This window comes from Acomys russatus, chromosome 27 (genome assembly GCF_903995435.1).
Source record: "Acomys russatus chromosome 27, mAcoRus1.1, whole genome shotgun sequence".
Lineage (NCBI taxonomy): Eukaryota > Metazoa > Chordata > Mammalia > Rodentia > Muridae > Acomys > Acomys russatus.
In genome coordinates this window covers 26,080,337-26,152,425 of record NC_067163.1, presented here as the reverse complement: position 1 = coordinate 26,152,425, position 72,089 = coordinate 26,080,337, and the positions used below count along the sequence as shown (strand labels likewise).

Here is a 72,089-nt window from a genome sequence, read left to right as displayed (position 1 = left end):
TGTACTTCTAAATAGTCTTGAGAACTGTGAAACGGGAAAATATATTAGCAATTACCTCCTCCTGTAACTTCTGGGCTGGTTTTTTAAAAAAGCAGAATGATTATGAAAGACAGGCATATTCAGATGATTACACATAAGCGGCTTGTGAGATAGGGAAAAATGAGACTGCATTTGATCAGGCTGGAAGTAAATTCCATGCTTTGGCAGAAACGCTGATCAAAGTCTGGAAATTGCCCCTGGGTGCTTTTGAGAACCCCTTCTCATTGTCACCCCAGTCTGAGGCTCCTGGCTCACTACCCCCTGGCTTCCTTTTACCTTGTGTCCTGGAGAGATTCATGGAAGAGTTGGGGTCACAGCGGAGGCCAACATAATAAGAGAATTTGGAGGTGTGAAGACCTCTAAGACACAACTCTTATGTGTTTTCCAGGAGAAAAGAAGGTGTATGTCTAACTAAAGGGTGTGTGTGTGTGTGTGTGTGTGTGTGTGTGTGTGTGTGTGTACACGTGCGTGTGTGTATGTGTGTGCGCGCTTCTGGCTATGTGCCTATTGTAAGTTTGGATGTTAATTATAAGAAACAATTTGTGGGCATGGAGAGATGGCTCAGAGGTTAAGGGCATTGGCTGTTCTTCCAGAGGTCCTGAGTTCAATTCCCAGCAACCACATGGTGGCTCACAACCATCTACAATGGAGTCTGGTTACCTCTTCCGGTGTGCATGAAAACAGGGTGCTCATATACGCAATAAATAATTTTTTTAAAAAGAAGCAATTTGTGATATGGAACAGGAAACTGAAAATTCTGTTATCATTTCTATAATTGTATATTATGGGAACTACCAGAAATGACCCCTTTCCACACACACCCAATACAGTCAGAGATATATGAAGTTAAAATGAAAAAGCCTTGCCTTGGCATCTTACAACGGAGAAATTCCAACATGTTACATGCGACTGTGTGCTACTCTGTAAAGCCTTAAGAAGCTAAGCTAACACCCACCCTGGAAGCCTGTTCTACTCTTATGTATTTACCAGGAGAAAAGAAAGTGCGTATTGACCAAAGCTTTGTGTGTATGTGAGTGCTCCCTGTGAGTGCTCCCTGTGCACGCTCCTGGCCATCTTCCCAACATACCACTACACTGGAAGCCACACAGTCTCCTTAAAAGATGGCAATGACTGTAACTATGACCATCAAAAGCAGTTATATACCATGTATTATTTTTTTTAAGCTTCAAGAAAATATTTTGAATGCATTCTCCCATAAGGAAACAATGAATGTTTAAAAAGATACATTTCCTTAATCTCATTTTATCACAATGTGCACATGCATCAGACAACTCATGGTACCCAGAAATGGGCACAATTTTGATGCTTTTATCTACCAGCTTAAAAAAGGAAAAATGAACACTGCAATCTGTGGTGTAGTCATACAATGGGATGTCCTCAACAACTAAAAGGAGTGAGCTACAGACACACATAGTAATGTGTGGCAGCATGCACAGGGCCTGCAAGCCAGGTGGGGTCCAGGGCTGAGGAGCGGAAGTGGGCATGATCTCCCATCCCTGAGCAGGAAGCTACCTCCAATTGACAACTGCTTGGAAAAGGAACAATTAGTTTTCTTCAATGGAGTTTTTCCATGGAGTTTAAGGGCAGGGTTTCTATACCCAGCAGTAGTTGGCGAACACACACACACACACACACACACACACACACACCTCAATGGTGTTTTTTATTTTTGTTTTATGTTGCTCAGTTAGGGCATTTGTTGTTGTTGTGGTGGTGGTTTGTTTTGTTTTTCAAGACAGGGTTTCTCTGTGTAGCCTTGGCTGTCATAGACTCACTTTGTAGACCAGGCTGGCCTCAAACTCACAGAGATCCGCCTGCCTCTGCCTCCCTGAGTGCTGGGATTACAGGCATGCGCCACCATGATGCGCTGTTAGGACATCTTTTATCTTAGTGGTCTTTCTTTCTCTCTGTCTATCTGTCTGTCTGCTTGCCTGACTGCTTATCTGTCTGTCTTTATGTTGGTTTGTTTGTTTACTTGCTTTTTTGTTTTCTAGAGAGGGAGGGTTGGTAAAGAGAAGGAGTAGTGTTGGATAGCTGAGATGGAGATGAGGAGGAGATGTGGAAGGGAAAAGCATGATCAGATCATATTGTATGGGGTTTCATAAAAAAATAAAGATAGCAATAAAATAAAATAAAATATGTCATATAAATGTGCACAGAAGTTGTAATCATTTTGCCAAATCAACTAATGGATGGGAAATGCATTTTATACTAAGTATGCTGAAGTCATGTGGTACCCAACTGAAAGTGTCTTGGGCGTGTCAAAGGGATTTGGGAAAACTTGCACAGATTATTACGTCTCTTAATAACTAAACAAAGCAGTCAGACATGGTGATACACACCTTTAGTCCCAGTACCCGGAAGGCAAGGGCAAGTGGATCTTTGTGAGTTCAAGGCTAGTCTGGTCTACAAAGCGAGTGCAGGACAGCCAGGGCTCTTGTTACACAGAGAAACCCTGTCTCAAAAAACAAAAACAAGCAAACAAAAAAACCTAAATAAACCCACAGTTTCTATCAATCAAAAAAGTAGCTACTGCTAAGCCCTCATGAAACAGTAGTCTCTTTACAGTGTGTGAACTGGCAAAGAGAAGACATGCCATACTCCAGGATTTTGATTTATGACATGTTCTATAAAACTTTTGAATGGAGATAAATTTCCTTGGGAGTCTTCTGGATGCATGAACTGGTTAGACAATTAAGTTTTGCACACTTTACCTGTGGAGTTGTTTGGTTGTTGTTGTAACCTGCACAAACTTAAAGATCAGAGTTCAGTCCCTAGAACCTGCTGGGATCTCTTATCCATTCCTCCTAACCCGAGAAGGGAGGCGCAGACAAGAGAATCATCTGGAACCTTGTGAACCAGGCAGGCAGAAACAAGACCTTGCCTAGACAAAGTAGGCAAGCATGGGCTCCCCACAAATTGTCCTCTGATTTTCATATGTGCACCATGGAGCATTCACGCCTGTGTGCACGCACATTAATAATTTTTCTTTTTAATTTAGAGATAATGTAGACTCGTATCCTCCATTGAGATCTCAGAGCTTGTCAAGCCTTGGATGTTGTGAACTACACTCCAAAGATGAGGTTTGAGGCCTTCTCAGGCAGTAGGTTCGCATCCGTTTTGGAAGTGTGCGGTTCTTGGTCTGTGCGTGCGTGCGTGCGTGCGTGCGTGCGTGCGTGCGTGCGTGCGTGCCGGAGAAGACTGCCTTTATTGTCTTTACTTCCTCTGACCTTTCTGGACGATGGAGCTGGGAAGAACCAGCAGCTGCAAGCTTACCCTGCTAAGGCCAGCGAGAGTCGTTTCAGGCAGTCCCCTGCTCCCTACCGGATGCAGAGAAAAGTGTCATTCTCAGCCAAAACAAATACTTTCCCATCTGGGACGTCCACTGAGTGACAAGTAGCTTTTGATGTAGACATCATTACTCCAGAGAGCTATTTATTTAGAAGCAGGGGAAGGAGGAGGAAGGAGCTTGTGTGTAAGGAACTGAGCTATCATAACCGTACTTCTGGCAACACGATCTTCCTGGCACTGGGCTGAAGAGATTACCCTCGAACCTTCAGTGTAGTGTCTGAAACCACATTCTTCCTGCCATAGCTCTCCCGTGGCTTTATGAGGCCCCGTACAATGCTTTTCTTAGGGCGTAGCTCCTTTTTAACAGACCTTCAGACCAGAAACGGGAGTGAAATCTGTCAGGCCAGGCTGAACACCAACTGCAATGCAAGAGCACTGGGGCGGCTTCAAATTCCTGAGCCCCAGGAAGCAAGAGAAATTATCTTGGAAAACCAAATTCCTGTTGTAAAAACAAAACAGTGGGAGGCAGCTCTGAAAGAAAGCACCATGAGCCATTGCCAAGAAATATGTGTATCTTTTAGTGCAAATCCAAATTTGGGGAAAAGTCATAAATTGATTTTTTCCCCCCTTTTTGGAATCGGGACAGTATTCTTTTAAATGACAGTATTGAAAGGTTTTGTCTCTGTCCTTCCCAGCATGCATCTCAGCATAGAGTTGTGTATTCTGAACCCACTTAGGTTTAGTGACACCAAGAGAGTTATATTTAGGAGTGTTGGGATAGTCTTTGTTAGCATAAATATGAGCGCCCAGCAAGTGGGTATCGTAATAACGCTAAGATTTGTAGTGAAAACCCTCATGGTGTGGATCACAAAGCAGGCAGCTTTGTGTGGGGGATTTTGTACATGCCTGGCAAACCAACCACATGGTCTCTCATCCTGCTTGGAGTGGAATATTGAGAAGTCTGAGGGACAGAGGCACACCAGTAAGTTGATTGTGGCATTGGAGCAGTTTGAATGCAGGTTTTCTGCCAGAGGTGTAAGGAGAATAGAAGCAGGGCCTGGCAGGGACTGAGGTAGGTAGGCATCTCCCTCAGGACATGAGGCTGTGCAAAGTCTCAGAACAGGAAGCTGGTACTGTGGTAGAGCACAGGCTCAGGGCAAGGAGCTGGTCCAGGAGATCATTGTCATTGTCATCGGTGCAATTAGGATCATTCAATTGAAAATGGTTCTAATAAAAGTAGCGTGTGAACTGGGCATGGCAGAGTGTTTCCGTGTTCTCATTGCTTAGGAGTTGAAGCAGGAGACCATGAGTTCAAGGCCAGCCTGGACTGTATAGCAAGACTGTCTTTCAAAAAGAGACTTTCAGAGATATGTTGCTATCTCTCTATTCGCCTCGTTGCTACCTGCTTTAGAAAGACAGATATCATTTGCATGACATGCATAACAAAATATAAAATGCTCACTTGAACTGAATGCTTTGTTATTATTTTGAGATAGGGTCTTCTTTTATAGTCTAGACTGACTTTGAACTCCTGGTAATCTGTCTGCCTCAAGTTCCCAAATGCTGGGATTACAGGTGTGTGCCATCACACCTGGCTGAATTTAATTTTGAACGTTGCTAATTGAGCACTATGCGGTGCACCCTTGCAGTAGAATCTACATAAGTAGCAGCTTTAGCAAGAAGGGCAGAGGTCTGTGGGTCCTTGGGCAATGGCCTGTCCCTATTTACAGAAACAATGATGGTGCTAGACTGTCGTAGAAAGGATCCTGGGTCTGAATGCTGAAGACCTCAGCTCTGGCTGAGCCCTGCCACTTATGAGTTGTGATTCTGACAACTCAGTTTCTCTGAGGGTCATGGTCCTGCTGCCCTGTAGGGATGTTGTCTAGCCCTAGAGGGCTGCAAGGAGACAAAGAATATGAAAGCATTCTGCCCACTGTGGACCTAGTGTGGTTTGTGGGGCATCTTTGTTTATCAATCATCATCTGTAAGCCATGCAACCATCAGAGATGTCAGAAACGTATTTGTTACGGTTTGAATCTGAATGGCCTCCTTGGGCTCAGGCTTTGAGCTCTTGGTCCTCAACCATCAGTACAAGTTTGAAGACTGGGACTTAGGAGGTTCAACCTGGGTGGCAGAAGTGAGTTCACAGTGGGCCTTAGAAGGCTACACCTGATGCTGTTTCTGGGCATAGCTAGTTGTGCAGCTTTGGGAGCTCCCATGCCTCTCTCCTTTCTTTCCCTCCTCCTCTTTCCATCCTTCCCTCCCTCCCTCCCTCCCTCCCTCCCTTCCTCCCTTCCCTCCTTCCTTTCAGGACAGACTGAAACTTTTATAAAAAGGGGAGAAAAAAGGAATTATTTTCCCTCTAACTTGTTTCGGTCATAATGATGAAAAAAGCAGCATTTACTTGACACCTACTGCATACAATACAAGAGGACAGGATCAATGCTGTCAAATGTCTTACAGCCTACTTAATGAAAAAGGAAGTGCTCACGTCAGAACAAAAGGATATGTCTCCTAGATCAAGAATGACCCAGAAGCGAAATGAGTTCAAAGAGAGAAAGAAGCATTAAGCTGTCATGAGCCGGGATGACTTGAACTGAGTGCTGAGGGAATGCCAGCATGCTGAAGGGTAAACAGTTAATCACATATATGGCACATTGACACTTAGCTTAGCAGAGAGTGGAAGGCAGGCATCCAGCCAGACTCTAGGTTTGAAGGCACTTTTCGCTATGCAGGTAACCTTTGGAAACAAACTCCAGCTTATCTGTCTAGATTTCTCCCTAAAACAGAGAAATGTTGCGAAAAGGTAGAATCCTATTGCAAACACCAGGACTTAACATCTTCTGGAACAGATACGCCAGGTAAACAAAGCTACTATTATTATGTCATTTGTCATTTTCCAGTATTTACATCAGACAGCACACTAAACCCTCTTCTCATGCAACCATAACAGGTCACCTGTATTAATGAATTCCTGCCTGGGTCCACAGAGCACAGGAGTTTTTGAGTGAAAGCGAGACAGAGGACCTGAATGTCAGGCCATTTTCTAGTCACCAAAGGAAGTGGTGTCTACTTACAGACACACAGACACTACACAGAACCCAGCCGCAGCATTCTTTCCCAGGGCTCCCAGCAAGCTCTCAGCAACACCACTTTCAGAATATTAAGTGTCTTTCTCCACCTTCTTTTTTTTTTCCCCCTTCAGAGAATTGTCTACAAAAGTGAAATTCCAGACCTCACAGGGCCTGTCCCCTGGAATGTGATAATACCCCCAGCAGAGCAATAACCCACCCCCACCCCATCCCACCCCACCCCAGGCTTGAGCCTCAGTATAAAGCTCCTTTGTAGGGGGACCCTTATGAGCTGGGTGTTGCTTAGAAATGGTTATCCTACCAAAAGGACATAAATGGCCTCCATCTCCACCGAACAATGCCCTTGGTTTTTGTCATTCCAATGCTGTCCCCAGTGGGCTATTGCCTTTTCAGAATTGAAACAAAAGGGACTGTGAGGTGATAAGCCAGAGCCCAGCAGCTGGCCCAGGTCTTGGCTGCTATCAAATGTGTGATTCATAGCTGGGAGGGGCCTGCCAAGGCCAGCTGCAGGGGCTCAGTAAACCTAGGCTGAGAAGGCAGTCTGCTCTGTGCCCTTTGCTGGGTGGGCTCCTGCGTCCTGGCCCTCTGCAAAGCTCATCACCACCGAGAGCTGTTCCACTGGTTCACACCCAACCAGCCCCATTCTATCCACATCCAGTCAGGTGCTTGAAACAGCCCGTGCATGACTCATGGGCAGAGTCAGCCAGAACCAATAGCACCAGAATTTTTTTTTTTTTAAGAGTTAAGTTCAAGTTCCATACACAATTGCAATGAGTAGAGCCCTTGTTGCTCTCTAAAGTCATGGAAAGAAGTTGCCATAGTGGAACCTCCAAAAATGCCAGGGCATAGGGTCATCATACAGCCTTGTTCTTCCTTAGACACCAGCCTGGAAGCTTATGCTTAAGCATTTTCCCCTGAGAACCAGCAGGTTGGGTTTAGCTGCAAAAGATCAAAGCCAGATTTTTGAAGTCGAAGTTCAAATGCAAACACTAGCTGTGTTGCTCCAGGCTCAAACATGAGCTTCAGGATGAATTTTATCATTGAACTTGGGAGTCAGCTGCCAACACCAATTGTGGTTTAGGGTACACTGGGAGATTTCCGTATGGGAAGAAACCAATCTTTAGTTTCCCGAGGGAATAGAATGCATTGTCCTAAGAGCTAACCCGAGAGGCAAGACCGGAGGAGATACTTAAAAGATTTGCCAAGCTGGGACTGTCCAAGCCTGCAAAGGATGGGAGGGCTGGTGAAACTTATTCTGAGAGAATGGAGAGAGGCAATGCTTGCTCTTTTAGGGCTATTCCTACTGAGGAACTGTGACAGGAGAGCCAAGTGCTCTTACCTGCCTTCCCTGTTAATTCAGTATGAGAAAGAAGTACACAAGTTATGTCTCCGCGACCCTGGGGAATCCCCATGTAAACGCCCAGATTCTTGGCATAAAGCAGAACCATATTTACATATAGCCTAAGCAATCCTCTTTTATGCTTTATAAAACATCAGACTGACTATGGTGCCTAATACAGTGTTGTTACTCAGCACTGGGGAGTAATGACAAGAAAAATGTCAGTGCGTGTTCAGTACTCCCTGAAAGCTTTCTTCATGAATATTCATCTCGGATTGGGTGACTTTGCATATGCAGAAGCCGTGGTTGTGGAGGGCTTGCTAGGCTGTGCAGATGAAAAGCATGGAGGATAAAGCAGAGACTAGGCAGTTTGGCTATTATAGAGAGTGGCTAGGAGCAGGAGGAAGGAGGGAAGAAAAAGAGTAGGTTGGAAGCATGGTAGAAAGACACATCTCTGAGTTTACTGTTTGGAAAATCTTTAACTTCTCAGTGGCATCTATTATTTTATGTCTTAAAAGCAGCTTAAACGACAGCAACAAGCTGAGGAGGAGAGGAGATAAAATCCCGTTACTCCTTTAGGAAAACACAGGTAGTATCAGTCCATGGCATAAGAGAGTGGCACTGCTCTAGGCTAAGGAACAGCACAGGGCTTGCTGAGCATGCTCAGTCCTAAAGTCCATCTTCAATGCTATAGAGCGACAAACTTTTAGTCCTTTAATCTTTAAGGAATCCACATTCTGCCAGTTCAGAAACTGAACTCCCTGCAAATCCAAAAAGGGGAAGCAGACATAGCTTCCTCATTCTTGGCCATGGCTAAGAAGAGTATAGACAGACACACAGACACGTATGCTTTTGTTTGTTTTGTTCTTCAAGACAGAATTTCTCTGTTAGCCTTGGCTGTCCTGGACTCGCTTTGTAGACCAGGCTGGCCTCGAACTCACATAGATCTGTCTGCCTCTGCATCCCCTTGTGCTGACATTACGATTTCGGAAGTGCATGTTTTCATTGTGGGAAGGGAGGTGTGGTCACCTGTTCGTGTATGTGAGGTGGCTAGAGGGTGACATTTGGTGTCTTCATCAAAGGCTCATCGCCTCATAAAATCTGGAGCTTGCCGTTTAAGCAAGACTGTCTAGCAAGCAAGTCCTTAGGATTGGCTGGCTTACTTGGTCCCCACCAAGCACCTGGTATTATAAAAGTGTGGTGGCCTGCCTGGCTTTTACCTGGTTGGTTGAGATCCGAATTCGGGTCTTCACATTTCCGTAGCAAGTACTTCATCTATGGAGCCATCTGCGCAGCCCTATTGGCAGCGTGGTTAAAACACAGACTTCAGAGAAGCCACTGAAGTACCAAGCCTCTTCCCTCTTCCAAATTTTCATAATATTTTGTATGCATGTGTACATTGCATGAGCTTCTCCTACCCTTGGCTCCTGAGAACCAGTAAGTGTTATATAAAGTGGGAACTGTAGCTCCGCAGAGCCTGGGATTTTTTTTTTTTTTTTTAAAGCCAAGCCATGTGTTATGATAAATAAACAACCTCTGAAGTGCCTGTCTTGCTTTTGGCAAGGCTGTTCAGGATTCAGCTGTAAGGCGTTGTAACTCCCACAGAAAGAATTTGGGTGAGGAGAAAAGGTTCCAGCACTTCTCAGCACGAAACTAGGAAAGGCCCATTAGCGACAAAAAAAAAAAAGAAAGAAAGAAATTACATATGTGCAAAGGATATGGGGGCGACCTGACTCAGAGCTGGAGAAGGAAAATGGGTTTAAATACCAGTAGCTAGTCTTAAAGCCAAGAGGAGGGAGGGAGGCGTGCTCAGAGTAGAAGTGTCTCTAAAAATCTTGCGTGCACAGTCCTGAAATTTTCTTTGTGAGGGTGAGTGAACCAAGAATCCAAGGGCTTGAGCACAGCTTCTTGCACCAAGCCTCATTCTCAAGCCCACAGGATGTGTGTGACCTAGCCAGCTGTGGCAGCAAGCCCTCCTACCCTGGGTATTTCTGACCCACACAGCCCTACAACACAAAAGTGTTGGTTCTGGTGTGTCTAGAGGTTCCTACTAGACAAAGCAGCATACCCAAGTCAATTCTGAATTGACAAGATGAATTTCATTGATCCTCGGAATGTACCGTGACTGAAGCTATTTGCCAAACTCTTATTTGCAGCCATATGTCACAATTACTCCAGAGACCCGCGTTGCTGGGAAGGCCTTGAACCCACACACTTAAGATTTTTGCCAAGGGTGGATTTAAGAGGTTGCCCTATTTTTAGAAAAAAAAAAAAAAAAAAAAGCCTTTTCTTTCTTTCCTTTTCAAAACAGCTACTAGGAAATCATTCAGTATATTCAAACAAAAGCTCCTTGACAAATCCCTTTAGAACCAAGGGCTAGGCAAAGGTTTGTTCTCCCTGGTGAATGGTTCCTCAAAATTACACGAGATAGAATTCTGCCAGAGGGTGATTTCCTCTTCTAGGTGAGGCTGGTGAGCAGTGCAAAAGTAAGTTTAATTGGTCCTGTTCCTCCCAACCAGAATTCATTGCTATAGTTTTCTTTTTTCTTTCACACTCTGTGCACACGCAGACACACACACACACACACACACACACACACGCGTGCACGCGCGCTTCATTTTGGTTATGAACTTCATTCTCACAGATTCAATTTGGCATCCCCCTCACCCAATGCAAGGTCAGTGGTATATTAAAAAGGTACAATTAACTCAGAGCTTAGAAATAAATATCCCTCCAGGGACAGGTATGTTTCCAGTTAACACTGTAGTCCCCTGGCAGAGAGCTCCTCTCTTCTCTCTCCATTGTTTGTTTATTTCAAGAGTGAAAAGACAAGAAAGCAAAAGACAGAATCAGGGGCTGAGGTTTTCATCCGAAAACAATTCCCAGGATCAAACAGCAAATATGGCTCCAACAATTTAGACAGACCCTACAGAGAATCGTGATTTCCATGTCCCAAGTTTCAACACCTTCTGTGGACATAGTGAGAGCTGGTTTCAGCCAGTTCTTTCCTCAGTGCTCAAGTGACAAGTGACATCATAAACATACCCTCCGGGTGCTACTTTCATCACTGGTGGGAGGAAAAAAATGGATGTCTTTACATGGTGTCAGAGACCAGAGGATGGAGTTGGCAAAGGGAGTGAAGTTAACTGAGGAAAGGGGCACACTTCTTGTCTGCTAGCCACACCCCCAGATCTCACAGACATCTATTACAATCTTTGTGTGTGTTTAAAAAGTGTCCAGAGGCGTTACCAAGAAAGGAGAAACCAATGAGTTCAATAGTTGAAACATCATCTTCAAGTAGAAATACAGGGCCTTGGAGCTATTTCTCCTTGAATGAGTCATCTGTGTGTGCATCTGGTGTTAGGAGAAAAAAAAATCTACCACCTCTAATTCTTTTTTTTTTTTAAGGCATGACAATAAACATTAGCTTCGGCAGAGAGAAGGTTCTGATATTTGTTAAATGAGCTTGATGGGTTTTGTTTTGTTTTTGAAGACAGAGTTTCACTATGTAGCCCTGGCTCACCTGAAGCTTGCTATGTAGACTAGGCTGGCCTTGAACTCACAGAGATACGCCTGCCTCTGTTTCTCAAGTGCTAGGATCACTATGGCCAGCTGTTGAATGATTTTTTTTTTTTAAAGCAAAAGAGTCACAAGTGGGTTTAAAATAGAGATCTCCTGTTGGCAGCTAGACCCCAGAGTTCCATTCTTGCATTGGTCTTGTCTGGCAAGTGAGTGCACTGTTCGTCACTTGGCAACCCACTTCTTCTCCCTGCCTGAGAAGATTGCTGCTGCTGACAGCATTGCCCAAGGTTCCTTTCGGTCAGATGAGCCCAGGGACCGCAGGAAGGAAATAGATACAACAGGAAACTCTCCTCTCCTATCTCTGACTGCAGAGGCCTCATGGCAAACACCTTCTAGGAGTGTCCTGGTGCTTGTTTTTGTTTATTTGTTCTAAGAATACCATGTTAGGGTCTTTCCTTTGAAATAGATAGGAGGTTTTTATTTTCAGCCAAGTCTCTCAATGGTATAGTGGTGACAGCTTTGGCAAACCAGAGATGGGTTTGTTTAGAGCAGCAGGGTTAAATTTCAACACTCCCCCACCCCCACCCCCCATCTCACCTAAGAATCCTGTTGTGTGGGGAGAGAAACAGAGCATTTACGCATACCAACACACTCAGGTCTCACTAGGTATTTCTCTACCCTGTAAGCACAAGAACAAGGGCAGCTCCAGCTAGTCCCCTCCTCTGTAGTGGAAAATTGATTCTACTCATGAAAGATTCTAGTGCACTCAAGTGCTTGGAAGCAAAAGGGCTTTGCTTGTGATTCAATAATAAAAAAAAAAAAAAAAAAAAGTAAGACTTTTTTTTTTTTATTGTGGAGGTTGTTTTTTGTTTTTTTGTTTTTTGGTTTGTTTGTTTGTTTTTAAATAACAGTTTGACAAAAGGAGACCCCATGATCGAGTAGTGAGTCAGGAGTCCACGCTTCATTCTATCGGTGGAACTGTCGTCAGGGCCTTGCTTGAAGTTCGACTGTACATAATTGCAGGGATGGTGGTAGCGGAGGGATGGGGACTCTGTGAGGAGCGGGGGCTGGCAGGTGTGCGATGCCACCTTCAGTCTTTTATATTTATATTATATATGTATGTATAAAAAATATTACATCCAAGGACGACAGTCATTTGTACCATTTCCCAGGGTAACCTGGATGCAGGCAAGCCTAGGGCATAGGGCGGGAAGTGGAAGGCGGCAGTAGAATTGTCTGGATGGAGGCTCAGAGAAGTTGCAGGAGCTTCAGGGACTGCAAGAGAGCCCCCGGCTCTGCTGAGGCCAGGTACTGGCAGCAGAGCCAGTCCTCCAGCTCCACACCCCGTCTTCGGTCTACTGCTTTCTCAGCAAATTTCATCATCATCAGAGCTCGCTTCATGTCGATCCAGTTGTGCAGAGTGCTACACAAAACGTCCTCTGAGGTGCACGGTTGCTCCACCAGCTCCCGCCGTGGTCCCCACAGCAAGCACTGCAGCACCCGCTTAGCCTCGCTTATACGGATGCGCTTGATGGGGTCAGCCTCCAGCAACAGATGGGCTAGCTGCTGCAGGCCAGGGGAGTAGAGGGACAGTGTGGGCAGCGGGGGTAGGTCCTCCCGCCGATAGTCGCGCTCCCGCAGCTGGGCTCGCACCTCGAATGGGTTGGGCTGGTGGAGCAGCTCATAGATGAGGATGCCCGTCTGGAACTCATCAAACTTGCGGTACTGGGAGGCAGACACGATCTCGGGGGCCAGCCGGGCGTGGCTCTTCTTCTGTTGCAGGTTGGTGGTGCCGCCTGGCTTCTGCTTGGCTTTCAGAAAGTTGCTGATGATGAGCCGGGGCAGGTGTTTCTCACCAGGCCCTCCCTGGCAGGCGTTGGTGCTTATGGGCGTGGCAGAAGGGCAGCGGGATGTGGTGGTGGGAGCAGTGGGAGTAGCAGAGGGCCCTGGGGAGCCCTGGGGGTTGCAATGCGCCAGCAGCAGGTTCTCCAGACACAGGTCCCGGTGGATGATCCCATGCTCCTTCAGGTGCTCCAGCCCGTTGCAGAGCTGCAGAAGCAGGAAGCACACCCGCCGCTCGTAAACCTCAGGCTCTGCCCGATGGCTAGCGATTGAGTTCCGCACAAAGTCAGAGGCAGTCTGGTGAGGCACCTCCCGGGTGATGACTACCACACAGTCCTGCTCCTGGGCAGGGGGTTGTGAAGGTGGGGCAGGCACAGGGTCCTTGTTTGATGTGTCCGGGGAGGCGAGCATGCTGGAGGGCACAGAGGCCACAAAGTGGCCGCAGTCTTGCTGGATGTTGAAGTGCACCGGCACAGATGGGCTGCAGTACGACGCTGATTTGGGTTCCGGGGTTTTGCAGATCTGCGGCGAGAAGGAAAGGCGAGGTTAGGAGTGGGACCTGTGGTTCTGTGAAACAAATGCCCGGATATTTGGCATCCTTATACCAAGAGATGTTTACCTCACATCATACATTAAAAATCACTTAAATGGACTTACAACGACTAAAGAGTTAGTACTAAAGCATACAAATTTTAGAAAAATATGGAAGAACTATATGACAGCATCTCTGAATGCTGAAACAGTATTTTCTTTCTTTCTTTCTTTCTTTCTTTCTTTCTTTTTTTAAAGAATCCACACCAGACCATGCTGTGTTGGTGCATGCCTTAAATCCCAGCAACTCCAGAGGCAGAGGGAGGATCTCTGAGCATTCAAGACCAGCCTGGTCTACAGAGTGTGTTCCAGGACAGCCAAGGCTATACACAGAAAAACCCTGTCTGAGGGGTGAGAGAATCCACATTGGAAGTGTTGTCCACAGAAGAAAATAATTCAAACCTGTGGTGCTTCAGGGAAACTGTGGAACAAGAGAAACTTGGCTCTTGGTCCACAGATTGATTAGGATGGAGTTTCATAAAGCTGACCAGTTTCCATAGAACTCAGTCTGACTCCCCAGCCTTTCCAGTGAGAGGTAGGTGACATTTCACCATGGGGAATGCTCACTCTCAGGGAACATCAGGGACCATGCTATTCCCACAGCTTTAGGACTTGGTCATATACTCTTAGGCTGCCTTCCTTCCTAGCTTCAGGTAAATAATGCCTGCTCTATGAAATGACCTAAGACCTGGTGGCACTCAGAGGAAGGATAGCAGGCTACCAAGAAGAGACTTGATACCCTATGAGCATATACAGGGGGAGGAAGTCCCCCTCAGTCACAGTCATAGGGGAGGGGAGTAAGGGGAAAATGGGAGGGAGGGAGGAATGGGAGGATACAAGGGATGGAATAACCATTGAGATGTAATATGAATAAATTAATAAAAAAAGCTGGAAAATCTAAAAAAAAAAAAAGAAAGAAAAAGAAAAAGAAATGACCTAAGGGCTGCCTCACACAGAAGGGTGCCTGAAGCTGTACTCCGCTCTAAGCCAGAGCCACTGCAGCTGGAAGAAAACCTCGAGCTCTCCTGGGAAAAGGGAGCCCGCAGGGCTTGGGGGGGGGGGTGTCATCCTCAGAACTGAGAGCAGGAATAAATGAGACAGACAACCTCAAACTCCCCCGTGGGAGGGTGCCTGGGGGAATCCACACAGCCATCCTCTCATCTCTTCTGCTTCTACCGAGAGGGTGAGCTGCCAGAGGAAAGCTAATCAACTTCTGGAGCCCAACTCAACTGGAGAGCCTCAAAGCAGCTCGGAGAAATCCTCTTAGGCCCCAGTCTCCTTGTCTTACCCGGGAAGGGACTGAAGATCTTCTCCCTGTGTATCTCTGTCTTTCCTGTTCTCTGATTTTCATGCAGTGCTGCCTGGGTTTAGACACGAAAGGCATCTCCTATCTATGGTTAGAAAACACCAGCAGCGGGGGACTGACCTCCCCCCCCCCGGCCTCTCCCCCCTGTCACTTATGAAGCACCATGTTTGTGACTTTTAGGTAAAGTTTTCTGAAGTTCGGTCACATATACTGTTCCCAGCTACTATCTATCTATCTATCTATCTATCTATCTATCTATCTATCTATCTATCTATCTATATCAACTTAGAGCACAGAAGCTATGTCGAAGAGTTCTTTCAGCCCCTGAGTTCTTTGCAACATACCTCGCCACACTACTTTTAAATGACATTCCTTTAGGCTATCCTTTTTTTTCTTTCCTTCAGTTTTATTTTTATGATGATGATGATGTGTGAGAGTGTGGGCCATGAAGTGTGGTGGAGGTCAGGGTATCAAAAGACACCTTCCCCTAATCAGTCCTCTCCTTCACATACTGGGTTCTAACTCATATTGTGAGGTTTGCACAACAAATTCTTCCACTGGCTGAGTGGTTTCTTTGGTCTTGGAACATTTTTAGATGAAAGGAAATTTGTGGGGATGGGTCCTCACAAAAGCCTTGCCTATACATACGCCCTGATTGACCAGTGTGTGCCAAGCTCTCAGTGGGCAGGCGGACGACCTTCACTGGCACCTCCTAACTTACAGCAGACACACACAGGACTCTCGCATGTGTGGGGCACTGTGCCGCCTACGGGGTTTTCACAAACTATCTTCTTAAATCCCACAAAGCTCAAAGCACTAGATGCTGGTACAGAGGGGATACTGAGCCTTTTGAGTGGAAACTATTTACCGGATTCTTTAAGTCAAATGTGTAGAGAAGACGGGCTTAAATATGAACTGGGCAACCTTTGACAAGTTACAAAGATTCTTATCTGAAGTAGTTATGCTTTATAAAGGAGCTTCAGACACAGAACTAGCAAATATGGAACCAGTCTCCAATAAATACAGGGCACGGTTTCAGTGGTTTCAGTGGTTCAGTGGTCACGGTATTTTTCAACAGCTGATGGCCATGTGACTTTGTCTTGTGTACATTCTGCATAGAGAGGCCGTATTTAATCTATATTGTTGACATTGGGCTCATGCTATAAATCATATCTTTGCTGTAAAGCTTATCACGGGCTCCCTGGCTACAAACGCCAACAGTCCTTTTAGCATTATACTTGGGGGTGGGGGTGTTAAACACAAGACTCACGAACAACACCCACAGTGAAGAGCACAGCAACAGAGACAGAGAGACACTGAATATACAATATACAATATATATACACATATATATATTGTATATATATATATCATCATTTTGATTGGTGCAGAGAGTATACGTGGAGCATAGCCCCACACCCTATCATCTGTAAACACACACACACACACACACACACACACACACACACACACACCAGGCCGTTCTCACCTCCCCCTGCCCTGCACACATCCACAAAGGATGGGAAAATGCTTTGAGTATTGATTAGTAGGTTACAAACACACTTCAGTGGGCAGGACTCTGTTACAAATAGGAAGCAACGATGCTGACGATGGGTGGCATTTATCTCTCATTCTGTTGTCTCTATGCTTTAACTGGGGCAGTGGTGGCTGGCTCCCCCAGGGATTAGCTTTAAATGATGCAGGTATGGCTTTGGGCACCAAGCCTGGCCCATGGTGAGCCTGCAATGACAGAGTTGCTATGGTGACTGCTCTTGCCATTATGTCTGTAAACATTTCCGGGGGGGGGGGGGCAGAGTATCCAGAGCCGGTTTGCAAGTTCTTTACAACCCCCCAACTGAGCAGCTGCCAGGACCTGGCGAGGGCTTCCAAGGCTGCCTTTCCTTCAGGGTATAAAAAGGCCCCAGCCCAGCAAACACAGGGGCCCAGAGCGCTGACATTTTGCACAGAGATGTAAATGAAGGAGCTGGGTAAATAGTAACTGAGCTGGAAGCATTACAAAATCAGTGTGCAGGGCCTCCAGAAAGGCCCCACAGCACAGCCACCACCACCACTGGAGAGAGCTGCCCCAGGCACAGCTAACTGGCCCCCTCTTAGGCCTGGGTGAAGTATCCCAAGACCCGTCTACAGTTGAGATAAAGACGTGGATCTTCGTGATATGTCCCTCCTCTGTCACTCCTGTCATTTCCAAGGATCCTGCCTTTGGTGTTAGCTCTGAACTTTCCAAAGACCTTGGGCTCTGCTCAAACGTCAGACTTTGTCTTGTCTTAAGCCTTGGAACCAGAGCCTCATTGATGGGTGAAAATCGGGACTAAGTCATATCTGTTAAACAACAACAACAAAGAAAGGAAAAAAGAAAGAGAGAAAGGGAGGGAGGGAGGAGGAGGAAGAAAAAAAAAAGGCCCAAAGACTCAGTCTGCATAGGTTCCTAATTTTGAACTGCAGCTCTACATGCCTAAGAAACGGCTTCAAAACCCACACAAACTCATGATTTTTTTTTTTTTCTCTTTCTGCCACATATTCATGGAGTCAGGCTATCAGGGTTAGTTTATGCCTTGATGTAGCAGGTCAGTGAGCCTGTGATCGGAGGTTCCAGAGTTGGGAGCAAGCAGTTGCCTATCTGCTATTGTTCCCTGGGGTTCAGAAGCAAGGCTGCATTTGATTTGAGTGTCAGCTCCCTGCTTAACATGCAGAGATGAACTGAGCTCAGGGACACACACGCAGTTGGCAGCTGGGAAGGAGCCCAGCTCCCCCTCCCGTGGGCTCTCAGATGACTGTATTCCGTCTAGACTGCACTGCTAATGAAGTGGAACAGCTGCACGTGGCAAACGGCGCTCGCGGCTCCCCTCCCCCCACCACCACACCAGGCACATTTACAAAGTAATAATGCCTTTCTTAATTATAGTGCCGCATCCTGAGTAGTTGATGCTGTCCCCCAAACTTCGGTTTTTTTTTCCCCCTCATGGTTCAGTGAAATCGCACTTCTCCAGCACCATCAAATGGAAACCCTCTGGGACCCTTTTCACAGGAGATCAAGGCTTATCGTTAGGTTTCCCTCCTGGCTTAGACTCCTAATGCAATAAGGAGTAATGCTTGCGTCAACCATCCTCTGGGAACGCTGAACTCTGTGTTGTGTATTGGGAAACACTGGCTCTAGATCCCGAGCTACTTGACCCAATCACTCGTAGACCGGGAAAGATTCTCTGCCCAAGGTTTGAGCTCAGTGCTGGGCCTTCCCCTCTCTCCTTGTCATGAAATCTCATCACTTGCTTTGAGTTAAGTTTCTTCAAGACTGCCTGGGACGTCCAGGCTTAGCCCCGGGAAGCATGGTGGAGGACGAGTCATACACCGATTTCCCACACTCACAGAACTTTCTAAACTCTCCTTTATGCTAGCCTCTCCACTCAGGAAGTCCACATAGCAAGCTGGGCATTCAGCTCTCCTCAGGCGCCCTCTCCCCTTTAAGTGGTCCCCAATTTCAAACAGTTACACAGGTGACTGCCTTCTCTATGTTATACTGCTGCAAAGGCGGCAATACAAACTTGGTAGCAATTGTCTTTCAAAGGTGCTCTTTCCTGGGCTGGCAAGACACAAGCACCTTGAGATGCTCGTGGGGCCAGTGTAGAGCGTTTCTAGTCACAATGGGCACTCCATGACAGCTGAGCCACCGGGCTGGCTGGCGGTCAGGTAGACTGTTCAATGCATTTTCAACTTGCCATATTTGCAACTTTTAATGGGTATTTTGGGATATAGCTACAGTATAAATAATTATACTGTAGCTAATATAAAAGGAAACTATGGACCGTTTTCTTCTTTTAACTTCGGTTGGAGGTGGGGGCACAAAATTGTACTTACCCAGAACGTAGCTTCTGGCTTCAGACACGAAGTGACAATGAAATCCAAGAGCTCTTAACATAGAAACTCCTAGGGACAGCTGCCTTCTTCCTCCCCTCCTCTCCCTCCTCTCTCTTCCTTTCAGTGGCATTGGTGATTAAATCAGGCAGGCCTCAGGTATGCTAAGCAAGTGATTTACTACTGAGCTTGCTGGCTTACCCAGACTGGCCTTGAGCTCATAGGGTAGCGTAGGCAGGCTGTGAACGTTGGCCCTCTCTTACTTCTGCCTCAGGAGCAGCTGGGATCACCAAGCCTGGAAGTATTTTCTTGCTACCAGTGCCTACTCTCTTGGCCATAACCTGATCCAAGCCTTTTGTGAGGCTGATTCATCAACTGCATGGAGCAGCCTAGTAGTTGTCCCTGTACTGTCTTTACAGAGGGGTGGCTTCTAGGTGTACACAGCTCCCTTGAATATACTCATTAGGGCTCTCATCTGTCTTTTCTGGTGGTGCCGCGAGCTTCTTCAAAGGTAAAACCTCAAGTACGATTCACCACAATGGCACAGAATCTAACTGTAACAGTAAATACTGAGCAAGTGATGTCATCACCTACACTGTTCAGGACAATGCCTAAGTCTAATGTTCCAGCCTCCATCACTCAAAGAACAGGCATCTATCTTAATGGTCCACTTTGTCCCCAAATTGGATTATAAGCTCTATAAAGGAACCTCATATTCACATCTCTTATCTTCAGATCTCTGTGAAATACCTAGCACAGCGGAAAAACCTGCTGAATATTTGAATGAACTCTGGGCCACTAAAAGCCATTTTTTTCCTGTTGCAACTGGACCGAAACCAGAAGAGCACAGATCACATCTAGAAATCTTATGGCGCTACTTCCTAGGGCCTGGCAGAGAGTGAGATCACCAAGTACCAGGTATAAAAGGAAGCCTGGAGGTGTAGAGTGACTCTCCAGCACCAGCTAGTCAGACCACAGACGGGAAGCGGGGTGATACCTACTTTCACAGCGTAGGTGCTGCCAGGGTCCTCAGAGCAGGTGGCGCAGTAGTAAATGGCGTCTCCTGAGTCACAACAAGGCTTGTTGCATGTCAGCTTGAAGAGTGACCAGTTATTTTCGTTGAAGCGCAGTTCCTTTTTCTGGCCGCCCATGAAGAGGTCTTCACACTTGGTCACTAGGCGGGCCAGGGACTGTGTGTAGAGGCCCCCAAGCTTGGCATAGGTGCCCTCCTTGCTGCTGATGCTACTCAGCAGGCTGTGCAGCTGCAGCTGGGTGCTGCCGGAGGAGGCCTGGCTGGACACACTGAGCTGGGAAGACGAGGTGGAGGTGGCCGCTTTGCACTGTAGACTGGGGCTGCCACAGCCACCTTTGCTGCCTGCCAGCCCCAGAGCTGGGGCCCAGGGGCCACTGCTTTTGAAAGCTTTCTCCAAAGGCTCAGACGAGGAGAAGACTTGGTGAGAATGGTTCCCGGAGTTCAAGGAGTAGCCAAAAGGAGGCTCGTCGTGGGCACAAACATTGGTTTCTGAGTGGCTTAGGTTCAGCTTGGGACTTGTTGTCCGTGGTTTCGGAGAACCTTGGGTCCAGAAGAAGCCGTCAGGGGAAGAGGCTGCCCGGCTCACTATCTTTTTCTGGGGCAGAGGAGGAGGCTGCGCAGGACCACTCGGGGACACATCCTCCGTGGAGCCTGATGGGAAAGGGACAGGAGCAAAGAGCTTTTTCCCACTGACGGTGGGTGAGTGGGCAGGTTCATATGATGGACCTAGAAAAAAAAAAAGAGGAGAAATCATCAGGCTAGAGATCAATGCCACTGGTCCAGGTGCTGCGGGATTTTTTTTTTTTAAATTGTGCATTTCTTTCCTGTTTCCTTAGATGGTGTGTGCACCGTGAACAGCATGAGCGGTGCACACGGACAGTTGTGTACTTGTGCTTAGCACTAAGCACCTTTCATCAGCAGACTTCTCAGCCAGCAATCTCTCCTGAGATGTTCTAATAACCCAAGGAAATTTGCATGCATTGGAGCAAATAGTGTCCATTCTTTGGACTGCTGCCTTTTCTTTCACAGCTGGGAGAGATTCCACCTTCTTCATTCTTCTAAATATCAGTGTTATAATATTTTACCACAGGTAAATATCATAATTTAACTAGCCATCTCTTGATAAACACGTAGGACAGCCTAAAGCTTCCCAACAGTAAACTTGAATGCACATAGCTCGAGTCCACTTTTTTAAAAAGCCAGGTTTAAGAAAATCTTACTTACCAGAGTAAAATACTGTGATTCTTCCTCATTCTTTATATGTGTTTCTGTGATGTGTGCACATGTGTGTTTATATATGAATACACAAGGACACGTGTGTGCACATGGACGTGAAAGCCAAAGGTCAACTTTGGATGTCATTTCTCGGGTGCCATCTACCCTACATTTTGAGAGTGGGTCTCTGAACTGGCAGGAGAATCACCCATTAGGCTAGTAAACTGGCCAGGAAGTTCTAGGGACAAACCTATCTCTCTTTCTATGGCACTGGGATTATAGATGATGTCATTACACCTGGTGTGTGTGTGTGTGTGTGTGTGTGTGTGTGTGTGTGTGTGTGTGTAACATGAGTTCTAGAACTCAGGCTTTCACACTTGCACAGCATGACAAATACTTTAATGACTGTGCTATCTCTCCAGTTCAGACCTCAGCGTTTTAGTGTGCAGTTCTTCGGGCATTTATAAACACCTTTCTGATGTTAGAGAAAGGCAAGTCTATAGAAGTTTTAGAAATCAGAGGATCAAAAATTCAAAATCATCTTCGGCTATGTATTGAGTTCAAAGCTATCCCGTGCTACATGAGGCTCCTACCGAAAGATAAAAGAAAAGGAAACCAAATAGTAGACGTAGGGTATGGCATTCTGTTCTCCTGGCCCTCTCCTAGCCTGCAGTGGCCTTTGCTCTTGCTTCCTGGTTTATCACACAGCTGTTCAGGATCACAGCAGCTGTCCTTCCCACCTGGCCCCACTTAGCTAAAGGCGAGCAGGCTCAGTGAGGTGGGGGTGTTGGGGGTTCTTACTAACAAGGCTAAGTGAATGATTTATGTTCCTCCCAGGAGGCTTTGGGTAAATAAAAAGCAGTAGTGGCACAGTGGGGACCAGCAGGCTTTCCATGTCTAGGATAGTTAGTGTTTAGCAGGCTCAGCAGGTCTGGAGTCCTCGGTCTCCTGTCTCATGCTCCCCAGGGAAGTGGCTCAGCTCCCATGGAGTGGGTCAGTAATCTGGACAAAGTTTATGGTTCATCCTCTTCCTCTCCATTCTAGCAGGAGAAATGGGGGAAGGAAGGGGATTGCTTCCTCATATACTGGCTAGAAAAATCCAGGGGCATGACATCTGCCCTGTGAGACTGACTCCCCAAGCCCAGAAGGCTTATCAGTGATTGGTGGCTCACTTGAAGTGTGGACTTCATGTTTCCAAGTGGGCATTATGTATACACATATTTTCATTTTTAAAAAAATAAAAACAGGCCTAGAGAGATAGCTTAGGTGGTAAAGAGGGCTGAAGTTAAACTCTGGAACCCATGTAAAAAAGAAAGGCATGGTGGTACAAGCTTGAAATACCATCACTGGTGTTGAGAAGGGGAGACAGGCAGGTTTTCTAGGGCTTTCCCCATTTAGGCTACTAGGTCAGTTTCAGGTCAATGAGACTGTGCTTTAAACCTACAACAGCAGCAGCAGTAGCAACAACAACATGTGGTTGATACTTGAGGTGTTTTTTGTTTTTGTTTTTTAACCTTTTCACACATGTGCACATGTGTACACATGTCTATACCCGTGCAACCAGGTATAAAACCACACACGGTGAGAAGGCCCCATGGTGGAGCTGCAGACACCTCAGGGTTCTATAACCTCTCCATTGTAAATATACTTGGGCTGCTCTGAAATGGACGCTAAAGCACTGTCACCCCAGGGAGGAGAGAGGCCACCGATCCTGACATTTTCTTGATTCTTTCTCACACAACCCATTCTTCCACACTGCCCTGAACAGACAGCATCTATAGATGCTGAGTTGCCTAAGTTACTCTTCTCAGCAGCTGCTATGGTCTACACCCAGCAAAGCCGGAAGAGGACAAACGCACCCTGACACCCAAGACGCTGTCACAGTTCACAGGCAAACCATCAGTCCAGGAAAATCTGCCTAAAACGAAATCCTGAATGGCTTTGGCCAACGGCCAGAAAGACTCAAATTCAATGACGCATGAAACTAATCCTACCACATCATGGCATTGGACCACCATCTCCAAATTCTGGCTTACACTGAAGGGTAGGAAAGGCCGGGGAATTTTTCTGAGAACTAGGCAAGCACTCTGGGCTTGGGCTCCATTCTCAGCTGAGCAACTTCACATGTGAACTAAGAGGTTCTGAACACCATTTCCCAAGTTTTCCTTCCAGTCGCCAGCTCCACACACAACACACTCAGCAATGAGCACCCCAGCATCCCTTTCAGCGAGTGTACTTCTGACAAGAGAAAGCTCCTCTGGCAAGGAGCGTTTCCGTGGCATTCTGGGTGGATCTCACAAAGGCGGAGGGAGGGAGGGAGGGAGGGAGGATGTATACTAGTTTGGTGTCTTTATATTTAGAAAGCAAAGAAGAAGTCAGGATTTCAGTGGCTGGGAAAAACAGGTTAGTCCCTACTTTAGAATGCAGGGCAAAAGTTCAAATGCGGCAGCGTGAGTTCTACCTTATGATAGACTCTTCTCTTCTTGCTGGGTTTTAATAGGTACTTACTTCCACCATCTCTACAGCTGGGTTTGCAGAGAGCTGGGTTTACAGAGGAAGTGGTCAGCCGTGTTTTGAGCCATATGAGTGAGTGTTGTTTAGTTCTCTGTAGCTAGGCTGGAGCAGCCATGGATGCAGAAGGCACAGTCCTAATGAGACCTCCAAGCTCTGCACATCCGTGTTACCTACCGCCCCCAACTATAAGTAAAACAAAGCCAATTGGGTTTGTGTGTGTGTGTGTGTGTGTGTGTGTGTGTGTGTGTGTGTATGAAAAACTTGGAATAGTCTAGGGATTGAGACTTGCTAAGCAAACAGCTTGAAATATTTGTCCACTCACCAGTTCATATTTCTTAAGTACCTACCAAGGGTAAGACATCAGAAGCAAATCAGATGGAGAAAACTCCGCCTAGACCCTGCAGCCATTTGAGCCCCTCATTAGAGTTGAGGAAAGTGCAGCCAAGCTACCTGTGCAGGCACCTGTGCAGGCACCGTGTCATGTCACATAGGAAGAGGCAATCTGGGAGGTTTTTGCCAATCAATGGGTAAGGGAGGGGCTCAGGCCGTCTCCAGCCTCACCATTTCCCAGAGGGAAGTTGTGCAACTTCTCCTGGTTCCAGAATCCAACGAGGATTGATATCACATGGAAAAATAAAGGGCCTGAGCAGAGACTTTTCTTTCTTTCTTTCTTTCTTTCTTTCTTTCTTTCTTTCTTTCTTTCTTTCTTTCTTTCAAGGAATGCCTTGCCTTTCCAGGAGGATAATAAATATGGCTCCAATTGGAAGCATGCTATTAGCATTCTGCAGCTCTATGGAAAATGTGGCCTATGTGAGAAATCTCTCCAGACCATTCCAACATCCCAGCAAGCAACAAGCAAGGCCACAAAATGTGGTTTGCATGGAGAGAGAGGCACAGGTCTCAGTTTGGAAGACAGTCGCTATGCATTCTCTGCCAGCCCAAGCCCAGCCACGCCTCTGAGATTGGGGACAGTGAACCATTTGCGGTGACACAACCAGTAACGGTTTTCTTCTCAGGGCCTTACATTAAAACTTCACTCAAATCCTTTCTCCTATGTTGTTGGGAGACAGGTAAGCGGTCATTTTTAGAGGACAAATTTAGGACAACTATTTGAAATACATCTACATTTAACCACAGCAATTCTATTTTTTTTTTTAAGAATTTGTCTCGCAGATAGATATGCAAAACAAATCTCCCCAGTATGTGTCTCAGGATCCCACTTTAGATTTTTAACACAGCAACCTAATTATATATTCACCTGGTGGCTAGCAATGAAAAAAAAATAGACAGTGACTTTAAAAACTGAGGTACACTAAAGGTTCTGACTTGAAAGACTTCAAGTACAAAAAAAATGCATATAACTGAATTTTATGACACATTGATTCATAATAATGTAGAAAAAAAAGTGTTCAAAGTGGCAGTGGGCCCTGGGATGGAGTGTCAGGTGAGCGACTTTTCAATGCATAGTTCTCTGCATTGTTTGATATTTAATCATCGATGCATATGAGCTTACTGAAGCAATAGCTTAAAACTCTGTATAAAGAAAACAGTTTAAGATGAAGCCTCTTTGCTGGCACAGGAATTCAGGATGCTGAGACTAATTATCTATTTATTTTGCTTTTGTTTTTGTTTTTGTTTTTTGTTGAGACAGGACTTTGCTGTGTAATAGACACTGGCTGACCTGGACTCATTTTGTAGACCAGGCTAGCCTCGAACTCACAAAGATCCCCATCTCTGCCTCCGGAGTGCTGGGACTAAAGATGTGTGCCACTGCACCTAGATTTACTGAGATCATTTAAATGAAGTATATTTTCCTTTGGGATATACCTCCGTCCTTCAGCATCATTTGGGAAAGACTCTCTGACTCAATTCTTGATGGATTACCAACACGTGTTAGGACAAGTGACTTAGATAATGTATTGTACTGAACCTATGGATTTAAGATCAAGCAATCTAATAAACCTGTCTAATAGGGCACATGTTAAATTTAGGTAGACAGTTGCGGCTGCCTTTTTGCGGATCTTTTTGAAAAGTATGACCTCTTCTTTGCAGAGCTGGAGGTGATTGTGAAAAGGGGAACAAGTGCCTGCTGAAGGTCAGGCTGTCACTCTTTCTGACTGCAGTGTAATCTTTGGGGACTTCCTGTCTTTCTCCTTGACAGGCATTCCTACCCTTCCCCATCCCTTTCCTGCCTCCCTCTTCCTCCACAGCACTTATTGCATGTGTACCCCATGAAGAAAGTGACTGAGTACTTATTTCAGGGTGTTCAGCTTCTGCAATTGTACCCAGCACATAGTTTGTACCAAACATCTATCAAGTGAATGACAGAGCACGTATATAAACACACCCCCACACACACGTGTATATTTTTAAAAATTGGCATTATTGTGGAGAAAAACAAGCTACTAATGCCACAGTATTTAGTGACATTGCTCTAACTCTGGCTTCCTAGCTATAAAATAAGAGCCAGCAGTGCAGTTCCACCTCTCGTATCGGGTGAGCTTCTATGTGCACTGTATGGTTAGAGCTCTTTGCTCTGTTGTGTTGCGGGTGCTGGTTGGCTTCTGATAAACAGCAAATTCTAACCTTCGTCTGTTGAGTCACTCAGTCAAGTCAAAGAGGGAAACTGTCTTAATATAACGATAAGTCTGTGTTTATTTGTCTTTTGTTTTGTTGTAGTTGTTTTTGAGTCAGCGTCTCTTATAGGCTAGGCTGGCCTGGATTACCAAGCACATGGCTACAGATGACTTTGCACTCCTAATGCTTTTGCATTTTAGCCTATGACTTCACCGTCACAACTACCCAACCATTCTCTACAACAGACCCAACTTGACAACGGCATTTGTCCTTCCAGAACCAAACACAACCCAAACAACTGCTGAGATAGATGGCTTTGTCCTTTACTCAAGACTCTCTGCCTAAGAAACTGCTCCCACAGACAAAACATCCTAACAGATGGACTAGAAGGGATATGAGAGCTGATAAAGGTATAAAGTGGAAAGTTTTACAAAGATATTAAAAATACCACTTTTGTTACTTTAAAAATTTAGATAAACTCCTACTTTTAAAGTTTCACAGGTTTGAACTATATTCTCTTTGTTGTTGGAGTGGTGTTTTTGAGACAAGCCCTGGCTGTCTGGAACCTGATCTGTAGACCAGGCTTGGCCTTGAATTTAGAGATCTGCCTGCCTCTGCCTCCAACTGCTAGGATTAAAAGTATGAGCCACCACCAGGCCTTATATCCTTATGCAATTTAAATGTTTCTTCTGCTATTAAACCTGGACAGCAGATCTCTAACTTCGGCCACCAACCTTGATAAATTCCTGGCAACTTTACATAAACTATGGCTGTGATGGACTCTGGGGTGATTTTTTCCTCAACTCAGGCCACATCAGGGATGCAAATCACCAGGGAGCTATGCACGGCTTCCCCAGGGAGTTCTTGCTGCAGATAAATGCACAATTCAATGGTTTCTTCTGGCTTTCCGTAAGACACCGGCGAGGCTGACACTGAGCCTCCTTTCACACAACTTCAGCTTGAATGGATGCCTCGTCTTCTGACTCACAGCCTCAGTGTCTGTTCTAAATGTCAAAAAGTCAAGACGCACAAGTGGCTCAGTTACAAGATGAAAGCAGATAACTTTGGGGCCTGGAGGATGAGGGTTTTGTAAGAGCCTGAAAGTGCCAGAAGGGAGAGGATGGGGATGGGGTGTTGCATGCCTTAAATCCCAGCAATTGGGAGGCAAAGGGTCTAGGTGTTCGAGGCCAGCCTGGTCTACAAAGCAAGTCCAGGACAGGCAAGGCTACACAGAGAAACCCGGTCTTCAAAAACAAACAAACAAACAACCCAAAAGCAAGTAGACCTGATCCATGGCAGGAAGCCGAAGGAAGGATTTCTCTTGTCAGTTTCAAAGCTTAGCCCTGATTCAGACCCAAATGAGACCGCAGCAAGGAGAGAGAGAGGGGTGGGGTGGGGTGAGGGGAGGTCTACATACCTTGTTGATTGGTGGAACCTAAATTTTGAGGTTCTTGGCCACTGAACACCTGATTTGTGCAGGACGTTGTCTTTCCCCCTAATCTATACCCAGAACAGCTCATCAAGTGACTCTTGATTTCCCAGTGTGTACTGCTTCCTTGTGCCCTTGGCTCCTCTGGGTTGTTTTAGCACCTGAAAAATCCTTTGCTTCTCTGCTCCTACATCCTTCTTCTTTTTTTTTTTTTAACTTAAATAATTTATTCAGATTACATCTCAATCGCTGTCCCCTCACTTGTATCTGTTCCCCGCTCCTTTCCTTCCCCCTTTCACCCTATTCCTCTCCCCTAGGCCTGTGACGGAAGGGACCTCCGCCCCCACCATATGATCACAGCCTATCAGGTCTCATCCAGGTAGCTTGCTTCCCCTTCCTCTGAGTGCCACCAAGCCTCCCCACCAAGGGTGAGTGGTCAAATAGAGGACACCGGAGTTCATCATTGCTCTCCACACAACTATAGAGATACATCTCCATTCTTAATCACACTGTAGACAAGAACCAAACACCCATCTTCTCAAAAAACGAGTTCTGGAGTCCTCCCTCAACGTTCATTCTAGAACCCTTTATAAACTCTCATATTCCAGGACAATCTGACTTTCCTGTCTTACCCCATCTGCCCATGTGTCATCCATGTTTTAATCTTATCTTTCCCAGCTCTGAGAAGAGATTTATGGTGAAGCACTTCAGTCTGGTTCTCTTGAGGGGCGTGGTGTTCATGGCCCTCTTAGAACTGGCCAGGGTTCCCAAGCGAGTGCACTGGAGCTGGATGGCGTGGGGGCGTGGCTAAGCGAGTGCACTGGAGCTGGATGGCGTGGGGGCGTGGCTCAGATACCCAAGCTTTCGGGAATAATCTGCCTCATGGAGTTTAGGATGGGAAAAGGAAGGAGATAGGAGTCCAGAAGAGCTGCAGAAAAAGACAATCGTGTTTTTGCTACATTTCCCCTAAATAAGATGAATAGTTTCCTGTTTTTGAGTGCGCACTAACGGAGGTTTCTCATTAGCAAATTTATAATCCACATTCACCGACAGAAATGTGCCATGGATCCTCTACCTCAAAAATGCCCCTTGAGAAAAAGTACTTCCAGAAAAGGAGGAAGTCACACCAGCAGAGGTGCTAAGGCAGCCTAGAAGAGCAAGAGAGGACACACAGAGCATGCCCAAGGGGTGAAAGGTCATAAGCACTACCACCAAATCCACAAGTGCGGAAAACCTTGAGCTCCTTTTTAGGAAAGTGCCCAACAGGACATATCCACATATTATCGCTTCAATGGTTAATATAGAATAGGGATAGACAATGGCCATACAACGCCTTCGAGCTTTAGTTAATAAACATTTATGTAAATATATTGTATACTTGTATGCACGCGTGTGTATGCATGTAAATGAGACACCAAGACATCTGAGGTTCCAGGGACACCGGTGGACAGGAAGAACTATATGTAGCCAAGTTGTTACTTAGAGAATCAGGGGCCTTCCAATACGGTGTGTGTGTGTGTGTGTGTGTGTGTGTGTGTGTGTGTGTGTGTGTGATTGTGAGTGTGTATGATGTGTGTATATGGCCCAGCGCTGGGGATCTAAACTCAGGGTTTCACACTTGCATAGCAAACATTTCATCAACAGCACCATCTAGTAGACTCGCAACATATGTTTGGTTATAGCTTCCTTCTGCCCTGTCACCAAGGCTGGACAGGTCTAACATATAATGAGGTAGCTTGTCATGTATTTTTGAGGGAATAAACTTGACCAGCCCCTGGGTAAGAGTCAACTTCCTGAACAAAGCAGTGCCTTTCCAAATCCTGGTAGCTGACTGAGGTCTGGTTTGCAGCCTCCTTAGAATGTAAGACTGTTTGTCAAGGGCTGGTTGGTTACCTCCATCGCTGCAGGTCCTGGAGTCTGAGGTGAGGCTGTCCGTGGAGCCCGTGGTGAAGCTGACGTGGGCCCCTCTGAAGGACGGGCTGAGGCTTTCTGCAGAACTCTGGCTCACTTTTTCCAAGTCAGAGCTGCTCTTGTTCATCTTCAACAGGTGCCTGGAGAGGAAACAAACAATGGTCATGATTCAGTTGCTTTCCCCAGAGAGACCCTGCTGATTGATCATCCCCTTCCCCATGCTCCCAAAAGCCTGCTAACACCAGGAAGTTTAAAAAAAAAAAAAAAACCTAATTTTGGGCAGCAAGAACAGGGGTTCTTATGCACACAAATGGTAAGCATTTCCTGAGAGGAGCCAGGAGATGAGTCAATGAGTACAGAAAAACACCGAAGTCCTGCCTTGGGAGGAGCTGCCTTCATATCATTATATTAATATATTAGATACTATATTTGGTGAAATTGGCTGAGAAGGAAAAGAACGGAAACAGCCTCCACCAGTCCACTGTCTGATGGCGCATGGAGACGGAGCTGCCAAAATTGGATGGTTTCTGCAAGCCCTGGACTGAATTGCAAACTAGGGCTAAAACCATGAGCATTCTTGTCCCCGCAACCCCCTATCCCCCCCCCCATCCCCACCCCCGTACCCTACTGCCCGTGGCTCCAGCATCCTAGATTGCTCCTTGGACCCAAGGAAAAGTTTCATTTAAAATTTAACCTGATTTCCAGTGAAATGCTTAAACAGAACCAAATTAACCCTTAAGCCAAGCCTGCCCTTTGGCTTCCTATAAATGATTTGTTCTATCACTTAGATAGCAGCACCAGCCTATCAGAGAACACCAACAAGAAGAACAAAGGCCTTGCCTCAGAATAAGCGCACCAGTAGCAGGCAGAGTGTTCCTGTCACTGACCTCTCTTTCCTTCTTTCCAAGACACAGATGAGTACTCACTTGTCATCTGACATTTTTGCCTTGCAATGAGACACACCCACAGAGCCAGTGCAGCTCCTTCCCTGTTGGTGATAATCCCCATTTGCCTGACACTCCTTGATGGCGTCTTTGTCTCACTACAGAAAGCCCACAGTGCAGTACCTGCTGTAGGAACCATTCAGTGTGGTATTCAGGCAGCAGAACTGCCTCGCTTAAAGTCCATGACCTTACAGTCAGGAACTCAGAGGTGAATCTTTGTGGCTGGATTCTCTTGTTTTTAGTACAAAAGAGAAAGCTTGTTTGCCAACATAGAAAATGCTCTTCAGAAATCGTGCTATTTCCACTCTTGAGAGCCACATTAATGCTGTTTTAAAGCCTCCAAACATTAAGTGACCATGACAATATTGCTCTGAGTAAATTGTAACATTTTAGAGCCATTGTCAGGATCTGGGAAACAAAACAAGACCAAGAAATAAAAGATGAAAACAACAACCCCCTTCACACTATGGGAGTGATGATCTTTAAGCAAGATTAACAATACTTTTGTCTTAATCAGATCTTTCAGCAATGGCATTACACTTCTAGATTGTAATCAGCCTCCAAAGCTTGTATGTTGAAGGCTTTGGCCCTCTCAGCAGCAGAGTACAAAGGTGGGGACTTTGGGAGGTGACTGCATGATGGGGTCTCTGACATCATGGATGGGTGAATACATTTGTAAATTCAGATCTTAATGGGATTTGGGGAGGCAATGAGACTTTTAGAAGCTAAAGCCTGGTTGGAGGAAGCAGGTCATAGGGGACATGCCTTCGAAAGGTTTGTTTTGTCCCTAGTTCTTTCCCCCAGGCCACCATAAAGCGAGAAGCATTGCTCTGCATCCTGGTACCAACCATACTGCTGTGTCTTGGCCCAGACCTAGAAACAATGGATCTAAGTCATCACAGACTGAACCTTGTCCTCCTTAGGGTTGGTTTTCTCAAGTATTTAGTCACTATGATGGCTTTCTCAGAAGTCACCAGATGAAGCTCCCATAAGGACAACTCAGTGAAGGAGGAAAGGTGGAGTGAGAGCAGTTTTACTCCAAAGTAGTCTCTAGATTTGCCCAGTCCCCAGACCTAGACACTCAGGGGTGAGGGAGATAGCTCTGTGGTAAGAGCACTAGGTCCATAAGCATGAGGACTTGAGTTCAGATTCTATCACCTACATAGAAAGCCAGAGGGAGCTGTGGGAGGCAGAGACAGGTAGATCCTGGGAGCTTCCTGGCTATCCAGCCTAGCAGAAGGGGTGAGCTTCTGTTTCAGTGAGAGACTCTGTTTTGAGGGGATAAGGCAGAGAGCAATGGAGAAAGATACCTGATCTCCTCAGGCCTTCCCATGATTAAGTCTGCTCATGCACCTGTAGACAGACAGACAGGAAGGCAGGAGGGCAGGCAGACAGACAGATAGACACACAAATACATTTATTCACTCATATGTTGAGAAAGAGAGACAGACAGACAGACACACACACACACACACACATTTATTCACTCATATATTGAGAAAGAGCAAAATACAGAGAGACAGAGAGACAGACAGACACACACACACACACACAGAGAGAGAGAGAGAGAGAGAGAGAGAGAGAGAGAGAGAGAGAGAGAGAGAGAGAGAGAGAGAGAAAGAGAATCACTAATCACTAAGGGAGAAACTTCTTTTCTTTAGCGCCCTGATTCCTGAGCTGGCATGGTGCCCACTCCACACACTGAGGAAACACTTGATGAGATGTGTATAAATAAACAAATCTAAGAGACTCACAAATATGCTCAAGTGTGAACACACACATGGCAGGTGCACCAAAAAAAAAGGAGCTCTTGTGTATTGGATGCACAGAGGGATCTCCATTCAAAAGCAGAAGCAAGAATGATGTTTCAATACAAATCAGGACCAAGAGGGCATCAATACAAAGCATAGGCATGTTGTGGGCTCTGGCAGACACTTTTTAACTTATAACTTATCACCCATTGCTAAATTTTGTTATGTGATTCAGGAATTTCATTTATATCCATTTACAGGCTAGCTCACAATCTCTCTTTCATCTCTTTTTGTAAATATTAAATTAGAAGTACAAGATGAACTGAGTCTTTTTTTTCTTTTTTAATTATCTGATGTCATTTTTTAAAATAGTAGTGACATTATTAAACAGTGAGTTCTGGTAATCATAGGACCAAGATATGAAGAAAGTGTTTCTAATCTTGGGCAAGTAGATATAACTTAAATAAGAAAAGAAAATTAAATGTAGAGGAAAGGTTGAATAAATTTCAATGAAATTTTGAAAATTTCAAACTTCTGCATCATGGAAGGCACCATAGAGATAGAAAGTGAGAAGGTGAACCCTGGGGTGACCAAACTACATATTTGCAACCCTCACGTACCATAAAAAAAAAAAAAAAAAAATCAGTGTCCAGAATAGCCAAAGAAGGCCAAAGCCACCGATGACTCTATTTTGTACAAGGCAGTAGAGGACTGCAGAATAGCTCAGAGGGTAGGGTGAGTGCAGCCAAGGCTGGAGACCTGAGTTCGATTCCTGGAACTCACAAGGTAAAAGGAGAAAACTGACTCCCAAAAAGTGCCCTAGTGTACAATGGCAAGCACATGCCCATGCACATGTACAATAATAAGTTTTAAAACATCTTAAGGTGATATAGATGAACAAACAATTCATAAAAGAAGACTGGAGAAGTTATTCAACACACAAAAAGATGGTCAACCTCACTAAGTAAAAAGGCTGCAAATGAAATAAGCTCTCACTTTATCCAGCAGGACAAGCAATAACAGCCATTGTTTAAAGAGGCAGGAGAATGGGAGTTATATTGTTTGTGGGACCATAGATTAGTACAGAGACACACACACACAAACACACACACACACCACTAGCACCACCCCCACCGATGCCGCTGCCACCACCACTGATTTAACGCATCCTGAAAATTAATCCAGTATAACCCAGTGTCCACCTTGAGGCCACTTATCCTTAAGAGATGTTATTGAAATCACTAGCAGAGAATGGGTGGCTAAATCATTCTAGTGGCCATAAAAGTTTACTAGCCAAATAGCTCATTTCATCAAAGTAGAAATAACTAGAAAATATATACAGCGAGTCTTTGTGAAAGTTTATTTTAGAAAACTTTTGTTTCAGGTGCATGTTTATGTGTGTTGGAAAACAAATATTAGACAGTTTTGATGTGGTCCTGGGCTTTTACAAAGCTACTCCAGAATTCAGTCAGCCACCAGTTTTCCTTGAACAGTAAGTCGGTGGGTGCTTGAGGCTTTGTGACCATATGGGCTGTGACTGCTCACCTCGGCTGGAGTGTCAGGAAAACGGCCACTGCCACTGAAAAAGAGTGGGGAAGCTTTCCAATAAAACTTTCTTAGCCGGAGATGACAGTTACTGAGTCCTGTTCTAGGGGAGACTTCTCCAGCAGAAATATAAGTAAACTGTAGATGTAATTTAAAATTTTCTAGTAGTTACATTTAAAAGTATCAAAGAGGAGCATTACTGATTTTAATACTGTATTTTAGTGCAACAAAACCAAAAGTTTGTAATTTTAACAGGTAATGATTTTTTTTTTTTCTTTTTCTTTTTCTTTTGACAGGGACTTTATTAGCTCTGGTTGACCTGGCACTCGCTATATGGCCCATGTTGGTATTTAACTCTTGGCAATCCTCCTGCCTCAGTCTACCACGTGCTGAAGCTGCAGGCATGCAACCACCACACCCAGTTAGTACAAAAATTTTTTATTGAGCCACTTTACGTTCTTTTTTCATTCTAAGACTTCAAAATCTTCCATGTATTTTATGTTCACAGCACAATAGAAGTGTTACTTGTCCTTTAAACTAAGAGCCACTGTACTGTAGAGTGTATATTTAGAGAAACTCTCATTCATGTACAAGAATGTTCAGTACAAACAAGATCTCTCCATTAATAAACTAACACATAAATTGTGGTATGGTCTTCCAGTGGAGCAAAATATGTCTGTCAGAAACAAGTGAACGGGATTATGTGCGAACAAAAAAAGTTCTCAAGATGCTAAAGATTAAAAGCAGTTTGTATAAAGGCACAAGGACAGTGTGATACCACTTACAGACATTTTTAAAGCACACAGTAGACTTATTCTTTAAAGTCATCTAATAAAGTGTGAATGATGCTCATTGCCTTTAGACAACAGCTGCACTGGGTGGCAATGGAAAGCTGAAGTGAGAATAGGGAGACTGTTCCATGGGACCAGTTGAGTTTTACTCAAATAAACCTAGGGCTGAGGGAGGAGGTCACTGGTCAATCGTGCGCTGCTGTGTACCTGGGTTCCACCCCAACATCACACAAGTAAGCAAAGCCAACTGAAAACTGAAAACTGTTAATATTTGGAAATTCTTAGGGAAGACACCTGCATCCCAGCTTAATTCTTATTTGAATTTCACTGTATGCTTGAAATATTTGGTACACAGAAAAATGAATATTTCTCCTGAAGTTGGGGGGATCCTATTAGAGCCTGAATGGAAGTCAAGGACCCAGGAAGACCCAGAAGGGCATCATCCATCCAGCTCCCTGAGGAAACCAGAGGCTCAGTGATAATTGGTTCCCCCTCAAGAGAGTCTGTGGATGGAAAGTTGTGCTTCTCAGTTCTGGCTTGAGGTTGGTCATTAATCCTTCTGAATCTGGCCCACATAAAGGAGAAGTCTCACCTAGTGGACACAGAGCACATCATTTTTTTTCTGTAATTTCCGGATAAATTCTTCCCAGTGTGTGTGTGTGTGTGTGTGTGTGTGTGTGTATGTCTGAGGTACCCAGCAGAAGTAGAACTTGAGGTTTCTAAAGACCAGACTGCTGTTTCCCTGCCTGTAAATCTCAGAAACTTCACAGCCTATTCAATTCCTATCAGCAATTCAAATTCAAGAGGCCCTTGGAGTGCCTGAGTACACATGGGAAGATACCTCCTGATATACGCGGGGTGGGGGGGGGGGTTGCCGTTTGAAGAAAAACAAAACAGTAAAATGTTAGGAAGGGTCAGGGATACCATCAGTCGTGAATCCCCAGCCTGTGTATATGAGGCCTTGGCTTTCTTCTTCACTGCTGCACAATCGCATACCCAGCTGCCACACTCAGAAGTGACAATTCTCACTAAACAACATCAACGACTGCCAGCCTGGAGACCTGGGCCATCTGCCCTCTTTGAGGAGTGCCACTTTAATCAGCGTGTGAGCCAAACCACATCAGCTTTCTAAATGAAAGGCCAGGTTGCCATCAAAGCCCAGACTCACAAGCAAGATGGTTTTGATTCGTCAGTCTGTGCATGCAGTAGACTTCTTAAGACTCTCTGGAAAAAGCTTAAAGTCCCAAAGGTGGTCTGTGAACCTCAGAGAATGCCTTCTGTCAGATGTAAGGCCAAGTGACAACAGGAGCGAGCTAACAGTATATAACAAGGCTATACGTACTATGATAATTTGATTTGTTTTGATTTTCACAAAGCCAGTGCAAACCCTCTATAAAATGAAATTTGACGTCCCATGACTGAAAGAAGTGACTTCAACATATAAAACCCACATGTGCTAGACTTTTCTCTTTGGTGGGGAAATAGACCCCATGATGTCGGCTCCGTCCTCTGACACACAACCTATTCTTGCTCAGACTTCCTTTCCCCCCTCCCACTGTTGATTGTGTGCAGGGTCACGGCAGATGTGTGTGAAACACACAACTCGGTGGTACAGAGGCCTTTCACATCTCACTCTGCAGCTGCTACCCGGTACTTTGAGAATGGCTTTTCCCTCCATTGTCCTGAGAGAGTAAAGTTTTGCAAGAGCGGTCTCTATACTACACTGGGAGAAAGCTGAAAAGACAAAAAAAAAAGCAACCGGAAGAGGCATCTGCCAGACTTCCTCATTCATAGGGACAAGCCTCATCTAAAAATACCCTCTGAGCCCCCAGAATGAGAGCTTTCAGAGTGGCTGCAACCCTTCTCAGAGGCCATGTGCCAGCGTACAGCATGAGGCCACATCTCCAGCTTCACATGCCTACTAGAATCCGCTGGTGACAGCACAGTTCACAGTGTGATGGACGCCATTCTCTTGGCCGCATTTAGTTAGCTCTTCTACAGTTACCGAAGACCTTCCTGCCTCTTAGGCAAAGGTTTGAAAACACAACATCTGGGTTGGAGTTTGAAGCAAACTCTTTCAATTTTGACAAACACTCCACCAAGTGTAGACACAGATCACATCGATCTTTAAGTTTAGCAATAACTGGAAAAGACCTAACAAAAAAATGTAAAGACTAACATTTGTGTCCCAGAAGCAGAAACTACTTAAACATTTCAAAATCACCAGGTCAAGCACTGGTTTCCGATTCGAAGATTCGGCAAATGCCTCAAAGAACAAGGAAAAGCTCTTACCATCCTAGCCTCCAGCCTGAGGTGCTGTCCTCATCGGGGTGACCTCATGAGCCCCGTGACAGGCCAGCCAGTGACTTCAGGGTTGCATGGAGCAACCTTTGAGGCGAAGGGCCAGCCCCGGAGGCAGTCCGGAGTGCTTTCTTAGGCTGTCGCTGTCGTGAGTCCCCAGCTCCAGGCTCTGCCTCCCTCAGTTCCTCTTTGACTTTTCTATAAAATGCACTTCCTGCGGGAGCACAGGAAAGCAGGGACGGCTCTGCTGCTGGCCTGCGCCTTCCTTTAATCACCAATTGTCTTATTTGGCGGGCTCTAAAAATACATTACGTGTCTCTACTTAATTCCTAGTGCCGAGAGCCTCTCTCTCTCTCTTTGTGTGTCTCTTTCTCTCTGCCTCTGTCTCTGTCTCTCTCTGAAAGTTAGGTTTGCTTGGTGAATAGGAACACCTCTCTTTGTGCCTCTCTCAGAGGTCCAAGTTAACTGAAAACATTCGGCTTGCTGTCTGTCTGCAGTGGCCGATTGACAGGCTCCCTGACCTCACACACGCATCGCCTACTCTTTGCTGAGTGTTGCCTTGACAGCTGCAAGATGCAACAGGGAGTGCAACTAACCTGATTCCTGTTCTTCAACAAACCCACCAACGGTAGCTATCTCTCAAGCTCTTCAGGGAAACTGCAAGCCACATCTGCAGACAGTCTTGCAATTCTGACTCAAGCACATTCCCGGGACAGCTGAACGCAGAGCCCCACACCGAGTGCCCAGAGGCACGCTTTCTCTTGCTTGCCATATTTTTGTCACTTGCATGTGACAGAAAAACAACTCACAGGCTTTCTTTGACAACATTATTTGAAAATATTCTCCTTTAGTGTCTACATACATATTAGACAACCCACCAGGAGGGATAGAAGCCTGATGGGACGGAACAAGTCTGTAACCCAGTGCTGGGCAGGGGCAGGGGCAGCCGGAAACAGGTGGATTCCGGAGCTTGAAATCCATCTAGTGACCCCCACCGGTTGCATATGAGACAGCCTACATGTTAGATATTTATACTGAGATTCACAACAGTAGCAAAATTACAGTTAGGGAGTAGCAACAAAGTAATGTTATGGTGGTGGTGGGGGGGGAGGGATCAGCACAACATGAAGAGCTGTGGTAAAGGCTGAGAACCACTGCTCATCAGTTGGATGAGAAATGTCTCCCACCCCCACCCCACCGGCTCATGTACTCAACACTCCATCCTCAGTTGGTGAAGCTTTTTTGGGAAGGCCCGGAAGGTGTGGCCTAGTTTGGGAAATATGTCACTGGAGGCAGGCTTTGAGAGTTTAAATACTCATGCCATCTCCAGTTTGCCTGCTCTGCTACAGGCTTATGGCTCAAGATAAGAGCCCTCAGCTTCCTGCTCCTGCCCTCCAGCCTGCAGCCTGCTGCTTCCTGCTTCTAAACCTGCCATTAGGGGCTTTAACCCTCTGGAACCATAAGCTAAATTAACCTTTTTCCCCTATAAGTCTCCTTGATCATGGTGTTTTAACATAGCAACAGAGGAGTAACTAATAAAGGTAAGCTCTAGGTTCAGTGAGAAACTCTATAATAATAATAACAATAATAATAATAATAATAATAGTAGTAGTAGTAGTAATAGTAATGATAATAATAAACAACTATATAATATAATAATAAACAATAATAATAACAATTATAATAAGTAAAAGAGGAAGGCTTTTAAGAAGTATTGACCACTGGTGGGCACACATGCACACTCTACCCCCCTCCACACCCACATACAACCTCATATACCCACATACCCCCCACACAGACAAATCTATGCCCCCAACACCCACATACAAAGAGGAATACCATCATTTGGGCAACATAACTACCCCTTCCCCTTACAGATTCCTTCTTCAAACAAAATTCATTTTCTCCTGACCACCAAAGTGCCCAGTAATTCTTTCCTTACTCCCTGTCCAGGCAGAGGAACTCCTCCGCTTTCCCCTTCAAGGCCTCCACCCTTAGGTGAGCTCGGGGCTTTACTTATTTATCTGCAACCCCTCCCCCACTTCCCCACCCCCACATTCTAGCCTTCTCTGGCAGCCCGTCTCTCTGGAATGCACACACTGAACCGAGTGAATCACCTCACTGGGCATATCTGTCTAAAGCTAGTTAGGTTATTCTGCCTGTTTCATCACATGAAACTAGAGTGTTACCACGCCCACACCGCAGGGCATGCTGGGAGAGAATGGCTGGTAAATACTTCTTGACTCAGTTTGTCTGCCTCGGTTTCAACATCTCCCTGACATCTGGGAGAAGAAACGCTTTCCTTAAGAAGGAATTACCCTTGCTTAGCAAAACATGCATGAGGCAGGAAGGCTGAGCAACTTTTGATTGAAGGAGGGAAAGTTTCTCCTACCTACAAAATGCAACAGTCTTAAAATAACCTGCATTCAGATGCATTGTATAGTCCTTTTCCTCAAAAAAGATGAGGAATTAGGCCGGCAACAAACCTAAAAAGAATTTGTTATTATTGTCATTGGTGCTTTTATCTATCTGTACATCCATCCATCTATTCATCCATCTTTCTTATCTATCTATCTATCTATCTATCTATCTATCTATCTATCTATCTATCAATTTTAAAGACAGGGTCTCCCATATTCCAAGCTGGCTTTAAACTCTACATAACTGATAATGATGACCTTGAACTTCTTCTGATTATCTACCCTCTTTGTGTGGTTTTGGTGAAGATGTTCTAAGAGTTATTTTTGCAAGTACGATCTGAAAGGACTCAGGGGACGCGACTGCATTAGGGTACTTTTCACACTCACTTATTTGCATGTATAAGTATAGAAAATCGGTTTTGTCTGTGGTCAAATGACATCCCCACAGTGCAGGCTTGTTCACTTGTATATGGAACAAGTGCCCTCATCATTCTCAGGAGATTTTACAACCTTAAAGACCCGTTGGCTCAATTTTGGTATTGGGCGCAAACCATTTAAAAGTAAGAACAACTTTTTAAAAAATGAAAATAAAACCATAATTAATTCAAGAGAAACCATGATAGTGTAAAATGCACATTTAATCTTTGTTCTGATTTCCCTGATACCCAGCTCCTGAAACTCTTAGGCTCCAAAATGCTAAGTATCTTTTTATGTACTAATGAGTTGGCTGATGGCTGACAGCATGTAGAGGAGTTATAACATGGAAGCTCATCACAAGACAGATGCCCAGAGCAGGATGAGGGAGTTGGGACTTTAAGCCATACTCCAGGGAGTGCAGAGGGGCAGAAGGTTCAATTAATCAGTAATAGGGAGTGGTTTAATCAACCATGTCTGCATATCATAAAAGCCTCTATCCACCCAAGGGACACAGCTTAAGACACTTCTGGAGAACTGGACACATCTGTTTCCTGGGAGTGGTACCCCAGAAAGGACACAGGAGTTCCACACAACAACCATGTACCTTGATGTATTTATCACTCCACTTGGCATTAATCAGTTGCTTTGGGGGGATCTTTTATAATAAACCTGTAAATATATCTAGTCCCTGAGTTGCTATCATAAATCAATCAAGCCCAAGGAAGGAATTATGGGAGCCCAATTTACAGTTCTGTCAGAAACACAGGTGAAACAACCTGAGTTTGTCATAGGATCTGAAAGAGGGCAGAGACAACCGGGGACTAAGACCTTTAAGTTTGGAAGTTGACAACTTATCCAGACAAAAAGTGACAGGACAAGGACGGATGAGAGGGTTATCATAATTAATAATAATTATTAATTAGGAATTTCCTCTGCATAACTAACTGTTTAATGTATATGGAAAGGCCTCAACATGTTTGATCATAGAAGTCTTCTGTGTGTATTGGGCAAAGCATCTGGACTATCACCCACAGACTCAGTGTGCACCCACAAATTTTTATGCTGACATTCCCCAGCACAGCCATGTCCAGAGATGCACCTTTAAGAATAGATTGGACCGATACCTCTGACCTCGTTGGTGTGTTAACCCACTCGTGGGTCCGTCACCTGAGACAGTACTGTGAGGCAGGGCTAAGTTTAGCAGTTGGAGCCGAAAGCGTATGTTTGTCCACAGACCCTTCCTTGCTATCACTTTGCTTCCTGGCTAACAGGAGGAGAGCCAGCTCCTTAGCCATGACGTTCTGAATTATGTCAGACCCAAAGTAAAGGAGCTAACTGACCATCTTCAGCACGTTCTGAACCGCACTCCCTCTGCTGAGGTTGTTTTCTGAGGTGTTTTGCCATTGACAGTAAGCTGGCTAGCATACCGCTAGTCTCAGAGAAACACACGTACAAGGCATATCGGTTACTAGGTCGACAATCAAAATGCTGAAATTGGACAACAGAAGTTTGCAGGCATCTGCCCTGTTGCTACACTTTGCTGCTAAAGGACCCAACATTTGTTAAAGATGGATCCCTTGGGTTTCCAAGAAGCAGTCTTATATCACGAGGATGCGTTTTCTCACAGACATGTTAGGCTGCCAGGTTTACAGGTGAGATGGCAGATGGCTTGCAGCTCCCTGGAATGTGATTTCAGTGAAGACTGAAGACTGAGACAATGCAGCCGAGGAATAAATGGTGAATGCTGAAGAACTCAACAGCTAGACTCCATTGGCCAACCCACCACCCTTCATCTGCAATACAGTCCTCTAAGAACACTGTCCCAGCCTACAGCCTGCAAAGTCAGAAGGAAGCTTTATACTTCTGTTCACGCAAGACGAGCGGCTGGAGAGAAATGATGAAAGCAGTTTAAAAACTAAGCAAATGCAGGCCACAGAAGGGTACACCCATGCCCTGCCCTGTACATAGGCAGGGCCCTCGGGATCCCGTGAGAGAACAGCTATCCAAGCAGCCAATTAACGTCCTGAATGGGTTTCCCAGTCAACTCAAAGGGCACTGGTGTGGTAGCCTAACCTGAACACGGGTATTTCCCAATACTGTGTCTTGGGGAAAAAATATACTTAGTTTCTCCGTTTTAGCGTCCCATATTTAATGTAAAAGAACTATGTGTATCTCTAAAGATATGGGGAAGGATCAGGGGTTAGTATATACAAAACACTAAAAAGTGCATATATAAAGATCTAGTTGCATGGACAGACAGACAGATGACAATGACTTCAGCAACCTCCAGTACATGAAGCTGTTTCCTTGCCACTACCAAATCAGAAGGCTAGAGAGTTCGTTCTATCTTTAGGGTTTCATTATGGCAATCTAAGGCGGCAGTTAGCTCTGCTCTAACTTAACTAGAAAGAATTGATTTGTTCACCCTCCAGGCCTCATTTTGAACCTATGTGTTCAACATTTGGGTCCTTTATAATTTAGCTTCAGATCCAGATGGCAACACAGCCCCCAGCCAATCAGGCTGCTCGAGTCATCGCGCCCCCCAACCAATCAGGTTCCTCGACTCATTGCCTGGCTTTCGGTATAGGAAAACCTAGCCCTTATGGTATTGTTCTCTGTCTCCTTCGAATACCACAGGCTCCATAGGACTAGTTCTTTCCTTTCATACCACATGTTTATGAGGCAGCAAATACCTCCAAGGGTGACGCCACCAAGCCAAGAGTGAATTCTTGTCACTGTGTAAGTCACTGTACTTCTAGTGCTTTTTTTTTTTTTTTTTTTTTTTTTTTAATTTCGAGACAGGGTTTCTCTGTGTAGCCTTAGTTGTCCTGGACTCGCTTTTGTAGACCAGGCTGGCCTCGAACTCACAGCGATCCGCCTACCTCTGCCTCCCGAGCGCTAGACTTAATCTAGCTACTCTTACAACAATCCGTCTGTGAGGGGTACTTAGGCCTGATGGTAATATTTTTGTTTCTAAGCTCTTGGTTTCGGTGAGTGTGGTTTCAGAATTCTCACACTCTTGTTCTTAGTCGACACACAGTTCAAGTATGCATTCCTGACCCTGTGCCGGTAACCTGCTCTCTTTCTAAAGAAATCAGTGCATGTTTATAGTGTGCCGCACTTCTATTTCACATTCCCCCCTGCAACTTAGGAGGAAGCTGATAGGATGAACTGCTTCCCAATCTTCATGCTGGTCCAGTCTGTTACCCAAGAAGGATCAGAACTACTCACGGTAGTCTCTCCTCACACTCCCTGGTCCATTCCTCAACGCTCTCGTACCCCATCTCCCTACCCTCCACCTTGGCTACAACTTCCTCAGTATGCATTACCACAAATACCTGCCATCCTTGCCTCTGCCTAGTACAAAAAAAAAAAGGACAAACATGCATATAGAGCCACAAAATTAATTCATGCTAGGTCCCTAGGACTAATAGGAACTCCGGAAGCACAACAAATAGACAAAATAATCTTCTTAAAGTAGAATCATATTGGAATTCTCATGTTTCGTAATTAAAAAACTTACCACAACGCTATGGTAATTGAGACTGTGGTGCTTGTTTGAACTCATACACTAAGACCATGCTCAGCAAGGTGGCAAGCCCATCTGATGAAAAGGAACAGTCTTCCCAGCAAGTGGAGCTAGAACATGGGATGTGTGTGGGCCATAACTAATGAAAACTAAGCCAGCGTGGACCGAAGACCTAAATGGAAAGCCTAAAAGCGTCACGTCATTAGAAGGAAACGAACAGAGCTTCCTTCGTGACTCTGCATTTGGCAGTGACATCTGGGAACTGAACCCAGGGATGTGCAAAGGATACAATCAATTGGACTGCATTGACATGAAAGCCTTTCATACATCACGCTCAACATAGTGAAAAGGCAGCCCATTGGCTGGGATAAATACATTCACAAACACCACTTCTAATAAGGATTCCAGACGCGGCGCACACAGATTTCCACCACCCAGTAACTATGACAATAATAACAAGGACAGAAGTTTAAAATGGGGAACGGCCTTAAGTAGACATTCCTTCAAGGAAGTTTAGAATAGTTGGAAAGCACATGGAAGGATAATGTTTGCATCATTTATCATTAGCGAAATGCCAATCAAAATCACAGTGAGGAGAGCGCTACTATATAAAAACAAAACAAAGGATCCCTGGAAGTAACAAGTTTTGGGGAGGGTGTGGGGGAAATCTGAGCCCTCGTTTACCACTCGGGTAATAGTGGCACAGCAGTTATGAGACATCACTGTGTGGCAGCTCCTCAAAAACAATTTTTAAAAAATTAGATATAAAAAAAAATGACAGCGTTTTAAGTCCTGGCTATCCCCGAAAAATCAAAGGCAGCACACAAGAGATCACACACAAAGCAGCATTATTCACATTAGCTATAAAAATGGAAGCAATCCAAGTGTCCATTAACAGATGAATGGTCAAAGTACGGGGCAGCAGGATATTAAGCCTTTAAGAGAGAGTTCTGTCAAAGCAGAACACGGATGAAACTTGGAGATGCTGTGCCAAGTGCGACAGCCCATCACAAAAAGACATCTAGTGCATGACCCCACTTAGATGAAGCGCTATCTAGTGCAGAGCCTGAGACAGAAAATAAAATGGTGGCCGTCAGGGCCAGGGGAAAGGGAAAGTGGTGAATTACTGTTTGATGTGTAGTTTCAGTTTTTGCAAGATGAAAAGAATTCTGGAGATGGACTGTGCAACTACCTGCGTGCATAGTCAACTCTCAACCCACAAGTTCTGTTTCTGCAGACCCAGCCAGCCATGAAGAGACAGTATTGGAAGTAACCATGGTTTCTGTGGGGAGTATTCACACTTTGTTTCCTATCTTTGTTTTCCATGCAATCTGGTACAGCAACTATTTACAAGTCGTTTACAAGGTATGAGTTGTTTAAAAAACTCTAGAGATGATTTGGGGTGACTGGGAGGATTTGGATTGGTCCTATGCAAATGTTAAGTTACTTTATAAAAGGCCTGAGCATCCAGGAATGTCGGTACCCCTGAGAAGAGCTTGAATCCATCTCTTATGAATATTGGGTAAAGACTGTATTTACTACTCAGCTTTGCATGTAAAGATGGTTAAGACTGCAAACTCTACACTGGATGTAATTCACCACAGCTTAAAAAAAATCATGTAAAAAGATAAGACAGCTTTCCTTTGGCAGGGAGGGAAGCTGGGCCTGGTGGGGCAGACCTGTAATCCCAGAAAGTTGGGGGGCTAAGACCACAAGGTCAAGGCCAGCCTGTAACTTAGTAAAATCTTGTCTTCAGCTTTAACAGAGGCCTGGGCATGTAGTTCAGTGGTAGAGTGTGTGCCTAGCACGCATCAGGCCCTGGGGCACTTGCCAAAAAACCTTCTCACAGCCAGAGATATATGGTGTGCTACATTGTTGCTTTGCACCTGTGTTAGTTTATATTAACTGCGCTCTGTAGGGCATCCTTAGTCCTTCAACAATTTCACTCCAATTTTAGGTCTGTCCATGTTTTTGTACATATTTTTAGTTCACTGCTTTTGACTTTTGTTACGCAGTTCCACTTTGTACTCAAAGACACTTGGCTTACCTGTTTCTCTAGAGATAAATATCTGAGATTGTTCAAACTTCCTGCTACTATAAGCAATACTGCAATGGTTTTCCTTGTGTATGTCCCTTTATTAACCCCTGTGTATATGTCTAAAAAAATGAAGATTATGTGGATATGGTGTATTCTGATAGTTAATTTTATGATAATATCATATATTATTTGCACAAACAAAACAAAACAAAACAAAACCCTCTTCAGCCTCAATTTTCATCAGTACGGTGTGGATAGTTTTATTGTTTTCCCTCTCTTTGCCAACACTTGGTAATACCTGGGGTATAAATCTGGTGGATGCCAGCCCAGCTTGCTGCTTCTCAATCTTATTTTCCTTCATTGCAGTTGCCATGATTTCCTATCCTTGTGTGTGCGCGTGTGCGTGCACGCGCGCCTGCGCGCCCATGTGCATGTGTGCTCTTATACATATATGTAGGTGCAGGAGTGCTGTGCTGTGCCTGCTGAGGCTTGAGACCTTGGGTCTCAGTCCTGGCTTTCTATTTTGATTGGGACTTTGCTGTTTCTGCTTCCCACCATGTCCCGTTAGGGATGCTGGGATTCCACGTGCAAGTTGTAGCATCTGGCTCTGTCAGTTCTGGGGCTCTGAGCTCAAGTCCTCCTACTAGTGCTGCACATGCTTTAACCACCGAGTCGACTTTCCACCCTCTTTGTTTGAAACCCAATAAGATTACATAACTTATTGCCCCATATAGTTTGGGTTTTGTGGTCTCTTGCCCACTTAGCTACTCGTCTCCCTGTTTTGTCCCAGGTGCACTACGGCCATCTGAGAATCCCTTTGCATCAGTCATCTCAGGCTTTTGTCACCTTTCCATCTCTTCCTCAGTGGTTCCCTGCTTCTGGAGTCCTCCATTCAGTAGAACCCTCCAAGTTTTGTTACAGCTCACATTTTAGGGAGGAATATATATATAATTTTTGTTTTAATTTACCTTTTGGTAAATTACCTTTTGGTTTTCTCCTTCATGCTGTCATTGTTCCACCTGCAGCCCATCTTCATGCACGATGATATAAAGCAGGGTTAGTATGATTTTATTTTCACGGTTTGCTAAAATCATCTAACAGACAATCCAGACTCTCCCCACTGATGAATGGTCCAGGGGCCATTCATACCCAGTCCTCACTGTGTAGGGGTGAAAAAAATATCAATCTAAGAGAAGTCTCGGGCCCTGGCCTCTAAGGGCCTGTTGTACTATATGTGAAAGGCACTCAGACTCTTTCTTTACACTTTTGAAGGAAATGTGGACAGGCTTTGAGAGTATTAGGAGCAGTAGATCGAGGGTATACCTTCAGAATTTACTTTATAGAAAATTTCCCTATTGTAAAACTTGGAAGTGACATGAATAGATAGAAGACATAAAAAAAAAAAAGTGAGACTAGGGGAATAGCTTAGCCAGTGAAGTGCTTTCTGTGCAAACATGAAGGCTCAGGCTCAATCCTTAACACCCACATAAAAAGTTAGGACTAGAAACAATTAATTATCCCAGAACTGGGGAGGTGGAGGCAGGTACATGTGTGGGGCTTATTGGCCAGCTGGCCTGGACCATAACTAGCAAGTCTCAGGTTCCAGCAAGAGATCTTATCTGAAACAAAATAGAGTTTATGATTCCAAAGAAAAAGACCACCCAAGGTTGACCTTTGGCCTCCAATACATATGCACACATGTGCAACATCTCCCTAAATATCCACACAAAAGAAAGAAGGAGTGAAGGAAGGAAGAAAGGAGGAAGGGAGAAGGGAAAGTATTCATGCTTTCTTCCTTACTGTGGGCAGACACTAGGAATGCAGCTCAAGGAAAGAAAGGTTTATTTTTGGCTCATGTTTGAGACATGGTCCATCGTAATGGGCAAAGCATGGCAGCAGGCAGCTCTGTGGCAGCAGGTGCAAGGGGCATTTGGTTATACCCATGGGCAACCAGGAGCAGAGAAAGGGCACAGGAAATAGAATGGGCCTATAAATCTCAAGGCCCCTAGTGACCTTGATTTAGACATCTTCTTTGATTTAGACATCTTCTTCTTCTTCTTCTTCTTAAATGTTACTCCTACAGAAATGACCAGGGACAAAGTATTCAAATACATCTGGACATTCTCTGCCCAAGCCATAACACCAAGTAAATGCTACACACTGGCACACAGCTGCCCTGTTCTTCTATCAACTCTTATAGATGTGCCCTGTCCTCAGCTGAGTTTCTTTATATAAAAGATGATCTATGTTATTACCAGTATATATTAGAGGAAAAAACCCACAGCTTTGTTCTGTTTATCTGGCTCAAATGTATACTAGTTCATTTCCACACTCAGACCAACCCTCCACAGTATCCTGACAGTTCCTGTATCTGCTCCAGTTTTGGACATAGAAAGCCAAACAAGGAAAGGGATGAACACACACTGCTTGACAGATTCAAAGACTGGAAAAATGAATTTAAGGTCTATAAAGAGAAGTGCTACCTTAAGAAATAGGTAGTAATTTAGTGAGAAATGTTCTTTACTACAGCAGAGTTCACGGAGTATCCTAATCAGTCACTGAGACTAAGCAGGACATCTTGACATTACAGTCTGAAATCAAAGACTACATGTTCTGCTAACACACGGCTTAGAAACTTTAGGCTAGACAGAATACAGACCTCATCCCCCAACTAAAGGAAATATTGAATTCCTAAGTTAACACAGAGAATGGTTATTGACCACCAGCCTTTTTGCATCTTAGATGGTAAATTTTAGGTTCTAATGCTGATTTCACAAATAACTAGCACGTATGTCAGAACTTCCATCCCTGTATACCCTGCAGACACTACTACTCAATTGCGGCAAATTTTCTCACAGCCTAGGTCCTCACATAGAGCCCTGGGAAAATATTCTAACCAATCTTGAGTTGGTATAGAACACCCTGGCTCAAGGACATTGAGCAACAAAAGCTTACTTGTACTTTGACCTACACATTTTAGTAAGAATTATTTTAAATGACTGACTGCTTTTAAAATTCCAGAGTCTTAAAGAACCGATCCAGAGGCAGACTGGAAAGCAGTGATGCTGAAATGGACATTTGCTGAAAGGCAGATGATCAGGACTGCAATTATGTGATAAGATCATTGCATCAACAGATCTTCATAAAGACATTCAGACTGTTAAGTTTGAGAACATTTGGACCGTTAAGTTTATGGGCTTGATAATTGTTTCTGTTGTAATAGTTAAATTGTGTACAATTTTTAGCTTAAGCAGAAAGAGGGAAGATGACTTGAGGAATTTTAATCCAGCAACATGGCTGCTCTGGCAAAGGAACACATCCAAACACCTTTTAGGTCTATGTGATCCGGCTGGAATGCAGACATGCCCTAGATTATAGTATGATCTGGCTGGAATACAGATACATCCTCAGTACATATTTTTAATGACAAATAATGAAGGTAGGTTTAGTTTGTAGAAGGAAGCAGCCATATTTGAAAGTGCTATCTAACTGAGGGGCAGACAAAGTGACAAATCAGAGAAAGAATAGGCAGAATGAGTCAGAGATAGGATACGCCCAACTCTCATGAGAACAGGACAGGAAAGGGAATCTGCTTCAGAGGAGTCAGAGACTTGAATTCAGGCCAGCCTGGACTACAAAGCAAGTTCAGGATAGCCAAGGCTATACAGAGAAATGCTGTCTTGAAAAAACCAGGGGGAAAAAGTTTCAAAAACAGCTGGGTGGTGGTAGTGACAGTGGCTCATGCTTTTAATCCCAGTAACCAGGAGCAGAGACAAGTGGATCTCTGTGAATTTGAGGTCAACCTGGTCTGCAGACCTACTTCTAGGACAATCAGGGCTACACAGAGAAACCCTGTCTTGAAAATGAAAACACAAAACAAAGCAAAAACACTTAGGTGACTGAGTAGGAAAGGCAAAAGCCAGACTGCACATAAGCCAATGAGTCATTGGACAGTGACAGAAAAAATAACCAGCTGAAGATTAATGTCTGAGTAAAAAGAGAAGTCTACTGGACTAAGGAGATGGCTCACCAGGTAACATTTGCTGGCCAAGAATGAAGACCTGGCTTGGGATCCCCAGCATCCACCTACAAAACTGGACACTGGGGCACAGGCCTGTGACACCAGTGCTGGGGAAACAAGTGGGATGGTGTATGTGGGTAGGGAGGCTTCTTGATGGCCAATGTAAGCAGAAATGGCGAGCTTCGGGTTCAGTGACAGCCTGTCTCAAAAGCTGAGGTGGAGAAGCGACTAAGATAGATGTCAGCCTCTGGCCTCTATGTGCACCCTCATGGAGCTACATGTGTACAGACAGACACAGGTAGACAGACAGACAGAGAGACAAAGAGAGAAGAAATAAAACATAAGCAAAAGTCTTTTTTTTAAAAAATAGCCTTCAGTGTGGAGGCTTCTCTTGTCACCCAGTTAAGAACAAATGTGTGTAAGAGTCTGCCTGCCAGGAAAGCATGGAAAATAAGTAATCTAGGGCACTGGGCTTAAGGTAGTTGAAGCAAGGACTTTTATAAAGTTGCATGGGGAAAACTGTGAAGATGCTTAACAGCAAACATTTCTTGGGATCTGCCCAAAGCCCTTAGAAACAAATGCTGAATGGTTTCAACACAGAGACTGAAGAACTTTAAAATCAGAAATGTATTTGCTGCCTGCACAGAGGACATCAAGGACTCTCTGTAGCTCATCCGCCAACCATGAGAGAAGGAATTATAGCTAATCAAATCAACAATCCCACATTATAAAACATGCCTTGGGACACTAACAGAAAACGGCCTACCAGGGGGTTACTTTGATGCCACCGAAGCAGTGAGGCCACCCCAGCAACCAAGACCCATTGGTTACTGGACGCAGACAGAAAGGGCTCTCTATAATACAGCCTCAATCTGTGTTTCCCAACCTCCCTCAGAAAGCTCAGAGAAGCTACATCAGAATTCTTGTAATTCATCACTGGGAAAAGAAAATTCTAGATGACTACCACATAAAAGGAGCTTTCTTATGGTAAGAGGGGACCGGCTCCACACACCTGCTCAGCTTAAAAAAAAGCTAAGTATCAGAGGCCATTTGCAAGACTGAAATGTACAATCACTGGAGAGTAATTAATCCAAGAAAGAATGCATTGTGCCTCACTGTGTTTGCCCACCTTTTAGCATGAACAATTATTAACCTCAGCTTATTTAACTCAAGGTGGCAACATTCCAGGGAATTACAATGGGTGTGCAGTGAAAAGTCAGACAAAAAGTTGTTGAATCCATACTGTGCTACTGCCTTCTTTAAAACTAAAAATTCTGTCTGGGCAATGGTGGCACATGCCTTTAATCCCAGCATTCGGGAGGCAGAGGCAAGTGGATTTCAGAGTTTGAGGCCAGCCTGGTCCATAGAGTGAGTTCCAGGACAGCCAAGGCTACACAGAACTCCTGACTCAAAACAAAAAACAAAAACCAAAAAAAGTAAGTAAGTAAGTAAGTAAGTACATACAATTCTGGGCTGGTGAGATGGCTTAGTGGGTAAAGGCATTTACGTAGGTCTGGTAACCTGAGTTCTACGCCCAGAACCCACAAGCTGTGGAACTGATTCCACAGAGCTATTCTCTGACCTTTACACACATGGCATGGCACACATGCCCACACACATCATACACAGCAATCATTTTTTAATGTTTATTTACTTAATTGTATGAGCACATGTGCGGGCCCAAGCGTATCAGGTACACCATGTGCATGGAAGTCAGAAGAGGCCGTTGTATCCTCCGTCACTGGAGTGGGTGCAAGCAACTGAACCTGGGTCTTTTCCAAGAGCAATAAACACTCTTAACTATGAGCCCACCCGTCCTTCCCCCTAATCACATTTTTTAGTAGATTCCACACTGACTATGTACTATGTATCCAGCTCTGTGCTAAAGAATGTGAGTGAAATTCAAAGCAAGGACTTGTGCAACATAATCCACGCACTCTCTGGACTTCACAGTCTCTTGAAGAGATGAAAACACAGGTCAAGTTCTAATACAACTCAAGACACACTCTGCTCCCCTCCCCAAGTGAGGCATAGACAGAGCTCAGGGCTACCAAGAAGATCTAGGCTCAGGATACTTCATATCCCGAGCTATTTGCTTCTTTAGCCAACTTCTCTTGAGCACCTATTATGTGTCAAGTAAGAAGGTAAACACTTTTCTGGAAAAATGAAATCAGCAGGGCACAAAGGAGGCCAGAGCTCCATGCCTGCTGCCCACTGAGCTGAGTTCACGGTCCTGTTACTGAACAGAGCCCAGGCTATGGTGAAGCCCCAGATCTCCGAGAAACAGTCTCATCAAAGGAAGTCAAAGCAGGAGTGAGCCTTTGGTGGTCATCCCGCACACCTGCTCATTTGATTCATACTGATGCAATCAATCTTCAGAGCCTATGAGAAAAAAATCCCTATTGCTGGACTTTTAGCATCTAGCACACAGCCCAAGAAAAAGTAGGTTATTAGTAGATGTCCAGTGAGTCAAAGAATCTCTTACTCCTTGGCATCATCAAGGAGATGTGCCCAAAATTGCATAGCAGTTCTTTAAAAGTTATATTACACACACACACACACACACACACACACACACACCAAGTCAGCAATTGTTAAAAAGTTATAGGACAAGAAGACAGGATTTTTTTTTTCCCGAGACAGGGTTTCTCTGTGTAGCCTTAGCTGTCTTGGACTTACTTTGTAGACTGTGCTGTCCTCGAACTCACAGAGATCCGCCTGCCTCTCCCTCCTCAGTGCTGGGATTAAAGGCATGTGCTACCACGCCCGGCAATAGGAATTAATTTTAATACTTCCTGTTTATGGCATTATGAGATGCCCACTTTCCAGATTCTGTCTACACGCTCATGGGAAGAGGCCAACTGCTGCCTTTCCTATGGCATAGAAGAGTACAAACTTCATTGTTGACACATGGGCCTGGCTCCATTTGTTAAGCTGTGTGGAGGGTGTGCAGTTTCTCCCATGGAATATGCCCTGTATACGTCCTCCCTACACCAACTCCACCTCTTATTTAAACATGGTCAGAAAAGCTACACATGGCTATAGAGAAGACTCTCTATGCATGGTGATTCCCAATACAAACTGACTTTTCGAATTGCCACCCAGATACGCCCATGGAGTCTCGAGACGCCCTATGCACTGGTGTCACCCCCTATGGGCCCCTACAATCTGAAGCGGAGCTGAAATAGTGTTAGACGCTTTAATCAGATTGGATATGGAGGTTGAAGACAAATGGCCACCTCACTCATTCTCAGCCCATCCTGCATGAATCACGCTGCGTGACCATGTTTTGGAGAGACCACACAATAAAGACGTGTCAGTTCCTCTTGCTAGCAAAGTGGCTGCCTTTGTGGATAGCAAAGAACTCTGCTGATGACACTGTCCCTCCAACACAGGAGGGGTCTGAACAAGGAACAGCCTCACTTCCCAGCATCCCAATCCACCATATAGTGGATTACATCAAAAATGGGCAACATCCAAATGAAAATCTCTCCCACTTTCATGGGGAAACTTTTCTTTGGATTAGCCTTACCTGGACCCAGACCACAAAGAAACATAAACCCACCTGTCTTCGTATTCCTCCATCAAAGCTACCTCTGAGCCTAGGCCTACCATTCTACTATAGAAATCTCTTTGTGAACTACTTGGATGCTACCTTAACAGGACAAGTCGCTTTCTACTGGCCTTGTCACTCAAAAGTCATAAGTCACATCAAACTAGATTTGTATCTGCCCAGAAACAAAAGGCAGAAAGCAGTTGGCTTCTTGTGTGTCTTAATTGTTTTCCCAGGTGCTGCTGCTTGAAGGTGAAGTGTTCGTGCCCGCGACAGCAGCCCACGTTTCTTGCCTGCAGTTCTTTGTTCTCTAGCCAACAGTACTTGTCAGCCCTTATCTTATAATCCTGCCCTGAACTGGGACAAAGTGACCGAGAAACCTGGTAAGGTCCATCATCCTAAGCTGTGTGAGTTTGTGGATGTAGGCAGTTGCCTTGGCAGCAGTCAGTTAAAAAAAAAAAAAAAAAAAAAAATCCAGACTTAACCTTGCCTTCCCATGAGGAGGAGACACAAGAAGGCACATTAAGTAGGCTTGGAGAGCCCGTCTTGTAAGACATTACAGCAAGAGATTAAATAACAGAGAAATCTACTCACTGAACACTCAATATAGGACCTTACAAAGGCAAACCACTCCCCTTCAGATTAGGGGCCAGGAAGCAGGTGAAGCCATCTCTGTTTCTCTATACTATGTAAGCAGAGTATAACACCAGTCCTGCACGAAGCAACCTTTGTCTAGGTGCTAAGGCATACATAACACGCATAACGAAACTGATCTTTAAAAACAAAGCCTGGCTCTATGCATGGAAATCAGATTAACCTTCTGTGTTGCCTGCAGATGCTCCACAATTTCCATCTTGGGAAACTGATATCATCTTCCATAATTACTTACGTGTCCCATGACTGGTTGTGACTCAGCTGGGGCTGTGTGGCCCCTAACATTCTCATTTGCCTGCAACTTGACTTGGGAGATCAGAATACTTTGGGGTTCTTGGCAGTCTTTTCCTTAACAGAATGCAACATGTACTGAGTTCTAGACTACAAGGCCAGTTTACAGTCCTAAGCCCGCCCTTTGTCTAGTCACAGGGTACAAGTAAAGATTCAAAAGACAATGCCAGCAGCATACAAATGAACTAGCTTGTCTTACTGTAAATTGAATGCCATGGTTTTTGGGTTCTTTTGTCTGCTTGCTTGTTTGTTTGTTCCTGAAGAAACGGAACCAGATCCCACCTTATCTGAGTTACATATATAACCCAAAGGTTTGTCATAGCATATTGGACCAAGGGTTTCTGAATTCACCCTAGATGCTAATTAAAACCCTTCCTGAGTCGTGTTGCTATGGTTACCAAGATTTCTCCAAGTCCCATGACTCTTAAGTAAGAAGTTTCGGTTACTTTTCTAAGACTTGGGTGGTGTTCCCTCGACTGGATCAGACTGATTCCTACAAGATAGGGGTGCCACTGTCACATAGCATCTCTGCCTGAATAGTAACTAACATCCTCCATGAACTCCGTTCATTTCATTTCGAATAATTAGGTTGGTGCCCGATCTGGCTTACCTACTAAAGGAGCTCCCTGCTAAGCCTGAACACCTCCAGGAACTAATATGGTAGGAGAGAACTGACTCCTGAAAACTGTCCTCTGACCACAACTCATGTGTGTGTGTGCACGGGCACACACACACACACACACACACAAGCAGAAGCATCCCATCCGGGAGACTCAAGGATGTGCCTTACCCAGAACAGGATGTTGGTTCTGTGACGTTGAACCTGGGGCTTCACCAGCACCTAGGACGGAGGCATACAGGCACCACTGTACTGTTTTGTTCTCACACCCTGCGCTGTTCCTATGTGCCTGAATGTGTGCTGTGAGGTTAGATAGGAGCTGAGCTACAAGTTCTGGATAAACTGTCAGGGACAGCTTTAACCTTAGGTCGATTTCTTCAGCTCTCAATACCTTTTGTCACCTGTGGACTGCGGCTGGTCTCTCCTGCTATTCTAAGAATCAAATGAGTTATCAGGTCTAACCTCTGAAAAACCCATGCTTCTCCCATAGTAAGTACCTTATAGTGTGAATTTAGTTACTGAATCCATTCATTCTTTCAGGTAGTTCAAACCACAGCCAGGGGACCAGACAGAGTCTGCAATCAGCTAAGGCTCTGGTAGGTGTCCATGCTGCCTGGAGGGTAGCCAATGGAATAGCAGAACAGAGAGAGCAGTGGTCCTGAGAACAAGGCCGTGTTAGATCACATCACTGCCGAAAACGCCTTGATGTTCAAAGGCAAGGGTGGCAGCGGCTTCTCTCTGTGGTCAATTCCCTTGCTTCCCACAGCAACCTAGAGGTGGCTGCTCAAACAGAACACTGGCAGCAACAGGACTAGAGAGACCATTTGGAAAGCCTGGCTTTTTGTAACAGCAGGTTATCCCGCTCTTGATCAAAATCAGTTTTGCTTTCACCAAAACGGGGGAAAAATCCCCCAGAATTTAAATTCCATTCACACAGTTCAATAGCTTAGAAAAGACATCTATTTCCCTGGAGCCTTTGAAAGGAGCATTAAACCGGCAGTAGAATAGCAAGGCAATGGAGAAAGCTGTGAACTTCAGCAGGCTGACACCAAACTGTACTCTTTTCTTCTCCCTTTAAAAATGCACATCAGAGATGCTTAGCTGTGCACAATACATCCTTAAAAAAAAAAAGGGTTTTGACCCCTAAGGCCTAATACAGCAGTAATAGTTTATTGTACGCTTGCTTGCTTTACCTACCTAAGCTGTAGAACCTAAGCCCTCTTTTCTATGTTGTGACAGATGAGGCTTTAGAGTTTTTTTTCCCCAGAAAACACTGCAGGAGATAAATACTCTGAGCCCTGGGGTGAGGGGCAGAAATTAAAAAAACAAAAAACAAAACAAAACAAAACAACAACAACAACAACAACAACAACAACAAAACGTGGTAAAAGGAGCAACAACTTGCTAGGGCTGTTTTGTTTGCTCCTGTAATGCTGGGGATCCAATCCCACACCTCACCCAGACAAAGCATGGACTCTAACACTGAACTTGTGTACACCCCAGATTTTTTTAAAGGGCGCTAGACATCACCCGTGAGGCCTTGCATCGGCTAGGCAAGTGCTCTGCCCCTGAGCTCTATCCCCAAGTCCCCCGGGGGCTTCTTTGCTTTTCATTCCAAAGAACCAGTCGACACACCACTCCCAGGTTTGTTTGCAGAGCACACAGACAAGGGACAAGAGTCCCTACTTTCCCAAGGCTGATCTGGAGCTCTGGGAAATTTACATAACGCACAATGGCCTTTGGGCAGACACTGGTGCCTGGCAGGCAGCACTCCAGAATGGGCCTCAGGCTTTTCCTGAGAGGCAGCAAAAGCAAAGGTTTCTGGGAAAGGCCCCACAGACTGGCATTTTTTTTTCGTTATGACTCTTTCCACACAAGCCGGTATGGTACTCACCTTGACTTTGGAGGTGGAGGAGGAGGGGAGAATGCCTCCATCCTGCCTCTATCCTTGGGGAACTCAAAGGCAAAGGAAGCCGATTTGCTCATGCCAGTGCTGGTTTTGTTGTTCTGCGTGGAGGAGCCATCACTGGGGTGGAGACGGTGCCAGGTAGAGGAGTTTGAGTGGTCTGTGGTACCATTTTCCACCTCTCTACCCCAACTTTGACTCAACATGTCCTGTCCCACCTCTTCCTCTTCCTCTATCCGGCACTGGCGGCTCCAAGCACCAGTCTGGTATCTTGGCCGCCTTTGGTCCAAAGCTGAAGAGGCAGTGGCTGGTGGGGGACACTTGGCAGGGTCACTGGGGGCAACACCGTTGGTCTGGCAGGAAGAGGGTAGGTTAGCAGGGACTCTAGACGAAAGCTGGGGTCCAACGCTGCCACCACCAGTGCTTCCATCGCTCTGGTCGGCCAAAGAGGAGGCTGCCGGCGACACTGGGGAACCCCCGGGACTGCTTTTCGACAGCTTTGGGGGAATGGCGGGCTTCTCTTTGGGCGTGTTTTCAGTCACATTATGTGGACGGCTCTCCCTTGAGCTTAGCCCCTGCACAACCAAAGGCTCCTCTTCACCAGCCTCTAAGTCCTGGTTCGAAGGCCCACGTGGCCACTGGACCCCCACTGCAGAGTCAGGGCTGCTCAGGTAAATAGTCCTGTGATCCTCTTCTGGGTGGGCAGCAATGACAGTAATGGTGGTTGACACCTGAGGAGCCATGTTTGGGCCTTCCCTGTCCTGGTTCCAGCCAGAGGATGTCTTCTGTACCCGGGTATCACCTGTGCATACCTGGCCCTGGCTGTGGCCAGCTGCTGCTACCTGGTCTGCCTTGGTCTCAGGCCTCGACGGGACCAGAAGCGCCTTCTTCCTCTTGGTACTTTCAGCATAGATGGGTTCGGGCTGCGGAGCCTCCCTAGGAAGGGTTGGGGGCTGGAATTCCACAGCTTGGCCCACACATTTGGCGGAGGTGATTACGTGGCACCCAGAGTCCTGCGACTTCCCCAAGGCTGGGTCCTTCACAAGAGAGCAGTAGTCATTTTCGAGGTGGGGAGCAAAAGGGCTGCTGGCACCGCTGCTGCCACTGCCACAGGACAGGCCATCTGAAGAGCTGGTGGCCTCAGAGTTAAGGGATGGCTTCTTGGGGCCCAGGCGGGGTGGGTTTGCTGTGGATCCCTGGCCACAGCAGTCTCTGGGGAAGTTCACGACCCGCTTTTCCTCTTCTGTTGGTCTTTTACAAGTTCCCTGCTCCCAGCACATGGGGGAGCAGTCCCCTCCGCGTCTGCCAGAGCCCTCCGCGCTATGCACAGCATTCTTGGATTCTGGACAACAGTCCAGAATGGAACAGTACTCTCCACCTTCGCTGTCTCCTGAGGGTGAGCACCTTTGGTCACTGTCATCCTCTGAGGGCAGAGACTCCCGTAGGGGCTGTGGAGAAGGGCAGGGCCTGGGGCCCTTGGGACAGCTGGGTGTCATCCCTGAGAAGGCAGCTAGCTTCTGGCGGAAGCTCTCCTGAGCTGAGGGCAGCTCTTGCCTCCCAGCCTTCTCTTCCTGGAAGCTCACTGGTGGAAAGGCAGTGTTCCTGTCCATTCGGGCCTCTAGGTTGTGCAGTCCGACCATGGTAAAAGCTGGGGGGCAGTGAGAGTTGCCCTCTGTGCAAGCAAGCGGGCCTGCAGGCTTCTGCAGTCCTCTGAAACTGCCTAGGTAAACTATTGGCCCATCTTCCTGTTTCTGAAGCGGGAGCTTACCAGGACCTCGTCTCCAGTTGACCTACACAGCCCCAGGGTTAAAAAAAAAAAAAAAAAAAGACAACAACACATGTTACACTTTATCAGGGAAGAGAGAGAGAAAGTAAGAAGCAGGTTGATGACATTGTCACCTGTCTCAAACAGCATGCAGGTCCACACCAGTGTGCAGGTTCATCCAGGCATGCAGGCTTATCCCAGTAGGGTTTGACTTCCCCAATGTTACGATCACAGTTGGGGCACCCAGCAAACCATCTTTCTTCCTAGATGCTGAGCTACACATCCCACCCAGAGATTGTAATGCTTTTGGCTTATGTCTGTCAGGTAAGAAAAATCAACACCACAACTGCTGGGTGAAGCCATTCCCCGAACCCCCCACCCCCGATTTGGAAAATAGTTTGAAATTCTGTTCAGTGTTCCCTTTTGCCGACTGGTCACTCCATAACCCTGAAGAAACAGGCCATAACAACTTTTTATATTCTTTTCTTCCTTAAAAAATTATTTGATTATTTTTATATGTATGCATGTTCGGGCTGCATGTATTTGTAAGCACCACATATGCGCCTGGTATCCCAAGAGGACGGAAGAAGGCATCAGCTGTCCTGGAATTGGAGTCATAATCTGTTGTGAGTGCACATGTGGGGTGCTGGGAATCAAGCCTCGGTCCTCTGGAAGAGCAGCCATCTCTCCAGGCCCCCTGTATGACTTTTCAAAGCATTTCATATGAGAAGCAGGTGCAAGTCAGGGGGCAAAGGGATGGTTTCTGAACTGGGACCAGGCTTCCTGGCTTTTGATCATCTTTTCTTTGAGCTTCCAGTTTACAGCAGTCACCTCGGCTCCCACCTGCTTAAGTGGCTGGACGGAGTTGCACAACAAAGACAAAGATGTGGCCTTATCTTTCCCATTGATGGTTACTTTCCCCCTTTTTCCTTCTCTTTTTACCCACTCCCATTAGTTTAGATAGCCGCAATGCTCGCCCTGAGGGCTTGCACGGGCCTCCTGACCCAGCAGCAGGCTCTGAACACAAGGAGTCACAGGCTTATATAGGTGAAAGTTGAAGGTGTCAAGACTGGCTGAGAGAATGGGTGTAACCAGCTGAGGGGCAAACGGAACAGCTCTCAAAAGGACAGGGAGGTTGCTGCCACCACAGGAAATGCCTCTCTTCATATAAGCCTCTCTTGGTTTAACACTGACCTTTGTTTTCCCATGCACTCACACACCCTTCCTGGTCCACGTATCACGTTGGCTGAGGAAATCCAGGACACTAGAAGAGGTCACTGTGGAACAAGAATTCTTAGAATGGCTCAGGCATATGGTCTCAGAGACACGTCCACAGACAGCAGCCTCCGGCAGCCCTGGCCCACACACCCTCTCCATAATTATACCTTTCTATGGGCTTCTTTTTGGAAGAAGAAGAAAGGTCTAAACTCTAGGAGTATAAAGGTTTAGTGGTTCTAGAGAAAGCTGGCAGAACCTACACTTCAAAACTAGATGTATGAGGGCTGGGGAGTTAGAGGGCTGTATGGGAAAGCGCTTACAAGGCCAGCATGCACACCACCTACAGACGCCCTGAGCTCTAGTCAGAGGCTAGGTGTGATGTTACAAACCCGGAACCCCAGTGCTGGGGGAGTGGGCAGAGACAAGCCGATGCTGGAGCTCGCTGGCCAGCCAATCTAGCAGAGAAACACCGGGCTCCTTGAAAGAAAGTAGAAGGGGCTGGAGTGATTTTTCTATTTAGTAATTATAAAGCAGTAAGATGTGAGGTAATAAAGGTGTAAGAGGGCACCAGATGCCCAGGGTTTGGCACCAATTTTTTATTTGTTTCGGCACCAATGTTATGTTTAAAGAATAATGCAGTAAGGTATAAGGTGATAAGATATAAGACGGTACCAGGCAGCAGATGTTATGTTGTAGAGGAGTTTATTAAATGAGCATGGGGGGAGGGGGAGGAAAAGGGGGAAGGGTATGAGAGACAGAGAGAGAGAGAGAGAGAGAGAGAAAGAGAGAGAGAAAGTAGAGAGGAGGGGTAGAGGAGGAAGGGAGGGGGGGAGGGAGAGTGTGTGTGTGACCACGGGGAAGGTCTGTCCTTTTATATGGCCCTGGGGGGGGTCATGCCCCTGTGGCAGGTAAGCTGACAGCACAAGTAGGCAGACTGAAGCAGAATCCTAACAGTGATGGCTTAGCAGATAAGGGCACATGCTCTTCCAGAGGACCTAGGTTCAATTCCCAGGGCTTACAACCATCTGTAATTCCAGTTCCAGGGGATCTGAAACTCTTTTCATGCCTTTGTAGGCACCAGGCATGCACGTGGTGAACATAAATGCAAGCAAAATATTCATACACATAAAATAGAAATAAACAAATGAATAAAACAAGATTGAGGAAGAAACCCTAATGGACGTCTCGCATTCACACAGGTACATGCATACACCACATACACAGACACACACACACACACACACACACACACACACACACACACACGTACACAAGCACACACGTACAAATTAAAAAGAAAACTACAAGCCTAAACATTGGCTGAGTAACAAATCATTATTACAAGGAACCGATGATAATATTTTACATGTGACTGTGCATGGTGTTTATATATTTTTAAGCCTTTATCTTTTAAACGTATGTGCTTATGATTTCCTTTACTATGAACAGGGACCAGAAGTGGATGGAGAGAGTGATGAGACAATAGTGGCCATGGGTCCATGGTCGCAGAAGCTCATGTGAAAGGCTGCTGCGTGGATTGGTAGTCACTGTACAATGACTGTTGCTTCTGTAAACATCTAAAGTTACAGCCAATAATGTCAAGCTTTTGTTTTTCTTTGTTTTTTTTTTGTTTTTTTTTTTTTTTCTCCTCTCTCTTTGGTATGTGTTCAAATCAGAAGACAATGTTGATGTAGTGGACTAACTAATATTAGCCTAGAGGTAGAAATAGAAAGGTAGATGATGGGAATAGCCAAATAGCAGCTGTCAGGGAATGACGACCTCAGGGCAAGCCAGGAGGTAGCTACCCTGCAGGATTCTTGCTCCACCAGCCCTCCCTGGCTGCCAGGCAGCCACCGTGTATTAGTGTAGGAACAGCCGCTTTAAAAAATCTCAGCTAGCTTAGTCAAGCCTCACCTTTGGGACTTCAGCACCCAGGCTGGCCTCGGTCCACAAGTCGGATGTCTCAGAACTCATCATGGTGGGCTTTACAGCAATGGTGGGCTTTGAGTAGGCCAAGCCATTCACACCTTCCTCTTCCAGGCGACAGTTCTCAGGCCTGGCAGGCAGGCGAGTTATGGTGGGTAGGCTGCTTGCTCTAGCCTTGGGATGGCCAGCTGTTAGCTGGTGGTCACTCCGCAAGCAGAAGCAGTTCTTGCAAGATCCAGGTTTCCAGATGTGCTCCACAAAGTCACTGCACGCAGACATTTTCGGGCTCTCAGGGGTTCAGTCGAACGGTCTGGAGCACTGTGAGCCGATAGGTTGCAAGTTCATCTTGGGCCTGGCTCTCTGGGGTGCTCTGGCAGGAGGCAGAGATGGGTTCCAGATCAGCTCCCTGGAAGGCAGATCATCGCCAGATTAGGAAGCTGCCCCACAATGAGACAGTGCACATTAGCAATAAGAGCCTATTATAAAACTGGAGATGAGGAAGAAGGAAGTTAAGACACAAAGATGGCCAAAGGGGAACAGTCCTTTTATTCTGGGGCCAGTGCTCAGCCATCACGAGCTCTTTGATATCATTAATAATCCTTAGTCGGACAGCTTTATCAGATATTGTACAAGCAAATATTGCCCCCTTTTTCTCAAACAGGAGGCATAAAAGGTATTCCAGGACCCTGGGAAAAGGCTCAATAGGTAGACTGCTTGCCACATAAGGATCTGGGTTCAGATCTCCAGCACCCACTGAATAGCTGGCCATGATGGTACACATCTGTGATCCCAGCACTGGGAGGTGGAAATCGGAAGATGTCAGGGTCTTCATGGGCAGCCAGTCTAGCCAATCAATGAACTCCAGGTTTGGCGCCTGATCCTGTCTCATAATACTAAATGACCATCCATTGATAAAGACATTCAATGGCAATGTCTGGTTTCCATACATGCATGAATAAGTGTGCATGTATGCACCTGTGTGTGTGTGTGCATGCATGCACATACACATGTGTGTGTATACACATGTACACATACGTACACACCATTTCAGTCCCACAAACACAAAGTGTTTTGAAGTTTGAGATGAGAAGAGGCCTATACCTAGTCCCTACATTCTTCCAGAAACTGGGGTGTCCAAAGCTTGGGGTACTGGCCAAGAACAAGAACCACAAAGTAGTACCACATTGTAAAGTCCAGGGTTTATAGGCAATAATGTGCAGGTTTTGAACAAAAACTAAGCAGAAGCAGGCGGGGCCTTTGAAATGGAAACAGTTGTCCACACTTCTGATAACTTGTTGGAAGACAGCAGAGGTATGGTGCTGGCATGTCCCATGGGGACACCTTGTCAGGGCGTTTGGCACCATGAGAATTCTGCCCCTTCCTCCTGCTTAATCAACACCATTCAATTCTGAGCTGAGGTAAACAAAGCAGGGTGCCACATGCCAAGTTGGAAACAGAAGATAGGAATGCCTGACTCCACAGTCCTGGCCTAAGAGAGACTGGACAGGGTATGAAAGAAGGGGTTTCCAATAGTTTTCCCCTATCATGCCCATGGGGAGAGGTAGTCACCTTGTCAAAACAGCTCATTGCTTCTGCAAATAAATATAACAGCCCAATTTGCTCCCATTGTCCTCAGTAAGCGCATTCCTCAGGAAGAACTCAAGGGGTTTGGCATTACCCAAATAATCCAAACAGCATCCCATAAGGTAGCTGTAAATACCATTCTACAGGTGCAGATATTACAGCAAAGACAAAGACTGAGACCTGGCCACTGACACCAAGTTCACTGGTCTAAGAAGATAAACCAGTTGGCTGGGCCGCCCCCACCTCACCTTCATCTTGTTCAGGATACCAAGCAGCTTGGTATCTGCTTGCTGCTCCTTGCTCCTTTTTCATTCCTGAGGATGACTTGGCATCCTTCAGGAGAGTGCTCTAGGAAGACAAATCTTGTGGCGATGCTGAGATGAGCAGATTCTCCTTGAAAAGCCAAAGCACCACCCCTGGGGGTTACACTCCACCACATCTGGTGAGAATTTGCCCCGAGGTGAATTCTTTCTAAGCAATCAACAGGACTAACCAGATAGAATCACCCAGAAGCTCCAAGGATCATTCCCAGACTTCTTGTGGGTTGTGGGAAGCACCCCGCCTCTCGTCTCCCACACTCACAGACGAGGTGCTTAGCCAATGAGTACAGAAGCCAAATGTACCCCTACCCCAGCCAGTTAATGAGAAAACAGCTTCAACGTTAAACCAAATGAATACACATTCTGAAATCAGAAATGCTCCTGCAGTCACTGTACGGTCTGTTTTTAAAGATGCTGGCTAGATTCCTCTCCTCCCAGCACACCCAAATAGCCCATTCCTTCTCTGCCAGAAGAGGTCACAGGCTTTCAACAAGCAGAGTAACCATGACCGGATCATGTCTCTCTCCCACAGTCATCAGCCTATGCTTACTGCTAAGTTTTGTAAGTGGTGCATAGGCAAGGGTCCAAGGGAGGGGATTGGGAGGAGAGAATGTTTTGGTTTTCAGAGAAGTTGAGCCTGACACCCTAGGAACTCTGATCTATAACCAAGCTGGACTAGACCTGCATGGTCACAGCAAAGCCATATTCTGGCCCATGTCTACTGTAGGCAACAGTCCAGTGCCCCTCAGTGGGCTTTGGGGAGAGAGCATGGACAGCAGCTTTGAGGGGCTCCTCAGCTTCCTAGGAAGCTAAGTCAGGATGGGGGATCCGAGGAGACTGACACCCAACTACTTCCTCGGAGGCTGCTGTGCATTCACACAGAAGCAGTTTTGGGTGGCCACATCTCATATCCTCTTCAGCAGGCAATCCAGAACACCCAGACTCCCCACTTTCTAAGGTCTCCCCTTTTTCTTTGTAGCAATCAGTCTCTGACAGCCCCTAGAGTTCAGTAGTAAGCTCTTGATTATTATATTGTCCTGCTAGAAGCTACCTCGAGAGAACTCATTAATTTACGAGCACCCTCTCTGCTCTCTTCCTTAACTCTGACATTTTCTGCAGGCTGACCACAACACGGACCATACAACTGCCCAGAAACACAAAGCATTCTAAGGGGAAGTCACTGAAGAAGAGGCACAAAGGAAACCCTGGGCTCACCACCCTCTTGACTCACTACGTCATGTGAAAGTTGGTTTCTTAGTCTCTGCAAACAGAAATTGCCACCTTGCCTATGGAGTTAGGACAGCCTCTTCAAGTCCCACTCACTTCTGTGCCTGGTGTTGTCTCCTATTTGCTTTCGTTTAAAAAAAAATGATGATGATGATGATGATGATGAAGAAGAAGAGGAAGAAGAAGAAGAAGAAGAAGAAGAAGAAGAAGAAGAAGAAGAAGAAGAAGAAGAAGAAGAAGAAGAAGCAGAAGCAGCATGCAAGTGACACTCACAAAGCAGGGGTAGAGAACCCTAGGTAGTGCCAGCTTTCTACAGCCTGGGAATGGCACGTTCTAAGCTCACATTCCTACCTCAAGATGGGGGGGGGGCGGGGAGGCAGGCAGCAAATGAGCAGAATTATGCAGATTCTCTCATTTCTCAGTGGGAGGCTTCAGTGTAAGATTAGAAAAAGATCTCAACATTCTTTGTGATCCAAGTCATGATAAAATAGCTTTGCCTCTGCAAACTCCTGCACTAGGTTTGCGGCTACAATTTACAAGTCTGAGCTGTCAGATACACTCCCACTCTATCTCAAGAAGAATCTGAAGAATCAGGGTGGCCAGAGCCATTAAACTAAGTATTTTGGCTCGAAATACCCCTCGGATTTGATTCCACATTTGCTTATGCCTTACCCGATCGAATTCCAGAATTTTTTCATCTAAATAATACTGTTTGTTATGTATTACAAAGAAATTAACGCAATACGTCAAAAAAGTATGTACAGAAAGTATATAGATTAGTGCATTATATTCCATTGCCAGAGTGGCGTAGGCAGAGAGCAGGAAGTGAGTGACCACCCTAACACCTACCCCAGACACAAAGGGTAAATCACGACATTTGCATAACTTTTTATTTTCTACTTTCTCCATTGCTGAGCAATGTAACTCAGCAGGAGTGTGGACTTCAAGCCTGTACAGTCTGAACCAATGAGGGGAGCAAAATTCTGAAGAACCCCAGGAACGCCAACTTGCTTTTCCTGGAGCTTCCTGTCAAATTTCCTCAGAAGGGGCTGTTGAGGAGCAGCGATCAGTAAAACCTTCGCAGCCTAACACTGGACTGAATCCATCGCAAATCTCCTCGCCCTTAGACATTTGGCTTCTGCAATCAGCTCTGCAAAACCATGCTTGAGCTTTACCTGGGAGAACAGACACAGTGAGCGAGCGCTGTGGGCTGAGGAAGCTCAGCCGCCTCCACTCCCATCTCCAGGACTCACAAGTGAAGATTCTATTTTCCAAGTGTAAGCGTGCAAGCTTGTGCATGTGGGTGTGTGCCCCCGCCTAGAGAGGGGGCAGCACAAGCAAAGGGTGTGAGCCAGCTCCAGGTATGAAATGCTGACCGAGGGTCGGCAAAAGGGCATCACCTTCCAACGGAGATCATCTGCTGCCTAAAGGTGGTTTCCCTGGACCCCCAAATCGTCACCTCCTGGTCTGCTCTGGGCAGCCCGGACGGCCTCTTGCTCCTCTCTGCCTTTGACAATACTCACGGCAGAAAGCAGTCCCCCAAAGACACAAAACAGCGCACCCAGACCAGCAAGACCAGTAAAACCATCACAGCAGTCGATCACCCTTTCTGGAACTCCAAGGAAAAGTTTCCCGTTTTCAAAACGAGCGTTTCTCGAATGAATTGAAAACACCCCTCCGACTCTCCCCAGCCTTCCGGGCTCCGCTCCTGCACTGAGGGCACAACCAGGCGCACGCGGTCCGGACTCTCCATGCGCTAGGATCCGTCCCCTGTCACCCGGGGGGGACGCCAGCAGGGGCTGGCCCGCCGGGCCACCGCAGCGACCCCGCGAAAGCCCCTCGGCCGCCACGCTTGCCAGACAAAAAGCGGCGGGATCTGGAGAGAGTGTGATGGGCTCACCTCGGGGCTGCACTCCCGCAGCTTCGCCGTCGGTAGCCTAGCCGTCCGCTGCCCCGCCGGCCGCCTCGGAGCATTGTCTGTAGCGAGTCTGCTCGCAGAGCTTGCCCGGCCGCGGGCCGCAGTCTTCTGCCTGGGCCCGGCGGCCGGGTGGCAGCTGCGATCCCGGCTCCGCCCCCTCCGCCTCGGGTGACGCCGCCCGCCGGGCTCCGCCGCACCCCGCAGTCCTCGCCGCTGCCCCGCGTCCCCACAGGGCCTGCGCGCCCCGGCACTCCTCTGGTCCCCAGACTGGCAGAGCAGGCGGCCGCCCCTGCCCAGGTCCCTAGGAACTCCTCTCACCGCGCCCCGCCCTCTCGCTCGCCACCGCGAAGCCCCGCCCTCAGCCCTAGCCTTGGCGCCCCTCGACCTGGAGCTGAGTCGCCCCAGAGCGTCCCCCAGCTCAATTCCTGCTGGGCGGCGCAGTTCTGCTTGGTTGAGCTGTGGTGTTCCCAGCCTTCCTTAACCACAGCGCACACATAGGTGTGTCAGGGTAGATGCATTCTCACCCAATCCATCCAACCGACCCTGGGAGACCCTGGTGGGGAGCTAGAGAAAGGACAAAACGCGAAAGAGAGGGGTCGGGAGTGCAATAATGAGATCAAGGCCGGTGGGCCGGGAAAGGGGCGTGGGCATCGTCACTGCCACTTACAGTTATCCTAGGAGAACCATGAGCTGGCTGGAGGACCAGGACTGGCGATAACAGAGATTTCAGGTCTTGCTCAGCTCCTTGGGTCCAGGCCTCTAGCAAATGGCTCAGCACATCCCTTTGAACTTTAGTGTTTAGCGGTGGTATGCAAGAGTTGGCCTGGAGGACCGGCCTTCAATCATGCTGGGGCACTTAGGTCCTCCACCTGTGTTTACACCGTTTCCAAGTGCGTGAGTCATTGGCTGAGATACAACGAGTTCGAGATACTGTTCCTCGGGCGAAAAAAAAAAAATATTTTCACTCCCAGGAGGAGGACAACCTATGAACCAGCCAGTTCCCCTCCCTTCCTCCAGCTGCCTGTGTAGGACAGGCAGTGCACCTTGACCTGGGTGTTCCCTAAGCACTTAGGCACTGACCTTGCCTCTCAGTGCCAGGCCTGAGTGAAAACGGAAAAGCCCCCACAAGCACACCGGGTTGCTTCCCTCGACCCCTCCCCCCTACTAGGATCCTTAATCAGATGATTCCACTGTGAGAAGGAAGAACCTCAGAACCCTATGCCCTCTTCCTCGCTAACACACAGGACTATATAAAAGAGGAAAGAGGAAGACGGTGTGCTTTGGCTACGTAGAGCTTCTATGTGAGAAGTGGAAAGGAACCGTAAAGAATATTTACCCATCATTCCGTGTCGCGCATTAGTCCTGTGAGTATGGCTAGAATGTAAGGAAGGTGTAGACAGATGGGAACCGTACTAACGAACATTCACAAAGAACCTACTTTGTGCCAGGCAACTCCACAGGGCGTGGTTAGCGCAGCATAAAACAGGCCTGGAAGGTCTTATCGTTTGCCAGGGTTTCTAAGGTATTGAGGTTGGAACTAAGAGCTGCCTGATTCCACTAATAATCTTCCACAGTTTGCCCTACCCACCGTGAAAATTCAGACCAACGGGGCAAGGGGGTGGGGTAGGCGGGGGCGGGGGTAGGGGATAGGCGGGGGCGGGGGAGGGGGTAGGTAGGGTGAGGGGAAGGGGAGTAGGTGGGTGGGCGAGGGGAAGGGGGAATCATTTTAACAAATGCACAAGGACAAGGAAAACTCTGGTTGAGCTCTAGCGGCATTTGACTCTTTTTCTAAAAATTATTTATTTATTATTATGTATACAGTGCTCTGTCTGCATGTAGGCCTGCATGCCTGAAGAGGGCATTAGATCACATCATAGATGGTTGTGAGCCACCATGTGGTTGCTGGGAATTGAACTCAAGATCTCTGGAAGAGCAGTCAGTGCTCTTAACCTCTGAGCCATCTCTCCAGCTGCAGAACATTTTATTTCTGATGAAGGATCCCACCCACTGACAAAGACAACAGAGGGGAAGGTGCCAGCAAGCAGGCAGATAAATATAAAATGGCTCTTACTGGAGAAACAAGCCAGACACCAGAGGTGCTTGCAATTTGTTAGGTCCTCTCTCAGGGTTTTTTTTTTTTTTTTTTTTTTTTTTTGTCTTTTGTTTTTGTTTTTGTTTGAGACATTCACAGTTCTCAGGATTCAGACCCCCCACGTCTTTCAGTTCTTTCTCTGTAAAGTCCTCTCCAAGAGATACAGCCACCTCACAGGATAAATAAAGGCTGTGCAGAACCCATGGAAGACACGTTGACACTTTTTAACTCCCTTTATCTAATCTATCCTTATGCACAAGCAACCTAAAGAAAGGAATTAAAAGAAGGGAAGTTTGCAACGCAGTGAGACTGATGGCTCTACAGCATGCCACAGCAAATGAAGGGTTAATTTGGAGTTTCTGCTCAAGAAACTGTTTTCAGATGGTTTGCCTTGCTCTCGTGGGAGATAAATGCACACTACTGCCGTTGCTGATCCATAACGCGGCTTCTTTTTTTGTGTGTGTGTGTGTGTGTGTGTGTGTGTGTGTGTGTGTGTGTGTGTGCCAGCAACATGGCTGCAAAGAGGACGTCAGGCTGCCTGAGGAAAAAAATAAGGAGGGAAAAAAAAAAAACCACCAGCAGAAGGGCAACTGAGAGATCTACATGAAGTTCCACCCACTTGCGGTGTTTTTCCTGCAGCTGTTATGTGTGCTACATCCTCTGGGAAGCTGATGTGCTCATGCATGCAGTGGACTTTCTGCTCAGATTTGCACCCCGCACCCTGCAATGCAGTGCACTTTGCGTAATGCACAGCACTTTGCATCTGGTGACTTACTGCTTGGCTTTCGTGGTGTTCCTACTCAGGACTTAAGCTCTCTGTCTGATACAGATCAGACTCTTCATGAGAGCGATTGTCTTGGATGTTTGGGTGCTTAGGCGCCATTCTGTACAAAAGAGAGGTTAAATTTTAGGAGCTTGAAAGACAAGACTGGGACAAGGGGGTGCTTTGGGGTAGGGCAAAGTAGTTTATAGCTGGAAAAACGTCAAAGAGGCAGAATCAGGAAGTGTGTGCCATTAAATTATCCTGGGAGAATGGAAGCTGGGATATTTGAGAGGGCTCAGAGAGCGAGCGATGAAGACTGGGCCAAAGAATTCTCATGCATGGTCTTTCTCCATCTGGATGAAACAAAAATGCCTGTCACCTTAAAGTCAGAAAGGTATTCAGTTCCGGTCAATGAATATTTATCAAGTTGCTCCTACTTAGGAAGGCCTGGGTGAGATTTTATAGGGAAAACAGTGAGAGGCAAATAGAAGCTCTCTGAAGGGAATGCATGTGAGTCGGGGCAGTACAGAAAAAGAGAGACACAGCCATCCTTTCATGGGGGAAGGGGCCTTTGCACAATGAGAAAGGCTGCTATTTTGGGACAAAGGGGACTTTCCAGGCTGAAGGAATGGTATCGGCAAAGGAATGGGTGTGGGAGTGGCCTAGGACTTCTGTGGCAGCCTGGCTGGAGCATGATGACAGGAGACACAGTAGAATGGTAAGGTGACACTGGATAGGAGGAAGGGCCTGGTTTCCAGGTGAGCTTTCCAGAAAAAGCAGATACTTCTGAGTAGCAGGATGATGTCACCTAAGTTCGTTTCTCCCCAGTGCTCCTTGGATCTTGTATTCCAGATGGACTAGGGAGAGGCAAAGAGGTTAGAAACAAGAAGCATGACAGAGTTGTTTTTTTGTTTTGTTTTGTTTTTAAATCGCAGGTCCAAATGGGAGAAAGTGGCCTTTGATAAGGACATAGCAAGGGGGAGAGCAAGGATGGGTACCTGTCTGACTTGGAGGCCACTACACTACTGATGGGCCAAAAGCCATATTTATTAGCCTACCCAATGTGCCGAGCTGAAAGTGCCCAGTGATTTACCTGGCTTCTCTCAATTAAACCTCACAGATCTACTGTGTAGAGGGAGTTAAGAAGGAAGACAAAGGAGTTAAAGATTCACAGCAGAATTCCAATCTCTAAGCATTGATAGGATTGTGTTAGTACAGATAAGAAAGATACAGCGGGTATAGTTCAGTGTGGAAAGCTCACCTGGCAATCAGGAGACCCTACATGCAATCCCAGGAGCCATCTGGCAGAGAAAAGGATGGCGCTGCAATTCTGAGAGGGGTGCCAGGAGCTATATCATCAATAAATACCAAAAACAACAACACAAAGAAGTGGAGGCAGGTCTAGAGGACACAGCAGCCTAGAGACCATAAAAAAGGAATGCTAGCCTCTTCTCCTCCAGACTTTGAAAATCCTGACTGAAGAGAATCCTGTCTGAATGGAAGAAGTCTTTGAAGACTAGAGAGCTGTGGAACAGGGCTTGTCACGGGAGCGTCAGGCTGAGTTCCTCGAGTGTGCTGGGGATAGTTTGAGATAAGCTTCAGCTTTTAATTACTTTGTGGATAGCAATAGAAGGCTGCAACTGACACCACAGAAGAAAGAACCCAAGTGGACATGTGGGCTATATAGCTTGGGATGGACAGGGACCCACTCGGAAAGCAGGAGCACTCACAGGGTGGGTGGGTAGAAGTGGCTACACACCAGGAAGTTAATATCACCAAGCTATAAGCAGGTACATCTGATAAGCTGGCTCCATTCAGGGTCCTGAAACCACCACGCCAGAAGATTGAGAGTGAGCAAGAAGGGACCAGAAGTTCTTCCCCAAAGTTGTTGTGACGGAACACTCTCCCTGAGGGGGAGGGGGGCGCTGGCGTCAAGATCCCAAGTACCACATTTGTTGCCACGAGTCTGATGACCTAAGTTTCACCCATGGAACTCAAGAAAAATTGGAAGGAGAGAACCAACTCCACAAAGGTGTCCTCCGACCCTCACACATCACCAGGGCACTGTGTACACACACATGCCACGTGTCTAATAATAATTAATAATCATCATCATAATAATACCGTCTGGGCTCCTTCTATCCCACTAGTGAGTGACGTTCTTTGCAAACCCGAGAATGGGTGGTCTGGCAAGCATTTGCAGCCTGGCTCTTCCATATCTTTCCTCCCCAGAGTGTTACAGTCACCAACCCACATCTATTTCTTCCTTACCTTAGGAAGTCTTACCAGTTTATCCTTGTCCTGTAATTGTATCGTCACATCCTTGTGGGTCAAAGAAAAATATTTAAAAAAAAAATTTATTCAGTGTGAATAAGGCTATATATTGTCCCATAGCTGTTCAGGGAGCTGAGGCAGGAGGATTACTTGAGCCCAGGATTTTGAGGTCAGACTTAGCAATGCAGTAAGACACCCATATCATCACAAAGCAAGGAAAACTACACTTCATTCAACTGTTAGGTTGAGCTGGGGTACAGTCAGTGTTAGGGGGCTCGCTTAGCAATGCAAGGTGCGAGACTTGATCCCCAGAATCCTACCCCAAAGTAAAACTGATCCCTACTCCAAAATAAATAACCCAACTTAGTTTTTGTTTCATTTTGGTTTTCAAGACAGGGTTTCTCTGCCTAGCCCCAGGTGTACTGGTAACTCATTCTGTAGACCAGGCTGGCCTCGAACACAGACCTCCTTGGCCCTCTGCCTCCTGAGTGGTGGGATTAAAGGTGTGCCCCATCACCACCTGACCCAAATTCACTGTATAAGCAAACCTTGCCCAACACCTGATCCTCCTCTAACTCTTGTCCTCTCGGCAGCTCTACTCAGGATCAAATATTTGAAAAATTTATCATC

General features: G+C 46.0%; 1 protein-coding gene across 1 annotated transcript; it reads right to left on the bottom strand.

Annotated features, from left to right (window-relative positions):
• Positions 1–12,218: 12,218 nt before the first annotated feature.
• Prag1 (PEAK1 related, kinase-activating pseudokinase 1) lies at positions 12,219–61,746 on the bottom strand. Its single transcript, XM_051169548.1, has 5 exons — positions 61,270–61,746; positions 56,361–58,162; positions 29,575–29,732; positions 19,915–20,672; positions 12,219–13,668 (listed from the first exon to the last, which is right to left on the bottom strand). Exons 1-5 carry the CDS (start codon positions 61,558–61,560, stop codon positions 12,553–12,555), a joined length of 4,125 nt encoding a protein of 1,374 aa, XP_051025505.1. The 5' UTR covers positions 61,561–61,746; the 3' UTR covers positions 12,219–12,552.
• Positions 61,747–72,089: the final 10,343 nt, after the last annotated feature.

Bases quoted from the DNA above. Each gene is read 5' to 3' on its own strand.
- Prag1 (XM_051169548.1), bottom strand. From the start codon at position 61,560: ATGTCTGCGTGCAGTGACTTTGTGGAGCACATCTGGAAACCTGGATCT. The intron at 29,733-56,360 runs GTGAGTACCATA...TTTCCTCTCCAG, and splicing joins CCTCCACCTCCAAAGTCAAG to GCACCTGTTGAAGATGAACA. The intron at 13,669-19,914 runs GTAGGTATCACC...TTCTCGCCGCAG, and splicing joins GCAGCACCTACGCTGTGAAA to ATCTGCAAAACCCCGGAACC.